The 72,089-nt window shown below is 41.2% G+C and overlaps 2 protein-coding genes and 2 pseudogenes across 4 annotated transcripts; all 4 read right to left on the bottom strand.

Moving 5' to 3' along the window:
• Positions 1-13,484: 13,484 nt before the first annotated feature.
• Positions 13,485-17,178, bottom strand: LOC308262414 (interferon-induced protein with tetratricopeptide repeats 5-like; annotated as a pseudogene). The gene is made up of 3 exons: positions 17,162-17,178; positions 14,861-14,891; positions 13,485-14,396 (listed from the first exon to the last, which is right to left on the bottom strand). The product of its transcript is annotated as an interferon-induced protein with tetratricopeptide repeats 5-like (transcript).
• Positions 17,179-20,227: 3,049 nt separating this feature from the next.
• On the bottom strand, positions 20,228-21,658 carry LOC308261853 (interferon-induced protein with tetratricopeptide repeats 1-like; the record flags this gene model as incomplete). The annotated part of the gene is made up of 1 exon (XM_080694023.1): positions 20,228-21,658. The coding sequence occupies exon 1, from the start codon at positions 21,572-21,574 to the stop codon at positions 20,228-20,230; it is 1,347 nt and encodes a 448-aa protein (XP_080550149.1). The 5' UTR covers positions 21,575-21,658.
• A 14,761-nt stretch (positions 21,659-36,419) lies between these two features.
• On the bottom strand, positions 36,420-53,322 carry LOC308262413 (interferon-induced protein with tetratricopeptide repeats 1B-like; the record flags this gene model as incomplete). The annotated part of the gene is made up of 3 exons (XM_080694831.1): positions 36,420-36,604; positions 46,318-47,741; positions 53,216-53,322. 3 exons carry the CDS (start codon positions 53,320-53,322, stop codon positions 36,420-36,422), a joined length of 1,716 nt encoding a protein of 571 aa, XP_080550957.1.
• A 3,766-nt stretch (positions 53,323-57,088) lies between these two features.
• On the bottom strand, positions 57,089-62,376 carry LOC308261852 (mitochondrial fission regulator 1-like; annotated as a pseudogene). Its single transcript has 2 exons — positions 61,856-62,376; positions 57,089-57,575 (listed from the first exon to the last, which is right to left on the bottom strand). The product of its transcript is annotated as a mitochondrial fission regulator 1-like (transcript).
• Between the last annotated feature and the right edge of the window lie 9,713 nt (positions 62,377-72,089).

Here is a 72,089-nt window from a genome sequence, read left to right as displayed (position 1 = left end):
GGTCATATACAGGATCGTAGGTGGCCCCCATTTTCTTTAGGTCGTCCTGGTCCTCCCGACTATAAAGTAAGGGATTCGGTTTTACTTCTCTTATGGAACCCCGTTCATCTCTCAGTTTCAGTTGTTACGGCAGCTCCTGCTCTCCGTTTTCCATTTTCCACAAAACTGCTGCCATAGCGGCAGCAGAGTTGCAGGGTTGAGCGTTACCACGGGTCCAAAGTGTACTCGGTCGGTGTCCAGAGGCATCGCCTGATAGTGAGTCATTCTAGCATTTGATAGCCACCTATCTGGGGGCTGTCTCACAAGGGCCTCTAGGGCATGGGAAGCCAATACAGTCACAGGCTGTCCCATAGTCAGTTTGCTTGCATCTTTAACAAGGATCGCCACAGCGGCGATCATCTTCAAGCGAGATGGCCATCCCGAGGCCACAGGGTCAGGTTTTTTTGACAAATATGCCACGGGCCGCCTCCATGGACCAAGTTTCTGAGTTAGAACTCCTTTGGCATATCCTAATCTTTCATCTACAAACAGTTCGATAGGTTTCGTGATTTCCGGCAGTCCTAAAGCAGGGGAGCTCAACAATGCTCGCTTAATGCTTTCAAAACCTTTTTGATGTTCATGTTCCCATTTGAACATAGCCCCCGGTTTTGTGAGGGGGTATAATGGGGCTGCCTTCTCAGCAAACCCTGGGATCCAGAGGCGGCAGAATCCCGCTGTCCCCAAGAATTCCCGCACCTGTCGGGGATTTTGTGGGGCAGGAATATTCAGTTGGGGGTTCCTGGCCCTGACTTCCCTGTTCGTCCCCTAGAGCCAAGAGGGACACTGGTTGTTTCGTTTTCCTGGGTCCCTTTGGCTTCCTGGGACAGTCCTTGATCCAGTGGCCTTTTTCCTTGCAATAGGCACACTGGTCTTTGTCCACTTTAGCCTTTGTACAGTCCCTCATTTTTGCTCCATCCCTATTAGATCCCTGTACTACGGTGGCCAGTACTCTACTTAGTTCCCTATTTCTTTTTCTGTCCCTATCCTCCTGATCCTTTTTCATTCTCTGCCATAGTCGTTCTCCTTTTTCCTCGGGGGTTTCCCTGCACTACCTGTTTCACCTGTGCCAAATTAGTGGGGCGCCTTGCCGCCCCCCGGAGACCCGCTATGAGCAACTGGCGGTAAAGACGTAGATGTCCCCTACCTTCCTCCGTCGCGAAGTTCCAGTTTGGACGGGTTAACGAAAAAGCACCGTCTATGACGTTTGGCAGCTGAGTGGGCTGCCCGTTTTCCCCAGGAACGTTTTTCCGGGCCTCTAGAAATACTCTTTGCTTTTCCTCGGTAGTCAGCAGAACCTGTAAAAGCTGCTGGCCGTCATCCCAAGTGGGCTTAACAAGCTATTTTTTAGGGTTACCTCTAAGACCAATTTTACATCTCAGCACAATGTGACTGATAGTTTTTCATAACTTTTTACAGTAAACAATCTTAAATCTAGGTTTTAAAGAATTATTATAGACTTTGGGGTCTCCCAATTTTATGGCAAAAAGTAATCCTTTAGCCGTTTTATCAACAGTAAATCCCTGCTGGTGAACTTTATTATTTCCTTTTAATAATCCATCTTCATCACATGCCCAAACATAGCACAAACACTGTTTTGCAACTTATTACACACCTTTTGCCATGTGCTTTAACCTTCTTGTTTTATCCTGTTTCTTACTTTTTCCATTTGGAACAATCTTGGGATAAAACTTACAACCAAACAAATTCCATCCATGCTTTATACCTTGCTTTAACCCTCTAACCTTTTATCTGGTCCTTTGTTTCCCTTAGGGACAACCTTAGGACAAGCCTCACAACATGCTTTCTTAGTTTCACAAAACCTTCTTTTTCTGTATTTACCAACATATAAAGAAATACATAGACTTTAAATCTGTCTTTTGTTGTTACATACAAGCAAACCCCCCCAAAAAGCATATCATTTAGTAATGTTGTTCATATATCAGCAGTTAAAGAAACCCATTTAAAAGACTTAAGTGTTACTTTAAGCCTCATGAAGTTAATAGCATTTTAAAGCATTGCATTTAGCATTTTTAACTTAATTGAACTATAGATTACATGGAAATTAAGGCATTAGATAAATATCACTAGCACCTTAAAACCTTAATTTTGCAAAGGGAGTAATATTAAAGACACTGTATATTTTATTTGATCACACACCTTAAAACTTATATTATAAATTACCACGGAAATCCATGACATAAAAACATCCCTAGTACCTTAAAACATTGATTTTGTCAAAGAAAATAACTTTATTTAATCACCTCTCACAGGAGTTTAATTGGACAACTTTCCTGAAGTAACCATTTTAGCTAAGACTAATTGAGATAAAAATATCTTTGAGTAATAACTTTAGTGCAACCAGCAAAAGAAAAAAACACTTTGTTATCAGAGGAGCTGAATTTCCTGGTGTGGCTAAGAACGTAGAATGGAAGGTCATTTTAAACACCTCTGCAGGCTGAGTAAACAGATGGCTCAGGGCTGGTCTGTAAAGACTCCACACCCTGGCTAAGCTTTTGGAACTTGGGCTGGGAAAGAAGGACACTGCCTCCGACTGGCCTCCGAGATTTCACTGCGTGATCGCCTAGGGCTCTTGCTTTTCCACCTCAGACAGACTTGAGCCCAGGCTCTTGCGAGCAGCCAGAATCCTTAAATGGCTTTTGTCCATCTATCTTTCCCTTTCTATAGAAGTTAGTTTGTTCAAGAAGTAATCTAACATCTCTCTAAGTAAGATCATACAACGAACTGAGTAACTTGAATGCCTTGATGTAATGGTCAGGGTCAGTAGTATAACTTTCCCAAGTTCTTTTAAATTTCTTTCAATTCTACTAGCGAGAAAGGCTGGTGGACTCGCTTCGACCCGTTCTTTCCCCCTTTTTCGTTGGACGAGTGAGGAGTGGGATGCTGACAACTTCTCTCTGGGGCTGGAAGAAATCTTCCAGCGGCCGCCCCCAGGGCAGTTTGCTCAGCCTCCCTCCAGCTCACCGTCCAAGGTCCAAGGTCTGATTAAAAAGCAAATTAAACATACAAAATAAATGCACAGTACTGAAAAATCTTTTCCTATGCAATCTAATGCAGAACAGGGGCCGGAAGCTTTCTCCGATCCACACCTCATTTTTTTTTTTAACAGTATATTATAACCACCATACAACTAATAACAAACTTCACATTTTATTATCATGGGGTAACTATTTCAACACTATCACTTTAAGGAAAACACTATAAGCACCATAGAAGACAAAACAGTATCATAAAACTTTTACCATACCAAAAAACATGCCATCTCAAACAGAACACAGAACATCATATTTACCTTCCCCAAGGACAGCTGGGGTTCCTTGCCTTATTGCCAAAATTAAACACAAAAAGAGAAAACGAGAAAACAAACCAAACAAATCCACACTCACACCAACTTTTTGACACTAAAGCTTTGTAGTCTATTAAATTAAAGCTGTTTATACAACAGATATCTAACAAACTATTAATTAGTCTTATTAATAATACTATTACTAGGCTGAAAAGAATTATTCACAACCCAGCTGGTACACACATTTTAATAAAAAACACAATGGCCATAACAGTTAAGATTAAACACACACAAAAAAATCACCTAAACAAACCAGACAAAGAGACACAATTGCCCCTTAACCAAACTCAGAATAAAGCCTCACCTCTCACCAAAACAACTCCCAAAACCAGTCAAAGAAACACAATTAGCACACAAAATGGAGGCCCTCCTCTCTCCGAGAGACTCCTAAGACCAGACACAATTGACCACCTCTGGCAAGTGGCCCTTCCAAACCCTAGATGGCACCCTTCATGTGCGCCAGTGGGCACCACTGGCACAGACGACTGCAAATACCAGAAATACCATAAGGCAGCTGCTCACCATTTTACCAGAAACCAAACCAAAAATTACAGAAATTAACACAGCCGGCAACAGGAGACATACAAGACAAACAGAGACAGACAGGTAAAAGTTTTACTTACACTGACACAAGACAAACGTTGCTGCCGCTACTAAACGAGAATATTCTCTTCAGAAGAGGATTGTTTGGGGTCCTAGGTTCCCCTTCCTCCAATACAGATACAGATGGCCCCGAAGGCCGGGATACTGATCTCCACGGGACGTCTCCCGGGATGTGGGGTGAGGGTTCTGAGTTCGTCAACTCCCCTCCGCACCCACCAGATACAGATTGACCTGATCAAGTCTCAGAAGGTACGGCACACAGAAACAACATTTAACGCTTACACACACATACGTGAGGCCCTTTTCGCTTACCTCCCGGTGGTGGGTCGGTGGTCCCTGGGTAGGGGGTCTCCATCCCGGACGAGCCCCCAAATGAAAGACCCCGAGTGGTCTTTCCCTCAGAAGTGGGGACCCCGAGACCCAGAGATCAGTCCGAGACCACTGGCTGCAAAAGCACGAGGATTTTATTGCGGGACACAGGTACCTGTGGGCGACAGAGTCTGCACAGAGACTTGCGCACCCTAGGTGAGTTTTAGGTAACTTTTATAGGGGGTAGGGGGCAGAAGCGGGGGTACAGAAGCGGAAAAGCATAGTTACAGGAGGTTTATTGGTTCAGGTTAATGAGGAGCTGAATTACCTTTGCTTGCCTCCGGCTTTTCTGGTATGGGCCTGGTGGAAAGTCCCGGAGTTATCTCGTAACTGCCTTCTCTTATCGGTTAAGCCGCAGGTATGCAGTTAACTACCGACCCCATCCTGTTTTACAGGCTTACTGAATTCTGTAACTTTCCCACAGTTACATTTTAACTTCCTGGTACTTGGGGGGGCCAGTAAAACATGGCGTCACTTCGGCTAAGCTGAGTTAGGTCTTTCAACATCATAGTGTCAATCATGTTGACAATGATGTACATGTACACAGCACTTGGAGGGTCCCCCATTTTTCAGTATTTTGATTGCCTATGTCAGCTCTCCGTGGAGCATCAAGGGTTAGCATTAATTATGAATATGGTTGCCAGGTGTGGTGGTGCGCCTTTGTAATCCCAGTACTTAAGAGGCTGAGATACTCCTACCTCAGGTTTGCAACCAGCCTCAGCTACTTAGTGGGGCCCGCTACAGCTTACTGAGACACTGCTTCAAAATAAAAACTAAGGGTCCAGCCCGCGCCCCAGAAAGCCCAGAACTGGGCAGGGGGGCGGGTGGTCTGGCCCGCTGCCCCGAAGGCCTGGAACTGGGCAGGGGTCAGGTGGCCCAGCTCGCGCCCCAGAAGGCCTGGAACCGGGCGGGGAGGGGTGGGTGGCCCGGCCCACTCCTTGGAAGGCCGGGAACTGGGCGGTCCGGCCCACCGGAAGGCCCAGTGCAGAGCGGGTGTTGGGTAGCCCGGCCTGCTCCCCGGAAGGCCCGAACCTGGGCGGGGAGTGGGCGGTCCTGCCAGTGTCCCAGAAAGCCTGGAACCGGGAGGGGGTGGGGTGGGTGGTCCGCTGCTCCCCGGAAGGAGGCCGAGTCATGCGTACCAAGGAACTCAATGCTCCTGTGCTGCACTGGGCCATGTTGCGCTTAGAACAGCAGACCCTGCTCTGCACGGTGAGGCTATGGGACTGCGCTCTTGGAAAGGAGAAAAAATTCGTTGCTACCGAGTACATGATACACAACCTCTCCAAACCACACATACTGTCTTCTCTTATTCAAAAAAAAAAAAAAAAAAAAAAGGAAAGAAAAGAAAAAAGAAAAAAAGAAAGAAAAAGAAAAAAGAAAAAAAGAAAAGAAAAAATATTGGAGAGGGGTGAAGCTGGCCGCAGCGGCAACCAAGATTCTGGAGATGCAGACAAAACATATCCAACTGACCTGGAACTTTTGGAACAATTCCTCATGAAGGGGACTGCCTCTTCCTTATATGCTTAAGAATCCGTGACATTATCTGTAAGGAGGGAGCTCAGCGGAGACCTAGGAGGAATGTGGTGTTGGCAGTGGTGGCTGCGGTGGCAGTGGAGGCTTGTATTTGGGAGAGGCAGAGATCTGATCCAACCCACCCTGATCTTCTGAAGAGATTGCCCCAAAGGTGGAATGCTACCATTGTGCAAGCTCAGGAGTACTGGACAACATGCGGTGTGGGAAAATAGTTTGGGAAAGAATTGAGATGGTGGAGGCAGTGGCAATGGCAGCGGCCAGTACTTAGGAGAGGCAGAGATCTGATGCAACACACCTGGATCTTTTGAAGAAATAACTCCAGAGGCAGAATGCTACCACTGTGCATGCTCGGGAATTTGGGACAACTTGCTGTGTGAAGAGGGTGCTCAGATCGGAGCCTGCCGAGGGGTGAGGCCAGTGCCGGGAACAGCAAGGCCAGGATCGGAGCCTGCCATGAGGCTAGGCCAGTGCTGGGGCCTCTGAGGCTGAGATCGGAGCCTGCCAAGGGGTGAGGCTGGTGCCAGGGCCAGTGAGGCCAGGATCGGGAACTGCCGTGAGGTAAGGCTGGTGCTGGGCTTCCGAGGCCAGAATCAGAGCCGGCTGAGGGGTGAGGCCAGTGCCAGGGCCAGTGAGGCTGGGATTGGGGCCCGCCATGAGGTAAGGCTGGTGCTGGGCCTCCGAGGCCAGGATCGGAGCCTGCCAAGAGGTTAGGCCAGTGCTGGGGCCTCCAAGGCTGGGACTGGAGCCTGCCGAGGGGTGAGGCCAGTGCCGGGGCCAGTGAGGCCAGGATCAGAGCCCGCCGTGAGGCAAGGCCGGTGCTAGGGCTTCCAAGGCTGGGATCGGAAACTGCTGAAGGGTTAGGCCAGTGCTGGGGCCAGTGAGGCCAGGATCGGAGCGGACAGTGAGGCAAGGCCGGTGCTGGGGCCTCCAAGGCTGGGATCGGAAACTGCTGAGGGGTTAGGCCGGTGTTGGGACCAGTGAGCCTGGGATTGGAGCCTGCTGTGAGTCAAGGCCAGTGCTGGGGCCTCTGAGGCCGGATCGGAGCCTGTCGTGAATCAAGGCCGGTGCTGGGGTCTCCAAGGCTGGGATCGGAGCCTGCCATGAGGCAAGGCTGGTTCTGAGGGCTCTGAGGCCGGGATCAGAAACTGCAGAGGGGTTAGGCCAGTGTTGGGGCCAGCGAGGCCGGGATCAGAGCCTGCCGAATGGTGAGGCCGGTGCCTGGGCTAGCGAGGCTGGGATTGGTGCCTGCCATGAGGCAAGGCGGGTGCTGGAGCCAGTGAGGCCAGGATCAGAGTCTGCCGGGTGGCCAGGCCAGAGCAGGTGCTGTCAAGAGTGGGATTGGAACTTGCAATGCGGCATACACAGAGAAATATCATAGAAAGAAAAAAAAAAAAACAGATGCTTTCCCTAATATGCAAAAACTAGGAAGAAATGGGTAATAGGAGGAGATCTAGTTGAAGAATGGGCCCTATAGAGGAGCAATTAAGGTGACCAATCAGAGGGGATAGGATGGGGGAGGATGGAATCTCTTTAAAACTCATGATGTATGTAAACAAATATATCAAAGTTAATCACCAATCAAACATGGGATTGAGGGAGGGGGAGGGAATAGGATGGGGGTTGGATAAGGGCTAATTGGATGATGTGTGCTTGTATATCCTCACAAGTCTTGTATTCCATTGTGATGTATGACTACAGTGTACTAATATATATATATATATATATATATATATATATATATATATATATAATAAAAATAGGGTTTGGGGTTTAGGTCAGAGGTAGAATGCCCTGTGTTCCATCCCCAGTACCACAAAGAAAAAAAATTATGATTCTGGCTTGAACTCAGATTGCCACTGAACTAGTCAAAGAGTATGTGTGTGTGTGTGTGTGTGTGTGTGTGTGTGTGTGTGTGTGTGTATTACTAGGGATTGAATCCAGGGGCATTTTACCTACAGCCCTATTTTATTTTAATTTTTTTTGAGGGTCTGGTGATGGAACCCAGGTGCATCCGACCTCCAAGCTACACCCCTGCCCTATTTTTTATTCTTTATTTTGAAACAGAGTCTCACTAAGTTGTGGAGGGCCTCACTAAGTAGCTGAAGCTATCTGCGAACCGCGATCCTCTGGTCTCTGCCTCCCAAATGCTGGTATTACAAGTGTGTGCCACCACACCTGGCTTTATTTTTATTTTGAAACAGGGTCTCACTAGGTTGATGACAGTTTCACTACTTGCTGAGGCTGTCCTGGACCCAATCCTGCAATTCTTTTGCCTCAGTATCCCAAATACTGGGATTATGAGTATGTGCCATCATGCCCAGCACCTGTTTTATTTTTATTTTTTTATTTTTTTTTGGGTCTGGGGATGGAACTCAGGGGCATTCAACCTCCAAGCTACACCTCCTTCCCCATTTCTTATTTGTTATTTTGAAACAGGGTCTCACTAAGTTGCGAAGGTCCTCACTAAGTAGCTGAGGCTGTCCTTGAACTGCGATTCTCTGGTCTCAGACTCCTCAATGCTGGGATTACATGTATGCGCCACCACACCCGGCTGTACCTGTTATGTTTTTTATACTTAAGTAGTAAACATTTTACATAAAAGAAATATCCTTGGATAAGTGGGTTATTCCCAGGGTACTCCTGGTTCTGAAGTCAGTGAGCCTAAAGTTGTTCTTTTTTAAATTTTTTATTGGTGCATTGTAGTCATACATTTTAGTGGAATTCAAGGTGGTATAGGCATACATGCACACATCACCCAATTAATCCTTATCCAATTCCTGCCCCATTTCCTATCCCTCTCTCCTTCTCATGTTTAGCTTAGTACAAGAATAGTGTAAAACCACAGATAGGAGTGAATAGAATGAGAGTAAGAGTTTGGTAGACATTAGAGATATAGTAGAGATTAGAGATAGTGAATATGTAGTAGTATTCTAGTAACCAATGTAGAGTATTTAGTATAGTAATAAGAAGTAGATTTAAAACAATACAGAGAAAAGAAGGGATGAAGAGAAGAGAGTAGGTATGTACAAGGGAAGAAGCTTGGGAGAGGAGAGGAGTTGGAGGGAGAGCAAACAAACAAGCATTTACACTCATACACACACGCAAAAAAGAAACAAAAAACAAAACAAAACAACAACAACAAAATAATGCTACCCTACAAATATATGAATATTCAGCAGATTGGGCCTCTGCAGTTTCTCTCTCTGTGTAGACACCAAAAGCCACTGGCACCTTTCCTGCTGCAAGCCTGGTTCTTTGAGTCTTTCTCAGTCTATGCAGATGGCCAGTATCAATGGGGCTGGGTCTAGTGTTAAGCGTAGGTCACCTTCCATGCTTTCCATGGATATGGAGCCTGAGTTTTTCCCTGCCTGCATAGGTGGCGGATGCCTTTGGGAGCAAAGAGTCTTTGCTCACAACTAGAGCTGGGCTGGGCTGACTTCTCCCCATTCACCATGATTGGGTAGTCTGTGGTGATTCCGGAGATTTTACTAGTTGAATCTGGTGTTTAAAATAGGTCTTCCTCCACATTTTCCACTGATGCAGAGCCTCAGTCTGTCCTAGTCTATGCTATGTCCAACAGAAGACTCTATCCCCACCTTCACCAGGTTGAACTGTAAAATCTCAGACCCAGGGAGTTTATCTTGGCTGCATGAGTCCCTGCAGGGGTTGCACTGGGCATTCTCCCATGGAAACTCTAGGTTCAATTATGGTGTTTTGAACACTGCTCTGGATCTCTGGAGGGTGTGATGAGCTTAGCTGCCATTGCTACAAGTTGTAGCTGGTGTTTGCACAGAAGGAGCTAATGGCTTACAATTCTGATTATCTGAAGCTGCTTACTTCATTTCAAGTCATTGGTTGTTTTCCTGTGAGTCTCTGGAGTCAGTGCAGTGGGGCAGGATGGCGCTGCAATGGCACCCACAGCTACAACCATTGAAGTCTGGCAAGTATTTTTCTGCTCTCTAATTGGTCTTCTAGTTTTTTGTTTTTTTTTCTGCCTGCTACAGCATCTCATGCAGATCTTGAGAAAGTTCGATCAGGGGACCCACAAAGGCGTAGATCCCCCATGAAGTATGTCTAGCATTCCCTTCTTCAAAAATTATTTTAGGATTATTTGGATCAATATATATATTTGGAATTTTATATATAAGCATTATAACTAAAACTGATGGGCAGTGGCTTGTGAGAGACTCAGGCAGCAAAGATTTTTTTCCCAAGGATAGAGTTTGGGCCAAAGATTAAGTTCAAACTGACCTTAGTTTGAGCCAATATATAAGATTAAGTTCAAGCTGGCCTTGTGATGAGACAAAGCATACTTTCTATGATTATTTAAATGTCTGGTACCCTGATCTGAAGTCTGTTAAAAGACTTTTTCTGTCCTTGAAGTTCCTGTTTACATGACTATAAAGATTGTAACAAATCTTGAAAGGAAAGGTAGTAAGAGAGAAGTAAGAGAGAGAAGCTGGAGAAGCTTCCATCAGAATAAAGTTCGAGAAGTTGCCATCTGGTCTCATGTGTCAGTGTTTTCTCTCACAGCCTTGACTCTTCTTTCACCAACACACGAACCTCAACTCTTGTTAGGGCTGGACCTCGGCACCTGCCACCTTTTTGTCATATTCTTTTTTAAATTATGGTGTTTTCTTGCTTTTGTAAGAATGCTATTTTTAAGACAATGGAGATTGGGTATCAGCTAGACCGATTTGTGTTGCTTTCCTCAATCACCTTCTTTCTGGAAGTTACCGGAAAGTTGTTCTTTACTGAAGTGATTTGCATCTAAGATCAGTCTAGAAAGAATAGTGGCTGCTTATATTCTCTTTGAAATTCTGACTGATCAACTGCTAAAACTAGTTCTGTACCCAGAGAGGACAAAATATATTCAAGAGCTCGCCAGTTTTCCTGCCAGGTGACCTATCATCTGTTGAAAAGACCTTGCTTCACTTTTGTGAGTTGAGAAGCACACCTTTAGCGTTGAAGGAGAGTTTCCAAGCGCACGTTCACAATTTGGAGAAAAGTCACTTTTTCTTCTTGAGGGTCAAATTACCTCAGAGGACAAATGCAGCTACTTCTCTGGGCAGCTTGGTCTAATGAGCAAGGAAATAGAGCAGAGGATTTTATCAGGCCTGACAGGATGGCTTGATCTATCCAATAGAATTAGAACTCATCTCAGAGGCTTTAAGTTAATCATCAAGAGTAGTAAGTATGCAATTAAAATCAGAAAATTTTGATTAGACCTACTACATACTGTGTGTATGGTGAAGGATTCAAATGCCAGACAGATACTCAAGGGTCTAAGTAGTATTTAAGACTATCAGCCTAATTAATCTTATTCTGTTTATATTGTTCACACTGTAGATTAGTCATTCTTAAACTTTGCTGCAAGATAGCATCACCTGGAAAATAATGATGCCTGGACCACACCCCATACCTATTAAGGCATTGTCTTAGGAGTGGAACCTAGATAGGAATGGCTTTTGATTTGTTTTCAGCTTCTCTGGTTCTTTCTTTCTCTCTCTCTCTTTCTTTCTTTCTTTCTTTCTTTCTTTCTTTCTTTCTTTCTTTCTCCTTCCTTCCTTCCTTCCTTCCTTTCTTTCTTTCTATCTTTTTTCTTTCTCTCTTTCTCTTTCTTCTTTCTTGTACTGAGAATTGAACTCAGCAACATTTTACCTCTGAGCTACACCCCCAGTCCAATTTTATTTTTTATTTGGAAACAGGGTTTTACTAAGCTATTGAGGCTGGTTTTGAACCTGCAATCCTCTTGTCACAGCCTCCCAAGTACTGTGATTACAAGCCTGTGCCACCACTCCTGGCTTTCTCTGGTGATTTCAAGCCAAATTTGAGGAGCAATGTCATAGATCCTTCCTAGACCAGCATCATCATCACTGAGTAGCTTGCTGAAAGTGCAGAATCTCATGCCCCTTGTGAGACCTACTGACTCAGAATCTGCCTTCTAACATGACTGAGAGATGAGCTGGGTGTGGTGGCACAGCCTGGAGTCCCAGTACTTGGGAAGCTGAGACAGGAGAATCACAGATTAGTCCCTGAATTCAATACTTATCACCAAAAAGAAATTAAGATGTGATTGGAATGAACATTAAAGTTTGGGAAGTGTTATGGCATAGATATGGCATATAGACCATGTTTTCCAAAGACTTTTTCCACATAGGAGCACAGCTCATCTGCTGATTTCTAAGAATATATTAATTGATGAAGTAAAAGAATCTCTATGATTCACAGTCTTACTGACCCCTAATATAAATTTCCTGAATTACGTGTCAAGCATTGGAGTTACTAGATACTACATAATTTCTTTTCTTTTTTTTTTTTTGGTGGTACTAGGGGTGCAACCTAGGGGCTTTTCTACCTCCAGGCTATACTCCCAGACTTATTTTATACTTTATTTGGAAAAAGAGTCTCACTAAGTTGCTAAGAGCCTCACTCAGTAGCTGAGGCTGGCTTCAAACCTGTGTCATCCTCCTGTCTCAGCTTCCCAAGCGATGGGATTACAAGCGTGCACCACCACGCCTGGCTCCTACATACTTTAATGCAAAGGAATAAAGCAGTTGTCTATAGTTCATGGTAAAGCCTAAGAGAAAGGCACCAGGGAAGGAGAGGGAGTTGAACCTGAAAATGCAATGTGGCAAAGTAAAGAGCTACAGTAATCTGTATGTGTGCAGACATGCATCAGAGAAATAGATTACTGGTCTTTTTTTTTTTTTCTGGTACTGGGGATGGAACCCAGGAACATTCTACCTCCAAGTTATACAAGTTATACCCCAAGCCCTACCTTTTATTTTTAAACTAGGTCTCACTGAGTTGCAAAGGGCCTCACTAAGTAGCTGAGGCTGTCCACAAACCTGGATCCTTCTGTCTCAGCTTCTCAAATGCTAAGATTACAACTGTGTGCCACCACGCCCGGCTACATTATTGTGGGTTTTTTTTTTTTTGGCTTTGTTTTATGTTTTTTCCCCCCAGTGGGCAATTCTAGTTACTTTTGAAAATATTCTTTAAAGAATTGACAAGGTAGAACTTTGGGGAGGAATTCAAAGTAATCCTGGATTAACTCAGTCTACTTTAGGCGATGGCAGCTTCAGAGATGTAATTCAGGCCTAACATTTCAAGGTAAGAACTCCCCCAAACCTCTGATTCTTTTTCATTTTTTTCTCTTATTTGGTTATTTTCCCAGACCTTTTTTCCCCCAGAAAGTTCCTACATAACAGGGTAGATTTTTTTTTTTGTCTAAACCTGGACTGTTAATAACTTTCATTGGACACAGATATAACTTTCTTTAGAATTTCTGCTTACAAATAGAATGTGTAGGACATTGAACAGGGTAGGCAAATCCACCAAAGATATAATAGGCTAATAGTAATCTTCCTTACCTGGCTGATCCTCAAAATCACTTTGGATGTTTACAAATATATAGATTTCTAGGATTGACTCTAGAAGTTTTAGTTTAGGTCTGTGTTAGAACCTGGAAACTTGATTGGCAGGAGGTTGGGGGATTGCTGGGAATTGAAGTTAGGTTCATTCATTGCTAAGCATTAGAGACTGGGGATGGGAAGGGGGCAGAGTTCCATTTTCAGGCTCTCCAGTGACCCTGCCAAACGGAGTCTTGTTTCACAGTTGCTTTGAAATGAAATACGATGAAAGTAATGAACTCATGGGCCTTTAGTTTATGCTTTCCTTTAGGTCTGTTGTGCCTGTTCTTGATTTGTATAATTTGTGCCCCGTAGCTCTGTCCCAAGAATTTTTTCCTCCTGTAGAAATTGGCCTTATAACAAAGGACATAGGGCTGGGATAATATTTGGTCTAGGATTTCTTTAATATACTTTCCCCCTTTAGCTTCTGCATGTACATCTTGAAACTTTAGTGTTATCTGGGTGCAAGGAAAGAGCCTTCCTCAGAGGTCCCCGAGAAAAGGATTTTAGAGACCTTTCTGTATCAAAAGCATCCGGCTGATATGCTGTGATGGCATAGCCCATGTTAAACTCTGGATCGTCAGTTCCTACTTCCAGAGGCTTCTCAAAAGCTGCTTTAGCCTTTTAATATTACTTTTCTCCAAATTTCAAGAGTGCCCACCCTTCCTTATAGCCAGTCTCAGGATGCTCCAACCCGTAGTTAGAAGGACTGGAGAGTTTCTTACAGATGCTCCTCCCTCCCTGAACTACATACTTCTGAACTTCCTCCTGCCGGTTCATGTGGTAAGACACCCAGGCGTAGTTTCCCTGGGTGACAGACTTCATACTTCTTCATCTGAGTGTTCTCCCTGGATTATTTCTTTTCTTGTTTCAAGCACTTTAGGGCATCTTTATTTTGGCCTTTTAGATGTTTCACATAGGTCAATGAATTATAAAGAGCAAGTCTGGGTTTTGTGGCCAGCAATTCAAGCTGCTGTGCAATTGTATCCTCTACGTCGAACAAGTCTGTCTCTTCAGTAAATTCTATGTGAAAGCGACATTCTAAACCCTAACAGAATGGTCTTCAAAGAGTCCTTGGAATTTCACTATAAAAGATAAAATTATTTTAATTTTCCGCCGGGCGTGGTGGCGCACGCTTGTAATCCCCGCACTTGGGAGGCAGAGACAGGAGGATCGCACAGGTTCGAAGCCAGCTGCGCGCACTGGCTTAAGAGACCCTGTTTCCAAATAAAAATGTAAAAATAGGTCTGGGAGTGTAGCCCAGAGGTAGCAGGGCTTCCAGGAACCCCAGTACCACCAAAAAAAAAAAAAATTTAATTTTTTTAAGAAACAAAGAAACCATTTTTGAATCTTAAATACTGTTTACAACATATCAACTAATTTTATCTTATTTGCTTTTAAAATTGTAGCACTAGGTTCTCATAACTTTATCCTTGAGTTTTGTCTATATGCAGTTATTTCCTAGGAATATTAAACTAGGAAGATGAAAAGAAATGCAGGGATAGGGAATATTTATTTATTATTAATAACCTTTTACTTGCAAGAACTGAATAACAATGGGAACACAACTGTGAATAAAACAAAGTCTTACTTATGGAGCTTACACTATTATTATTATTCATTTGTTTATTTTTTTGCGGGTCTGGGGATGGAACCCAGGGGCATTTAACCTCCAAATCATACCCCCTGCCCTATTTTTATTCTTTATTTTGAAACAGGGTCTCACTAAGTGGCAGAGGGCCTCACTAAGTAGCCAAGGCTGTCCGCGAACCACGATCCTCCAGTTTCAGCCACCATGCCCATCTCTATAGTTATTATTCAATACTGGAGTTTAAACCCAGAGGAATGCTATCTTTGAACTACAAACATAGCCTTTTATATTTTTAATTTATTTTATCTTGTATGGTACAATGGATTGAACCCAAGGGACATTCTACCTCTGAGCTATACTCCCAGTCCTTTTTTATTTTTCAGTTTGAAATAGGATTTTACTAAGTTGTGGAGGGCCTAAGTAGCTGAGGCTAGCCACAAACTTGCAATCCCCCTCTCTCAGTCTCCCCAGCACTGGGGACTACAAGCAGGTGTCACTATGCCTGGCTTATTTCTTATTATATTTTTTCACTAAAGTTTTGAGGGTCTCCCTAAACTGCTGAGGATGGCCTTGAACCTGTGGTATTTCTGTCTCAGATTCCCAGGTGCTGCGATTATAGGTGTATACCACCATGCCTGACATGGAGCTTTTATTATAAGGAAATAGCCAAATAAAAATTAGTGTTATAAACACAATCAGCGTTCCTATAGTCTCATGGAAGTAACTTAGAAACGGTACAAAGCCCAGTGTTATGATCATCTGTTGCTTATGCTTGTAAGGTGCAGATGGTAGAAACCCAGGATCCTGTCTTTTGGTTTTCTTTGTTGGAACTAAGACCCTACTCTCAATCCACCCAGTTTGAGAGGTGCTATTGAGCTCCCCATGCAGCTTGTGGGAAAGCACAGTTATCTCAGCTATTCCCTGGACCCAGCAATTCATTAATATAGTCCAATTAAAATCTAACTTCACCAATAGAGTACTTTGCTAGAAATATTGGGAACTTTTACTATGATAGGAGACACAGAGCCACAGCTGGTGGTTGTAGAGAGGTGACTGTATTTTTCTATTCTAAATCACAATTATCTTTCCTTTAAGATGAGGCGAAGTGAAATCAGCTAGTCTCAGACAGTCAAGGGTTATATGTTTTCTCTTATATGTGGAGGCTGGAGATAAAAAAGCAAATAAAAGGGACTTTAGATAAAAGAGATGAGAAGATTAGTAGAAGGAGATGGGTGGGAAAGAAGGAAATGGGGAAAAAGGAGTATTGAGAAAAAAACAGATCAAGTAATATTATGTTCATATATGAAGGTATCACTACTAATCTTACTAACATGTATGAGGAGGCACAAGGGGGTAGCAGGGATCTGAAGGGAAACACAGTAAGTGATGTATGCACCTATAAGTGTATCACTCTGAATCACCTCACTATGTTATATAATTTTAATACACCAATAAAATTATTTTTTAAAAGGTGAGGCATAAATATGATCTTGTTTCCACTCTTGGCCCCCTATAATTTATTCTCCAGTTCGCACCAATAAAACTCTAAAAAGGTAAGCCAAATTATGTAGTTCTTCTGCTTAAATAATCCCAGTACTTAATTTCCCAGTAGCTTCCTGTCACATCTAGGTACTACTAGAACTTTTACAAGTTGCTGAAGGAGTGGCCTTGTCTGTCTATTCAACTTATTCCACCACTCTTTATTGTGCTTCGAGCAGACTGACCTTCTTCCAGACTCAAGCACAGATCTTTTAGGGCTGTATCACCTGCTGTTCTTATGCTACCTGATATTTTGTTCCCAAATCTTAGCAAGATTAGGTTTCTTGTAACTCAGCTCAAATATTCCTTACTCAAAAGGCTGCCTTGTTTTACAGCTATCTTAAACAACTCCTGCCAGTCTAGATCACCATGTAGCCTATAATACTGTTTTATTTTCTTTTTAGCTCTTATCACTTTCTGAATTATATTGCTTATTTATCACTGTACTACTATTTATGTATTTCCTTCATTAAAATAAAAGTCCAAAGTCCCTTGAGCCTGAGGAGTTTATTCTGCTCCTGTTTTCACCTCTGTATTCCAGACACATCCTAGAAGCCCTATAAATAGATATTTGTTGTGTGAATGAATCCAGTTATATATTAGCTACTGACATGTCCAGCCCAGAAGTAGAAGCCTAGCATACAAAGCACTTCAATTTGAAATGAGGAAATTCTCTCCAGTTCCCTGATGGCTGCAAAATCTTCTTACATTCCAGCAGTCTCCATTGCACTTGTTTTATACCCTGGCTTGCTCTCTATCTGAATCTATGTTCAAATTTTGAATATAGGTCTTGGACTATTTCCCATGATCCAGGCAGGGAAACCTGTTAGCACTGCCCCAATTTGAAAAGTTTTAAAGTACACTGATCATAGGTATCCCCACTCTATGTTCTTAATTCTTTATCTCCCCTCTTCTCTTAGTTGTATTTGGACTAATACTCTTTGTTCATTAAGATTTAAATCAACAGTAACTAAGCATTCAAAGGTAAATATAAATGGAAAAAATCTTGGTTATCTAGATTTATTGCTTAGAAATTTGAATTCAGAAAAATACAAATTATTTGTTAAAAACATTTTTTTAAAGGACAGGGAACTAAGACCTGACTGTTGAGTAAGTGTTAAACCTGGTAGAATTACTAGATGGAATCTAGATATCAACCCTTTTTTTTTAACAGACTGTTGAATTGAGTAGATTATTAATGGACTTCATAGTTTACCATCTATTAAATTCATGTTTATCAACGTATAAAACACAACAGCTGGAGAAAAGGGAAACAGAAAATGAGTCACCACTTATCTAAACCTGCTTGGGAAACAAATGAAATAGGATTCCTCAAGTAGTGCCTCAGGATAAATACGCCCTATCAGTATCTTCCAGGAAATTGAGGGAATCAGTTCCTCGACTTTGGCTCTGTTGCCATTAGTTCTTTGTTGTGGGAACCTGTTTAGCACATACTAGGATATGTAACCAACAGCCTATGTGTACCCACCAGATGTCAGTAGTACCCCACAATTGCAACAATAACACAAATCCCCAAACAAAAAGCCTGCTCCCTGCTCTCTTATCACTGTAGCCCACCACTGAGGAAGGATTATCACTGCAAAAAAATTTTTATGTCTCTCATTTTTTTAAAAAGTACATACACTGTAAGAGATATGAGGCTAACTTCAAATAGGAGAGGAAAAAAGGAATATAGACCAGTTGAAGGTAGGTATATATTGAAATTCAGGAGGAAGATACCTGGGTGAGAGGGGAGGCTTCAAGGAGAATGATAGATAAGGCTAACCCCCTTCTGCATGGAACTTCAGAGTGGAAGAGGTCATCACGTTTGGTCTGGCTAAGAAAAGACACAGCTGTAGCCAGAGGCTGATGGTAAGTGGTGTGGTTTGGACATGGCTCTGATTACATCCCTCAAAGGTTCATGTGTTGGTGATGTGGTCCCAGTATGGTGAGAGTAGAAGGTGGTGGGACTTTTAAGAGGTGGGGCCTAGCAGGAAATTGTAAACAGGGCCCAGTCTGCCCTTTGGTTTCCTGTCTGCCATGTGATCACTTCCTCACACTGTGCTCCACCATGGTACCATCTGTCATGACATAATGCTGCCTGAAGGCCCTTGCAAGAGTCTGTGGCATGCTATTTGGACTTTAAGCCTCTGAAACTATGAGTTAAATGAAACTTCATAAATTACTCATCTCTAAACATTTTGTTATAGTAATAGAAAACAGACATAGGCAATAGGTAATTGAGTTGAAACAGGCTATAGGATAGATGCTGATTCTCCATGCAGTTCCAGCTCTAGCAGCATCCTGTGGATGGAGTCACTGGTGATCAGCATGGTCCACAGGGGCCTGGGGTCTACAGTGGAGTGTCGACAGCAATTAGCAAAGGCCTGGGTTGGGGCATCGATAGCAGGAATAAGTGGAAGAAGATATTCTTGGCCCGATTTAGGGGCACATCTGAATAAGGACATAAGTGCAGGTTCTGTCAATTACATGGAAGTAATAAGTTCTTGACAATTTAAAGAGACTTCTAGATAATTCCTAGAGATGCTAATGTATATGTTTTGCAATAATATTTTCAATCCAAAAAGCCATCTATAATTCAGGATTTGCTGTTGGTTGTTTTTCTTTGCCAACTTCCAGACTGTACCACACTGTCCAGGATGGGACAGTGTTATTAGGTTTACCACAGGACACTAAATAAGTGTGCTCCCTGGAGACAGTCAGGCCTACTAACCTCAAAGAGCTTGGTATGTAATCCAGATGTTTATTTTGCATTGAAAAACTCTGCTTTTAGATCATTTAGTATTCTTTTTATATTTTTAAATAGATCAATAGAGCATTAGCAAATGACTTAATAAAGTGCTGCAAGTAAAATGACATAAGACAAGAGAAACTTTTTGGAACAAGCCCGCCTTTGATTGTGTAGCTGTCTCTCTCTCTCTCTCTCTCTCTCTCTCTCTCTCTCTCTCTCTCTCTCTCTCTCTCTCTCTCTTTTTGCGGGTCTGGCGATGGAACTTAGGGGCATTCGACCTCTGAGCTACACCCTCTGCCTTATTTTTATTCTTTATTTTGAAACAGGGTCTCACTAAGTTGCGGAGGGCCTCACTAAGTAGCTGAGGTTGTCTGCGAACTGTGATCCTCCAGTCTCAGCCTTCTGAATGCTGGAATTACAAGCGTGCACCACCACGCCTGGCTTGTCTCTTTCATTCAACTGTAAATTACATGAAATTTAGGAAGGGTGTCTGCCTGTCTATGGTACTACTTTTTGAATCTACCACTGTATAAGTCCGAGTCTTTATGTCTACTCAGCAAACAGATTCTTTTCACTATACAGTGTTCAGACAAATGCTTGCTCACTCTCTTCACAAACATACGTGCACACACACACACACATGCACACACACATTCTGTTTTGCTGTTTTTTTTTTTTTTTGGTGGTACTGGGGTTCCTGGAAGCCCTTCTCCCTCCGGGCTACACTCCCAGACCTATTTTTATTTTTGGAAACAGGGTCTCTTAAGCCAGCGCGGCTGGCTTTGAGCGATCCTCCTGTCTCCGCCTCCCAAGCGCGGGGATTACAAGCGTGCGCCACCACGCCTGGCTTGTTTTGCTGTTTTTAAAATATAATTAATGTTTTATCAGGTTTGAACAATTGTTCGAAAACTACATCATTATAATGAATTGCATAAAAGGTTTCTGAAAGCACAAATAGAATGGATGGTTAGTATATGTGAACCTAGGCAACCAAAATGAGACTGTGGCTGTTATGTCAGTGCCTAGGGACCTTGTCCTACAGTGTCCTCAGAGTCAGCAGCCAGGCTCAGGGCCTGTTCATAGTACTCTAGGGCTTCTTTCATTTTCCCTTTCAGTTTGTAGATAAACCCAAGCAGGCTCAGGCTTTCCAGGTCCAGTGCATTTCTCCGAAGTTTCTTTAAAGCCAATTTCTCCAAAGAATGAGCAGTCTTATCCCTTATGAACGATGACTCTTCTATTTTCATTGCTTTTACATAATGCATAATTGCATCGACTTCAGATCTCTTTTGAAACTCCTGAAACTGGCCATACCAGAAATGTCCCTCTGCCAGTACTTTTTTCTCAGCTGATTTGCTCAAAAAAACGCCTTGGAAACTCTCCTCAGCTTTTCTGTAATTCTTTGCTTCAATATACATACGTGCCAGGTCTATGAGAGCAATATTAAATGTGGGCTTTCGTTCCAGAGCAAACTTAAAGTGAAATATGGCCAAATTTACCAATCTGTCCACAGTTTCTTTATCCTGCCCCCTGGGCTGCATGTTTGTAGTTCTCTTTATTTGGATGATTTTCGCCCTGCAGCAAATCCCCATCTGGTGATGCAGGAGGGCGGAGTTGGGTGTTGCCTGCAAGGCCCTTTTTAAGAACTGAAGAGCTTCATCCACACAGCCTTTCCTTCGGTAAAACTTGGCTGCATACCGATAGACATAGATCTGGGAGGACATTTTGGTCAGAGCTTCTTCAATGTGTTTTTCTCCTTCATCATTCTCTCCTACATCTTGTAGTTTCAGGGCCAGAAGAACCTTAACATATACATTCTCTGGATTTAGCCTGACCGCCTTCCTTAAGAGTTCTAGGGAAAGTGGTTGTCCACTGTTGGATAACACATCCCTTGGGTCATCCAGGCGGTAGGTGACGATGGCGTACCCAGCACTGAAGTCAGGGTTTTCAGGCTCCACTTCGAGAGCCTTTTTGAAGCAGGCCTGGGCCCGCTCATAATTCTTTCTCCCACACTTCAGCAAGGCCCATCCTTCCTCACAGTCCACCTCAGGACACTCTGCCCTATAGCGAAAAGGATTTGCAAACGTCTTACAGGTATTTTCCACCTTGTCCAGGTAGGTCTGGGCTTCTGCCTCTCTGCCCATGTGGAAATACACCCAGGCATAGTTGCCCCAGGTCACTAGGCTTCTCCTGTCTGACTGGTCAGCGTGCTCTGCCTGGATCAGGTCTTCAGCTTCTCTCAAGTTCTGTAGGGCATCCTTAGTCTGCCCTTTCAGGTGTTTCACATAGGCCAGGAGGTTGTGCATTCCTGCATTGTTTTTGATATCTAGGAACTCCATCTGTTCCCAGACTCTGTTTTCTAAATCAGGCATTTCAATGTCTTCAACCTCTAGCCCCCACGTGAAGTGACATCTCAGCTGCTTCAGCCTGTCCTGGATCCCATGGTCATCAGCACTCTCACTGTGAAACAAAAGCAGATTTTGTTAGGTGAGAAACAGCCAAAACATAAAAGTCCAATAAAAATGCCAATGAAAACCTTTCCAATTTCCATGTAAATTCTGAAGGTATCATACTTACGTGGATTTTATTTAGAGTCCTCAGAATTATAAGATATGCACGGATAATGAATGTAGTTTGGTTAGCTCTATAGGGTGGTTCCAGCACTTTCCAGGCAAGTAACCATTCTACAGTCACTTTTGTGAAATTATAATAACAATACCACTTGTAATACTTGGTTTGGGGAGGATTAATATGCCTCATTATAAAAAACACTTATGTGATGTGACATGCTATGAAAGAATTTCCTATTTCACTGAAATATGACAGAGACCTGTTGGAAATTCAGAACTTTAGTAAAGATTATTGACTTCATGACTACAGTGTTCATGGAATATAAAAAAATGAACTGAGGTATTGGACAAATATTTTTTTTTATTTTTCACTTTCTGCTTAGAAATAGAGATTCATAGAAAGTTTTGAATGTAGTACATTTACAATAGCATGGAAAAGAATGAAGTATTTAGCAATAAACTTAATCAGGAGGCAAAGGACTTGTATATTGAAAACTACAAATCAGATCAAGAGAAGTGGTGCACGCTCATAACCCCAGCTATACAGGAGATTGAGGAAGAGGATCACAAGTTTGAGGCCAGCCTGGGTTAGGCCCTGTCTCAAAAATAAAAACTTACAAAGGGCGTGGACATAGTTCATTGATAAAATGCCCTTGGATTCATTCCCCAGTAAGACATTACTGGAAGCATTCAGAGAAGACACAAATAAGTAAATAAGTGGAAAGACTTTTGTGTTCATCGGTGAGAAGACATAATAATGTTAAAGATGTTCATACAACCCAGTGTGAACTATATATTTGACAAAATACCTCTCAAAATGCCAATTTATTTTATAATTTTTCCCCAGAAAATTTTATACTAAAATTTACATGGTATCCCAAAAGATCTCAAATAGTCAAAGAAATCTTGAAAAAAAAAAAAAAAACCTGGACAGACTATGCTCCTTGATTTTAAAATGTACTATAAAACTACAGTTAACAAACCAGGGTATTGGCATAAACATCATTTGAAAGAGAATACAGATGTGTAAACCAATACAAGAGAATGGAGATAGAGGACAATGGAAGAGACTAGAGATCACAGAAACAAATCGTTAAATTGTGGTTGCATTGTGGCTTAAGCAATAGACATGCATTTTCTCATAGTTCTGGAAGCTAGACGTCCCAGATGAAGACATATACCATTATGGTTCCTGCAAGGGCTTTCTTCCTGATTATAGATGGTCACCTTCTTGGTACATGGCAACATGGCCACTCCTCCCTGGACTGAGGACACAGAGAACTCTGGTTCTCTTCCTTTTCTTGTAAGGACACCAACCCTATAGAAGTAAGGCACCATCCTTTTTTTTGTGGTACTGAAGATGGAACCCAGGAGTCTTCTACCTCCGGGCTACACTCCCAGATCTATCACACACACACACACACACACACACACACACACACACACACATCCATATATATATATATGGATGCTGAGGCAACAGAAAATTATAAGAATTCCTCTATATTGCATATTTCTATTTTTATGAAACATCCATAATAGAAAAATGCTAGGACAGAGAGAATAGATGAATGTTTCCCGGGGAAAGGGCTGAGTGGGGAGTGACAATGGGCATGGGATTTCTCCTGACAGTGATAAAATATTCTTGAACACATGGTGATGATGATTACACAACAGAGTGAATGTGCTAAGTACCACAAGTAGACTACTTAAAAAATTAAAATGATAAATTTTATCTTACATGTTAGTTTATTAGAATAAAAAAATCACATTGCATCCAAGTGTGGTGATGCATGCCTGTAATCTCAGTACTTGGGAGGCAGAGACAAGAGGAAAACAGGTTCCAGGCCAGCATCAGCAACTTAATGAGACCCTCTACAACTAAGTAAGATCCTGTTTCCAAAATAAAATAAAATAAAGCTGGGGATGTAGCTCAGAAGTACAATGCCCCTGGGTTCAAACCCCAGTACCACAAAATAAATAAATTAATTAACTAATTAAAAGAGACCTCGAAGCCAGGTGTGGTGGTACGTGTTTGTAATCACAGTACTTGGGAGGCTGAGACAGGAGGATCATGGGTCTGTGGATGGCCTTAGCTACTTAGTGAGGCCCTCTGCAACTTAGTGAGACCTTCCTTGTTTCAAAGTAAAGAATAAAAAATAGACCTGGCAGTGTAGCTTGGAGGTAGAATGCCCCTGGGTTTCATTCCCAGTACTTAAAGAGAGAGAGAGAGAGAGGGGGAGATGAGAGAGAGAGAGAGAGAGAGAGAGAGAGAGAGAGAGAGAGAGAGAGATGAGAGAGAGAGAGATTTGTAAAAAAGTCATTTTACTAATCTGAACAGAAATTTTATAAATCTAATATACATTTGAAATTAACAATAAACCATCAAAACATAGCAAATTAGTAAACCACCTGAAATGATAAAATGAAGCCTCAATGAAACCCTCTGGGAAAAACTGGTTCAACAGTTTAATGAACCATTTGTTTCTGTCTCAGCTCCACCGCTGACTGTGCAATCTTTTAAGGTCTTAAGGTCTAATATCCATTACTATAAAATCAGAATAAGTACCTGCCTCACTGGTTACTTTGAGAATTAAATATGGTGTTTATATAACATGTTCAGAAGCGAGGCTGGCACTTAATAAGCATTCAGAAAGAGCTACTTTTATAACATTTATTATCATTTTATTATTTAAGTCAGTATCCAGAAGAGGGTTGCTCACAGAGACCCGCAGTGTGTCCTTTCTGGAACTTTTGCCCTTCCCAAATTTTGCTTAGTGGAACACTGAGGCACAGTGGCAAATTGATATTAATGGTTAATACCTCCCGATCTCAAGAGTTATTTGACTGTGGATTCAGTAGGAAACATAGGGAAATTCCCACATGAGGCCTTGTAGGTAAAGAAAATGTTAAAATTCCTGAGCAGAGAATTCCAGCCAGAACCCAAGGAAAGAAGGCTATCAAGGAGCTGTGGGCAGCCTGGATGCCCAGGAGAAGGTCATCTGTTCATTTTTAGTATACTCATATACTCGGACAGTCACTGGAGCCCAGCACTTAGAAAGTGACAGCAGACACCTACAGAGAGAGCCATGCGCATCTCCCCAAACATTCCCACCACGCTGCCGGAGACAGCTGGCCCAGCCTGAATGCAGATCACACAGCTGCGTGCGTCCTGCTTCTCCTCCATGGCGAGGAATGAACAGAAAGCAATGACTCTGCCCAGACATCTTGTCCTTGCCAAACTTGATGGGAAATAGTGAGTTTAGTGAAAGGGAATCTCTAAGACTAGGGTCATTATCTGCCTTGCTGAAAACTCCTTTTCCTTTTTCCCTCTTCTTTTTTCAGCTATTACATGAGGGAAAATTCCTTAGGCTGATGCTAAAAGAAGTAAAAATCCTGCCAGAACAATGCAATTTAGGTTTGTTAATGAAGGTGCATGTACACACAAGCCCAAACACACACACACACACACACACACACACACACACACACACACACACACAAACACACACACACCACACTCAGTTTATTAGCAACAGTTTAAAATCTGACTGAAAACAGACCTGATGAAGCAAGATAGCATTGATTACCATGATTTCTACAACCTTACAAACAATAGCAGAAAAGCAGAGAGGTCCTTACCTCATGGTCGCTTGAAACCAAGGAACACAATTCTGCAGTGTTTTTAGCTAGCAGGATTTGCAGAGATCTGCCCTGTCCATTAGAAGCTGTACTTTTACAAAATAGATAAACTGAAACCCCAGAACAGGGCTAAATAAGCCAGTAGTGACAAAAGCTGTGGGTGTGTCTTGACTGCAATGGGAACTTGAAACCAGAAGATAGAAAGTGAAACTAAAGCTGGTGGAATCCTGCTCCAGGAAACTGAAACTTAAACAGAGATTGCCTTCTTTGTCCTTTTCAGGAGGATGGTTGAGAGGATGCTGTTGATACGTGAACTGCTCTCTCATAGCCTGCTGGGGGAAACCTAGCTTTAGGAAATGCTAGTTAGTGCGGGTCCATTAAGCCTGTGGCCAGGGTCAGCTGTGGAAATGTAAGCGTGACCTTGGGAAGGTCACAACTCCACATTGGCACCTGTTTATCCGACTGGAACCAGGGATGGTTCCAAATGGATGAGATTATGCATATCTGCTAATGAGAATCTTAATCCACATTTGCTGCTGTTGTTTGAGACCACCTGTGTTACTAAGCATTCTTTACTTTTGTTTGCCTTCTGGAGAATGGTCAGTGGCATTAAGCATCTTGTAACCTGTTGCTTATTCATAGGCACAGAGGAAACCCATATGCCTGTATCTGGAGCCATCCTGTTAGTGCCAAGCGGCAACCCATTTCTCACTTCTGTGCTCACTATTGTAGCCATTTAACATGAGCCCATTCCTCAGGAGTGCTTCTCATGGCTACACATAGTCTTCATAGCTCTGCAGAGTCAACTTGGTGCCATAACCACTTGCCTTGCCCCACCTCAAACTACCTATGTAATGGTTTTATTTATTTATTTTTTTGGTGGTACTGGGGATGGAACTCAGGGGCCTTTTACCTCTCGGCTATACTCTCAGACCTATTTTATATTTTATTTGGAAACGGGGTCTCTTAAGCCAGCTGAGGCTGGCTTCAAACCGACGCAATTCTCCTGTATCTGCCTCTCAAGTGTGGGGATTACAAGCATGTACCACCATGCCCGGCTTCTATGTAATCTTCTGAGTCTGCTTAGGGACAGTTCTTGACCCAGTGCACAGACTTTTGCAATAATGGCAGGTGCCAGGTCTGGAATTCCTTTCCTCTTTCTGAAAGGAGCCTTTGTGTATCTCTGAGGGGGCAAGGACTTATTACCCAATGCCAGGACAATTAAATTCTTAATTTTATCTACCTTGCCTCTGTTGTTGAAAACCCCAAAGGCCAAATTTAAAAGCTGACTAATGGAAGTCTGAGGACCCCAGACACACAGCAGGATATTTATTCCTTTCTCATCTTATTATATTAGCTGACTTATTTATACATTTTCTCATTCCTGTTAGATAAAACTTAATAGCCAGTGTTTTTTCTTTTTTTGTGGTACTGGGGTTGGAATCCAGGGGCTTTTCTACCTCCGGGCTATACTTCCAGACCTGTTTTATATTTTATTTGGAAACAGGGTCTCACTAAGTTGCTGAGAGCCTCACTAAGTAGCTAAGGCTGGCTTTGAACCTGTGTGATCCTCTTGTCTCAGCCTCCCAAGGGCTGGGATTACAGGCGTGCACCACCATGTCCAGCTCTTATAGCCAGCTTTTGAAACCCATTTATTTATCAGGGTCCTCTGAAAACTGACCCATCTTTCTCTACACTGGACTAACACAGTAAGATAACTATGATTACAAGTCTATGTAGTTTAACAGTATTGACAAAAAACAAATAGTTATAGATTTTTATTATCTTAGTGATAATAAGCATTGATAATTAGAAATAAACTTATTACCTGATAGACAATTATATCTCTCTTAAACAATAATAAGACATTTATTTAGTGAAGGCAAACAGATGTAAACCAGTCTTAATAATGAATCTTAGAATGGTACTAAACACAAAGGACAAAAGTTTTAGTAACTTACTGTACAAATACAATGCACATTGCATAAAGAGATCACTTATTTATTAGCTTGCATGCATATAAAACCCATATATTTTTAATTCTATAAGATTTTACAAAACATGTAAATGAACCTGAATATACAGCATATTTAGCTTTTAGATATATACACATATATATGACTATATATATTCAAATATAGTAACCCAAAGTTATATACCCTGGTTTTGCTAAAATGCAACTTGTTAGGTTATTAAAGACATAAGCATAAGAGATTATCTTGCTAAAACACAACCTTTAAACTGGTTCTTAGTAAACATTAAAGGTACAAAAACACCAGGAGCTATTTATATCTTTGGTATGGGAGCATCTATATAAAGTAGATTTCTTTCCTTTTTTTCTGTTATAGTACCTCTTCATAACTATGAATATCTCTTGTTATTTATTGATTTTTCCATTTGTCTTAGCAAATTTTGACATACTTAAGACAATTTTTATAAAATAAATCCTAAAGAACAATAAACATTGCAACTTAAATATCAAATAGAAACAGGTAATATAAAACTAATTGGCTTAACCTGAGAAAAAACTCTGTTAATCTTTTAATGGCATCTCTTGCTTTTATTTTACCAACAAACTTAAACTTATTTATTAAAAATTTAAGTCACATGAACTAAAAAGTCCTCTTATTTTTGCTTTTTACTTATTTAATGTATGTTTAAGAGTAGAGTTCTTAGGGATAGAAGCAGAATTACCCATGTTCTTATTTACATGCTTTAAGGGCTTTTTGTTTTGTTTTGTTTTGGTGGTACTGGGGATGGAACCCTTCTACCTCCAGGCTACACTCCCAGACCTATTTTATTTTATTTTATTTTATTTTATTTTATTTTATTTTATCTTATTTGAAAACAGGGTCTCTTAAGCCAGCAAGGCTGGCTTGGAACCTGCTAGATCCTCCTATCTCCGCCTCCCAAGGACGAGGATTGTGCATCACCACACCCAGCAGGACTTTTTTTTTTAATTATTATTTTGAAAAGATAAAGAGGAAAGCGAAAAACACAAAACTAGGGATTTGAAACAAATAAGGAGACAAAACAAAAGACAACTGGGATCCAATCAGAGTCTGTCCTCTCCATGCTGTCAATATACTCCGTAGCCAGCGTTCTAGCCATGGAAATATTTAGCTCAATTTGGATGGGCAGTATTGGCCCACTCAGTTTTTCTTCAACTATTGGAAAACAAGCATCCTCGAGTCCAATGTGCAGTTTTTACCAGATCAGGGTGCCTTCTTTGGCACTGTTCAGAATTCAAGGTACCTATTTTGGCCCCTACAGAAAATGGCAAAAAACAAAATAAGCCAAAGCAAAAAGGTTTTTTTTTTTTCTTGTTTGTTTTTAAGAACAGAATATTTCTATCTCATCCTCAGTAAGTTGAATGCTCTTAAAAACTATAACCTCACACATGCAAGCAACTAATGTAAAAATCAGAATGAACAATTTTTGTATAATTTGCAAGTCTTTTCTGAGGACTTGAGTATATTTCCTAGATGAAACAGAATTATATGTTAACAGGAGATTAAGACAAAGCCTATTTTAAGTAAACAGTTTCTGTCTCCAGTAGGTGCTGTTTTTTTTTTTAAATAAAACATTTTAAGCAAGGTAAGATTTTCTTTGTTTAGAGAGAAAAAAAAAAAAAGCATTTTAACACACTTCAGTTAAGGCAAAATCCTGAAAGTGTCTCCTTCAGTAACCACATGGTGGACTGGCTTAGCTAGAGCATTGAGAAAGAGTTACATAAAAGCAACGGAGAGCTCACACTTATAACAAACGGCTTAAAGAATCAACAGATTGGCCTCTAAAATGTGCCAGGGCCCAAATATATGTACTGTTTATCCTAAAAAGAATGGGAACCCAGTCTTAGTTCTTTTAAGCACTCATTTTAAGAAAGAATGGGTTTGGCTACAATAGAAGGGAGGGAGGGAGGGAGGGGGGAGGGAGGGAGGGAGGAAGAGAGAGAGAGAGGAAGAGAGAGAGAGAAAGAGAGATATGGTCACGGGCGGGGGAGAGGGAGGAATCTCTTCCTATAAGTCTCATAGCTAGCAAATGGCTTTAGCAACTAGGGCACTGGCTCTATCCAGCAGTGGGCAGGCCCTCAGCGGGAGGAGGTGGCAACTGTCTGAACCACAGTGGCTTGCTAGCAGCCCATTAGTGGCCAGAGGAAATGGCACACATAACTATGGACTGGGCAGCAGACTACTCTGCTATGTCCTGTGGGCTGTTGCTGGGCATACAACCCTTGGGTGCAACCCAGTGTGGGTCTCATGGGCTTCCGCTTGAGGTGAAGGGGTGTCTCTGGCCCCCTTTCTCCTGGGAATAAGGTGGCTGGGTTGCCTCCACAGGCTCAACCCCACTCCTCACCTCTCTAATCCAAACACCTCTGAGCTCCCCTGGCACTCTCCAGATCGGCACACACAAATAGAACATTTAAAAACAGATTAAAAAAAAAAAAACACAAAAACTCAAGCCGGGCAGAGTGGCGCACACTTGAATTCCCAGCATTGGGGAGGCTGAGATAGGAGGATAGCGGTTTGCAGACAGCCTCAGCTACTTAGGCCCTTTGCAACTCAGTGAGACCCTGTTTCAAAATAAAGAATAAAAAATAGGACTGGGGATGGGTAGAATGCCCCTGGGTTCCATTTCCAGTACCGCAAAAAAAAAAAAAAAAAAAAAAAAAAAAAACCAAAACAAAACAAAACAAAACAAAAAAAAAAAACTCAAACATTTTCAGTGGACTTATGATATATTTCTATATCCCATTATAAAATTTATTTTTGTGTGTTAGCCCCTGAGTTGTTCCTTTGTTCCAAAAGCCCACAAAACCAAAGGCCTGCGACTCCTGCCCTGCCTTGCCCAGTGTCCAAAAAACGAAGCATTCCCTGTAATTGGCTAAGACTAAGATAACCCTGCGAATTCTTATCATGGTTTCAGGAGGACTTTTTATAGGGGGTCTGTGAACTGAAGGGGCGGCTGTTGTTTTCCATCTAACTGAGGAGAGTAGCCTCCATGCATGGCTAAATAAAACCACTTGCCTATACATGGTGGCGGTCTTGACTTTTTGTTTCATGCTTGTAGTATAACATTTGGAGGACCCAGCGAGATTGGACCCCACTCATACCTTGGACAGTGACAGAGTAGGAGAGTTGGGCTGGTTCCCCTCCAAGGGTGGCTGCAAGGAGATGTTCTTTCTTCCTGTACCCCACCCCCCCTTTCCCGGCTGAAAGCTGCTGGCTTCCTTCCTTTGCTCAGAGGTCCAATGTTGGCTGACAGAGGCCCTCCAGAGGGAATCATCTAGTGAGTTTGATTGCTGCCTGCATCTGCATTAGGTGAAAGGGGAGAAGAGAAGGCAGACTCATGGTAGAGGGCTGAGGCAGGCAGAACTGGGGTAGAGTGATTGCAAGAGGATCCTGCTCCTGCGTGGGAGAGGCTGAAAGAGGGCTGGTTTGAAGGAGGAGGAGGAGGAGGAGGAGGAGGAGGAGGAGGAGGAGGAGGAGCAGCAGCAGCAGCAGCAGCAGTAGCAGCAGCTAGGGAGCAGGGGCAGGAGGATGAGGAGGGGAAAGGCTAGAAGGGGAGTCCAGCAGGTCAGAACACTCTTCTTGAAGAACTGTCGGCTTCTTATTAGTTTCCTTCGTCTTCTCTTTTGCCGATAGAGGGTGGGTTAACAAGATAGAGGGGTGGTCTAATTTTTTAACCCAAGAAGGGGGATCAATAAATAGGTCTATTTAGGCTGTGATATAAGGCATTTGATCTGGGTGGCCAGGCTTAGAAAAGATCGCCTGTTGTACTGGGTAAAGATCAGATAAGAAAAAAGAGCCAATTGCCGGCCATCCTGTGCCAAAGGAGGGCCATTCAAGCTCACACAGAGTCTGTAATTGTTCCTTTGACACCTTGGATTCATTCTGGCCAGCCAGAGTTTGAAATTCAGAGAAATGGGATAACAGGGCTTCTAAAGGGGTTAAGGAGGATGCCGTCTGGCCCATCTTCAATGCAGTATAGTTTTGATTTGCATCTCCCTGATGGCTAATGATGTTGAACATCTTTTCATGTATCTATTGGCCATTTGTATCTCTTTTTTGTGAAGTGTCTATTCAGTTCAGTTGCCCATTTCTTGATTGGGTTGTTTGTTTTGCTAGTGTAGAGTCTTTTGAGCTCTTTGTATATTCTGGATATTAGTCCTCTATCAGAGTGGTGGCTGGTCTTCTCCCATTTTGTAGGCTATCTCTTTAGGTTCTTGATGATTTACATTGATGAGAAGAAACTTTTTAGTTTGATGAGATCCCACTTCTTAATTCTTGCTTTAATTTCCTGTGCTTTGGAGGTCTTGTTGAGAAAGTTACTGCCTGTGCCTATATGTTGTAGTGATGAGCCTATGCCCTCCTCTAATAACTTCATAGTCTCTGGTCTAATTTTTTAAGTCTTTGATCCATCTCGAGTTGATTCCTGTGCATGGTGAGAGGTAAGGATTTAGTTCCATCTTTCTACAATTGGATAGTCAGTTCTCCCAGCAACATTTGTTGAAAAGGCTATCTTTTCTCCAGAGTATGAGTTTGGCCCCTTTGTCAAAGATCAATAGACTATAGGCATGTGGGTTTATTTTTGTATCTTCCATTCTGTTCTACTGGTCAGTCTGCCTATTGTTGTGTCAATACCATGCTGTTTTTACTACTATTGCTCTAGAGTATAATTTGAAGTCCGGGATTATGATGATTCCTGCCTGGTTCTTATTGCTGAGGATTGCTTTGGCTATTCTGGGTCTTTTCTTTCTCCATATAAAATTAATGACTGATTTTTCTAGGTCTATGAAGAATGTCATTGGTATTTTAATAGGAATTGTATTGCATTGAATCTATAGATCACTTTTGCCAGAATGGCAAAAAGCTGAAAATAATTGGGTGGCAAAGGGAGTGCTTATTCAAATGCTTGACCCATGAAAGCGCCCTGCAGCATACCTCTCCAAGAGGCTATATCCGGTAGTGTCTGGATTGCTGGCCTGTCTGCAGGCCACTGCAGACACCTCCTCTCTGGTCAAAGAGGCAGAGAAGTTCACTATTGTGACGGGCCCCGCCCATCAGCCAGTAAGTCCGAGAGCTAAGATGGCGCTGAGCGGAAGTTCCCCAGAGCGCTTAGGTGGTAAACAACTTTCAGGAAGTGACAACAAGAGCATGAGATACACGGGAACACCGCATGCCATAGGGCAACAGCCAATGGACTGGCTGTGCCCATGAGTTGTACACGTGAACGGTCTGCTGATTGGCTGTTGGGCTCTATATAAGGGAAGGATTTCTGGGGAGAGGAAGAAGAAGATCTACGGGAACTGTACAAGAAGCTGGGGTAATAAAACTGCTTGAGGAAGATCGTGTAAGAGTCGTCACTGCGACCGACAAGTGGTGGCCCGTACGGGGACCTTCGCTTTGATCAGAACCTCGGCAGTCCAGGGCAGCTGGCTGGTAAGTACTCCTTTGACTCCGAAAAGGGAGGAGGAGGCTCCGTTTATGGAGGGTTATTTTCCTCGATCAACAGGGGGCTCCATTAAGGAGGATATTTTTCAGTGTAAGCAAGTTAGAGAATCGGGCTGGTCCTGATTCGACAAGATGGGAAATAGTCCATCTCACCCATTGCATAAAGCATTGAAAGCTTTGTTGAAAAGTAGAGGCCTAAAGCTTAGGGACAAGACAATACAAGATTTTCTCGAACAAATAGATAGGGTAGTGCCATGGTTTACAGTATCAGGGAATCTTTCTTTAGCAAGCTGGGATAAATTGGGAAGAGACGTAGAACGCGCTGAAGAACAAGGTATTGTCACAGGAGGGACTCGGCCGCTTTGTCGGCTGATTCGTGCCTGTTTGGAAGAAAGGCGCTTTAGAAAATTTGTGCAGGAGGGCCAGGCAGCTTTAGACGGTGTAAAAGAGGAACGTTCAACTTCCTCTAAAGTGGCCAGTGAGGAGTATTCAGAGTCAGAGGGGGAGGATGACTCTGAGGAGGAACTAGAGGCCATTTGCAAACAAATGAAAACTTTTGAACTGAGTAAAGAGGAAATTTTGCCTCCTCCGTATAACCCTTCTGCGCCCGGAGCAGGAGAAGGTGTCTCTTTTAGTAGTCAGATGTGGAGAGATGCGGGAATTTTTCTAGCAAATCAAGCTTTCCCAGTTTTCCAGCCGCAGGAGGGGGGAAATCGTTATCATGAGCCTTTGGACTTTAAAACAGTTAAGCATCTCTCAGAGTCAGTTCGCACATATGGGTCATCAGCTGCTTTCACTATAGCAATAATAGAGAGTTTACATCGCTATGCCATGACCCCAGGAGACTGGCAAAATTTAGTTAGGGCCACCTTAAATCCTGGCCAATACTTGGATTGGAAAGCTTATTATATAGAATATGCCACTGAACAAGCTGCACGTAATCAAGCAGCAGGAAATCCAGCCTGGGATATAGACATGCTGATGGGCCAAGGACGATTTGCTAATCAACAGCTTGGGTATCCACAACAGGTATATGAACAAATCAACAGACTCGCTACCCAGGCCTGGAAGGCCCTCCCTAACAAAGGAGAGGTATCTGGTAACCTTACAAAGATTACTCAAGGATTGACTGAACCCTTTTCAGACTTCGTTGCCCGTCTAGTAGAGGCTGCGGGAAGAATTTTTGGGGATCCTGACGCGGCCATGCCGCTCATTAAACAATTGGTCTATGAGCAATGCACTAAAGAATGCAGACAGGCCATTACCCCTTACAAACATAAAGGCCTAGAGGTGTGGATGAAGGTGTGCAGGGAACTCGGAGGACCCTTAACCAATTCAGGACTTGCTGCAGCCATTATACAGGCCTCTGGACAACAAAGTAAAAATAGTACCAAAAATGGCAATTGTTTTTCCTGTGGAGCGACAGGACACTTAAAACGAGATTGTCCTAAGCGTAGGGCGTCCCAATCTCATCCTTCTCCTCCTGAGTATTGTCGTCGATGTAGAAAAGGAAGGCATCCTACCTCTGAGTGCCGTTCGGTTAAAGATATCGATGGCAACCCCTTGCCCTATAATGAAAAGCAATCATCAAATACTCAGACAAAAAACGGGAGGGCGGGCCCCCGTTCCCAGGGCCCACAAAAATATGGGAACCCTCAGGTGTACGGGGCCATGGAGACACAGCCACCTCAGTGGCCCAATCTACAGCCTCCGGGACAGTCCGGCGAGCCACTCCAGGTTCGGCAGGATTGGACCTCTGTGCCACCTCCAGGCTGGTATTAACGCCACAAATGGGAGTTCAAATTATTGAAACAGATTTTCAAGGTTCTTTGCCACCTAACTCTGTTGGCTTACTTTTTGGAAGGTCTTCCTCTACCATGAAAGGACTTGTAGTCCATCCGGGGGTTATAGATGAGGACAAAACAATCTCTCCACCCTGAACTGGATGCCAATCTAGGCTTACACAGTGGACTACTAATCCTTTTACCTTTTCCCCTAAAATTGGCACAGGAGCAAATTCTACTTTTGCAGGTTATAATTTTACTTATCAGAGCCCGACCATGGCCTTTCATTCTAACCCATTTGATCTGTGGCTTCTTTGTGGGATAAATGGCAGTTGCACGGATTTAGCTCCCCTTGTCATGATTAATGGTGGTTCCCTGGGCCATACTAAAATAATATGGAACACTTCTGAGACGTTTGAGGATCACGCTTCCTTTAATCGCTCAGGCCTAAATATTACATTTGGTCCCACTCTAGTGTGTCTTGTTTCACCTTTCCTGTTTCTTATGTCTAATGGTACATTGCAAAATGATACCTTGTCTTGTTCCAATACTACTTGTTTATAATGATATTAAATCAAAGAGTTGATTTAATACAAGAACAAATTGATGTGCTATGGCGGTTGGCACAGCTTGGCTGTGAGTGGCATTCCACGGCTCTGTGTCTAACCGGAATTCCCTATGATAACGCATCTATTGCCGCTAATCTTTCTCGCGAGCTTTCTGCATATCTTACAGGTAACTGGTCATCGAAATTTGACAATTTGACAAAACAGTTGCGGTTGGAGATCATCAAAACCAATACTACTCGAGTTGACCCGGTGATGGCCCGCACCTTGATGTCCTGGATCCAACAAGCAGCTTGTCATTTAAAAGAGTGGGCTGGACTGGGTGCTCTTGGTCTCTGTCTGGTCTTACTGTGTATCTTATGTCTCTATTGTCTTAGAAAACTAATCCGTCAGCGCGCTACAGATCAAGTGCTCATAGCTCAGGCATTTGCAGCCATGGAGTTGGGACAATCCCCTCAAATATGGCTTGCGGCGATGGGAAAGTCTTAATGACAGGATGCCAGCCAGGACTGCACTCGGGACCCCGGGAGGGTGCATCCCGAGGAGGGCATGCTCAACTGCATACGGGTTGCCACTGATTCTTGTCCCGTCCCTGGCAAAAGGTGGTGGGCCTAGAAGCCCCTTCCAAACATACAGGGGTTGAGTCCTCTGTCCTCTCCTGTCTGAAAAAACAAAAAAGGGGGGAACTGTGACGGGCCCCGCCCATCAGCCAGTAAGTCCGAGAGCTAAGATGGCGCTGAGCGGAAGTTCCCCAGAGCGCTTAGGTGGTAAACAACTTTCAGGAAGTGACGACAAGAGCATGAGATACACGGGAACACCGCATGCCATAGGGCAACAGCCAATGGACTGGCTGTGCCCATGAGTTGTACACGTGAACGGTCTGCTGATTGGCTGTTGGGCTCTATATAAGGGAAGGATTTCTGGGGAGAGGAAGAAGAAGATCTACGGGAACTGTACAAGAAGCTGGGGTAATAAAACTGCTTGAGGAAGATCGTGTAAGAGTCGTCACTGCGACCGACACACTATGAGGCAAGAACTTGTTAAACATTCTCCCCACTCTATGGAGACTCTATTACGAACACCTCCTGAAAAATGGCTGTCTAACACCTGAGTAACTCAGCTACAAGCATGATTGTTAGATCAAGGATAAAGTTTATACAGGTTAGCCGCACTATTATCAGAGAGTGATGAGACAATAAACTTAAGCCATGACTACCAGGATATTCTGGAAGCCTTCCAGGGAACTAGACCCGCTCTCATAGATGTCCCTATCCCAGATGTAGAGGAGATTCTCTTCACAGATGGGAGAAGCTTTGTGATGGAATTTGGTATGTGGGAGCAGCAGTGGTAAGTCCTTCCAGAGAGCTGTGGACAAAAGCCTTGGTCCTGGGAATTTATGCCCAGGAAGTGGAGCTCACTGCCCTAATATAGACTTTAAGGTTGGCAAAAGGAAAAACTACTAATGTATACATGGATAGTAGGTATGCCTTTGCCACTGCACATGTGCACTGTGCAATTTACAGAGAGGGGGGCTGTTAGCATCTACAGGAAAACAAATTAAAAATGTCCCTGAGATCCTAATGCTTCTCAAGGTCATATGGATGCCAAAAAGAGTTGCGATTATTCACTGCCCAAGTCATCAGAAAAATAACCCCTTCGAAGCACGAGGAAATCAAGCTGCAGACCAAGCAGCAAAAAGGGCAGCAGAAGGGAGGATGATGCCCCTAATGAAAAACCCCACAGTTACGGGAACAATAACTCCCCTCCCAGAGCTACCGCCCTCACTATAGTGATAAAGAAATAGCTCAACTAGGGGAACACACCACTCTGCCCTCTGGGTGGAAAATGCTCCGAGATGGTTGAGTCTTGGGAAGAGAACTCGTCCACAGAACCCATCTAAACACTCAACTGGGAGAAACCAAGCGGTACCTGATTAACAAAGTGTACTACATCTCATCCTTGGCTCAGTGAGCTGTAAGCAGCTGTCCCACTTGCCAGTAGGTAAACTCAGGGAGACAACAAACATTGGAAAGAAGAGACTGTTCAAAGTATCTCCTCTGGAGATTTTTGGGTGATAAACTTCACTGAGGTAAAGCCTGGAAAGCATGGATTCCACTCCCTTCTAGTTATGGTGGACACTTTCTGAGGTCGGGTTGAAGCCTTCCCAACAAAGGGAGAGACAACTAAGATAGTAGCCAAAAAGCTGCTGGAAGACATTATCCCCAGATTCAGCTTACAACAGCAAAGGGGTCCGATAATGGCCCCGGCTTCATGGCTAACATTATGGAGGATTTGTCTAGGTGTTTAGGAATATCTTGGAAACTACACTGTACTCATAGGCCCCAGAGATCAGAACAAATAGAGGGAATGAATAGAACATTAAAGGAAATTCTTACAAAATATGTGACAGAGCTTGGTGGTAACTGGGTGACTTTCCTGCCTACGGGCCTACTGTTAGGTGTATCCCATATATGCAGGGATTTTCTTCATTCGAAATCATCTATGGACAGCCCCCTCCTCTGTTACATTGGCTAGCTGGTTGTGAACTTGTTAAACTCTCAAATCATAACCTTTGACATTCCCTCCAAGCCTTGCAGACCACCCTAACAGTATCCCATCGAGCAGTGGCCACAGCACAGCACATCCAGAAAGGACAGCTGGATCCATTGGTCCCAGGTCAAGCCCTATCCTGAAAACCATCACCAGGCTGACGAAACATGAAGGGTCCTAAGAAATCCAAAAACACCCCTGAGACTCAGATTCTCAAGATCCTAGGACTAAGGGTCTTGTTATCTTTCCTCCTGGGGGAAATTCTCAGAATTTATGTTCAGGTTGTATAAGATGAGGGGGAGTTTCTTATTTCTCCCCAGAAGCTGTTATTATACAAAAGAGGCCTCTACCTTACCTTAGGCTCCATGACTTACTGGGCAGCAGTTATGATAAAGGTATATAGATGGCTGCCTAGGGGGAGCTGTAACTACACAATGTTGGTCGAGACCCTTACCTCCCCCAGAGCAAAAAGGGCCTCCACTATGCCCATGTCTAAAAACAAATTCCAATGGGGGTACTGAGTTTCTTGTCCATTCATTTGTGCGAAATGAATGGCATATGAATCCAAAGGAATGTAATTAATAATCAGAGATTTTGGACTGGAATATCAGTGGGCATATATATCCCAATCTTTTAACCATCAGAGTGGCATGGTTTGAAATGCCAGGTGTTTGGGCACACTTAATTATGTTAGCTTAAAGAAGATGGTCATAATACAATTAGGAGCACACAAATATAAACCTGAAAAAGGCTGTCAGTATTACCCATATTTTGTTATTGTTGTTTGGATGACACTAGCTTAGTAAAGTATTCTCTTAGGCTCTACATTTCAGAAAGCTATTATATTTTGGGAACATAAACACACCTAACATGCAAAGAAGCCAGTATAACAATATCACAGTTACAAATAAGTTAATACGTTTATCAATTTAGCTTTTACTTTTGGAGTGAAATTTAGAATCTATGACTCAGTAAAATAAATAAAAATACAAGTCTCTGTATATGGTTAATCAGTTTTGCCTACACCATTTGTTGAAGAGAATATCTTTTTTTTCCAGTGTATGTTTTTGGCCTCTTTGTCAAAAATCAATTGGCTGAAAGTGTGTGGACTTGTTTCTGGGTCTTCTATTCTGCTCCATTGGTCTATGTATCTGTTTTTGTGCCAGTACCATGCTGTTTTTATTACTATGGCTTTGTAGTATACTTTAAAGTCAGGGATTGTGATGCCTCCTACATGGTTTTTGTTGCTGAGAACTGCTTTGGCTATTCTGGGTTTTTTTTGTTGTTCCAAATAAATTTAAGGACTGATTTTTCTATGTTTGTGAGGAAATGACCTTGGCAATTTAATGGGCATTGCATTGAATCTGTAGATCATTTTTGGAACTATGGCCATTTTGATGATATTTATTTTGCCTTTTCACAAACATGAAAGATCTTTTCATCTTCCAAAGTCTTCTTTGATTTCTTTTTTCAATGTTTTATAATTTTTTTGTAGAGGTCTTTTACCTCCTTGGTTAAATTTATTCCTAAGTATTTTATTTTTTGTGTGTGGGATATCCTGAGTGAAAATGGTTTTTGGATTTTTTTTTCAGTGGATTTATGGTTGGTATACAGAAAAACTTCTGATTTTTTAAGATTAATTTTGTATGTACACAGTTTGTTGAGTTTGTTTATCAGTTCTATAAGCCTTTTGTTTGAACTTGTTGGGCCTTCTAAATATAGTATCATGTCATCTGCAAATAGTGCAAGTGAGTTCTTCTTTTCCTATTTGTACTCCTTTGATTTCCTTTTCTTGCTTTATTGCTCTGGCTAGAGTCTCAAGTATTATATTGAAAAGAAGTGTTGATAATGAACATCCTTGTCTTGTTCCTGTTTTTAGGAGGAATTCTGGCAGTTTTTCTCCATTCACTATGGTGTTAGTTGTGGGCCTATTGTAGGCTACCTTTATGATGTTGAGGTATGTTTCTTCTATTCTGATTCTCTGCAAGGCTTTTAGCAAAAATGGATGTTGGATTTTGTCAAATGTTTTTTCAGCCTCTAGTGAAATGAGCATTTGTCTTTGGTTCTGTTTATGTTATGAATTACATGAATTAGTACTTTGCACTAAGTCAAACAGAGGTTCAGGATGGGCTCAGTGGTCACTGGAAAACCCTGGAGGAGGCATGAAAACCATTAGACCCTTGACAAGAAAAGATTTCTGCTATCTGAGTACTTTCTCCAGGGATGAGATTGGAAGTGGTTTAGGAAAAACTTCAAAGTCACTAGCATATTTTCATAGAGTGGTAAAAGCAACGGGCATTTCATTTTTTTAAAAAAAATATATTAGGTTGTAAATAAGAATATCTTTCTGGTTGAATGAGTTTGGAGAGAATGAGATGTGTAAGTAACAGAGATATTCCAAATATTAAATGCCAAATTTTAAACCCTGGGGAGAAATATCTATACACCTGACTTAAAGATGAAATAAAAACTCTAAGGAGACTCCAAGATGCCAGAAAGTATATATAGACTGGGTGGCTTTGGCTCATCAATCCGTTTATGATCCTAGCATAAAGCATCCTGTGCCTCTTCTGAGGTCACTCTACTGCTATTATTGAACCATGATTACCCGTGCACAAGACCAGCCTCTCCTGAAGCACATGCTGTTGGGAAGGATGCGCTGTATCTCAGGAAAGCCTTCTTTGGAAAGTGCTCCGCCTATGAGTTGAGTTTCCTTGTGACACTAAAGCAACTTTTCAAGCTGGGCATGATGGTGTACTCATGTAATGCCAGTACTTGGGAGATGAGACAGGAAGATGGCAGGCTCCAGGCCAGTCTTAACAACTTAGGGCAACCCTCAGCAGCTAAATGAGACCCTGTTTCAAAATTAAAAACAACAACAGCAAAAAAGAGCTGGCTGTGTAACTTGGAGGTTGAATGGCACTGGGCTTAATCCAACTATCCTTCCCAGACCCAATAAAGAGTTAGAGTAGAATTACATTGTATTAAAACTCCCAGGGAATTCCTCCTCTCTGTGCTTTTCTGCTCCCTCCCACATATATGCTGCTCCATGTGTCTTCAGTCTGCTTTTCTTTTTGGATATCCATATTTCCCCTTTTATTCATTCTATTGTGCATGTTGTCAAACAGAAAAGCTGAATCAACTTTACAATGCACACTTATATATATCTAGATTTTATGTTTTATTATTATTACTGTGTCACCTCCCTATTCATCTACTCATTTCTCTATCCATTTATCATTTTGTCATATCCTTTTTTGTTGGGTACAAGAGAAGTTGGTATGCTTAATTGCTATGAAACAGTTCAATTTAATTGCATGTATATGTGGATGGCTTTTTAAAAATGTGAACCTGGTAAGGTACTGGCATGGTTATAAAACCAGGTACAGAAGAGTCTGGCTTTTAGTGCGGTCCTTCTTTCTCCTCTTTTTCCCACTGGTAAGCATGGCAACATGTCTCTTGTTCCTTCAGACTTTTCTTTTCTTTTTTTTTTTTTATTGGTGCACTGTATTCATACATCATAGTAGGATACATACTTTTGTAGACATACTTGCACACTTTTCCCAGTCAGCCCCCACCCAATCCCCACCCCATTCTCTCCCTATCCCTCCCTCCCATGCTTGGCTTAGTAGTTGACATCTAGTATTATGGCAATTTATCTAAAATTAAAAATGGTAATCTCACATAACAGTTTCATTTGTCTGATACCAAGCTTTTGATGACTTAAAGATGACATTTCAATATTTCTTTTTGCTTTCTTTCTTACCAGAGAATATTTTTTTTCTTTTTTATTAGGTGAAACTATCATATATTTATATATTTATTTTTCAGAAAAAAATCTATCCTAATATGGAATATGGACTCTAGGTACCCAAAACGATCTTGAAAAAGAACAAAGCTAGAAGATATATATTTTCTGATTTCAAACCATATAAAGCTACAATAATTGAAGCAGTGTAGTACTATTCTAAAGGCAGATATATAAACCATTGGAGTTAAATAAAAGCCTAGAGCTAAATTCTTCCCTATATTGTCAAGTTATTTTTGACAAGGTTTCCACGAACATTTGGTGGTGGAAATGATAATCTTTTAACTAAATATTGTTAAAAAATAATAATTACATGGAAAAGAATAAAATTGGACCCTTACCTAATCCCATATACAAATATTAACTCAAAATAGATAATAGACCTAAATATAAATCTTAAGACTATAAACTTTTAGGAGAAAATCTGGGTCATTAAACCTCACAACATTGAAATTGGCAGTGATTTCTTGGTTATGGTTTCAATGGCACGGGCAACAGAAGCGTATACAAACTCCCTAAAAAATAAAAAAAATATTGTATATCCAAAGACAATGTAAACAGAGTTAACAGTTACTAATAGAATGGGATAAAATATTTCCAATTGCTATATCTGAAGGTATATTAATATTCCAACTAGAAATCCTAAAAATTAACAACAATAAAGGCAAACAATACCCTTTAGAGATAGGTAAAAGACTAACATAAATAATGAATCTCCACAGATAACCAATCTTAGTTGTCTGTTGGATGGAAAATCTTGTTTCTCTAGTTCTAGTGTGTGTTACCTATTTCTTCTTTGTAGTTAATCTCTTTGAGTATTTTCTCTAGTGCTGGTTTTGAAGACATAAATTCCTTCAGTTTCTGTTTGTCATGGAAGCTTCTTATTTCTCCATCTAATTTGATAGAAAGTTTTGCTGGATAGGAAATTTTTGGCTGGAAGTGGTTTTCTTTCAGAGTTTGGAATATGTTACTCCAAGCCCTTCTGGCTCTCATAACTTGGTTTGGGAAGTCTGGAGTGATTCTAATTGGTTTGCCTCTGAATGTCACTTGGCCCTTTGCTTTTGTTGCCTTTAAGATTCTCTGCTTGGCTTCCACATTGGTCATTTTGACAATTATGTGGCGTGGGGATCCTCTTCTCCGATCCTGTCTAAAGGGAGTTCTATAAGTTTCCTGGACCTGTGTATCGGCCTCTTGCTCGATGTCTGGAAAATTTTCTGCTATTAGTTCCTTGAAGAGATTGTTGATCCCTTTGGTTTCACTTTCTTTTCCCTCCTCTATTCCAATTATTCTTAGGTTAGCTCTCTTAAAATGGGCCCATATTTCTTCAATATCAGATTCCTGCTGTCGGATATTTTTTTCTAGATTAGAAACTATGTGTTCATTTTTGGATTGCTCATCTTCTAAGAGTGAGATTCTGTTCTCCATGTGTTCTAATCGGTTGTTTGTGCTTTGAATTGAGGCCTTTACTTCATTAATTGCATCCTTTATCTCTTTTTGGCTCTCTCTGAGTTCTTTTCGAAGCATCTCTATTATTTCTACAGTTATTTTCCTGATTTGATCTTCTAGAATTCTCTGATTTTCAGTTTTATCGGGTTCTGATGTTGTGGGGTTGTGTGCATTCATTGCTCCAGTATTACTCCTCTTTCCCATGATTTCGGATGTTTGTGCCTTCTCTGGGTTCTTCCCTTGGGTCACTATGACTTCACTTAAGGTGTTCTGGATCTCGAGTCAGTAGTATCTCAGACCCCACTACTCCTTTACTGGGTTTTATCACAGAGTCTCCGACCCAGAGAGTCGATAGAGGCTGCTTTAGACTGTAGGGGGTGCCAGGTTGCACGTTCTCCTATGGTGTGATATCTCTGCCACTGCCCCTCCCCCACTGGGTCAAGTCCCAGGGAGTACAGTACTGGGATTTCTCCTCTGTGGCCCGCAATTTGACTCACTGTTCTTGAGTGCGCAGATGTAGCTGTATTGGCCTCGCCAGACTTTTCATTTTAATATAAGCAGAGAGTTACACATCTGTCTATATCCCTGCTTTCCTCTGTTCTTCCCTGATTTATATTGCACATGTGAGCTGCTCATAAGAGCAGCACTTACAAGATGTTCAGCCAACCAGCTCATGAGCCTTATTGGGTCCCTCTAATTGGTTCGAGAGTTGATTTTACAGATTAGTTCGGCTGCTATGGAGATCAGTATGGAGATTCCTCAGAAAATTGGAAATGGATCTACCATATGATCCAGCTATATCATTTCTGAGTATCTTTCCATAAAACCTGAAGTCAGAGAATTACAGTAATATATGCATATCCATGTTCATAGAAGCACAATTCACAATAGCCAAACTATGGAACCAGCTTAGGTGTCCATCAACAGATAAGTAGATGACAAAATTAATGGGATATGCATATAATGGAATTCTCAGCAATTAAGAAACAAAATAATGTCATTTGCAGGAAAATGGATGGATCTGGAGACCTTTATGTTGAGTGAGAATAGTCAGCCACAGAAAGTAAAGGTTCATATATTTTCTTTAATATACAGAAGCTAGGGAGTAATCAGGACACTGGGGGGGTCTTTGGATGATGGAGGAGAAATCCCATAAAGCCAGGGAGGTGGTCTAGGGGAAAGAGGAGGAGGGAGAGGTAAAATCAACAAAGGAATAACTTTCATTGACATTACTACATATATGTAAATACCAATGTCTATCTCAATACCTTGTATGGGAAAAAGTGGGGAGCGTGGAGGGAGCTGGGGTAAAGCTCACCAAGTACTGTGTGCATGCACATCACTATCAATATGATTTAACATTTTTTTCGGTACTGGGGATGGAACCCAGGGGCAGTCTACCTCCCAGAGGCACCCCCGCCCTATTTCTTTATTTACTTTTGAAAGAGGGTCTCACTGAGTTGCAAAGGGCCTTACTAAGTAGCTGAGGCTGCCCGCCAACCATGGCAATCCTCTGGTCTCAGCCTCCAGCCCCACTGATTTACATTTTGATGTGAGACTATAATGCAGCAATAAAAGTATAGGAAAATAAAAACTTATTTTAGGACTTTGTTTATATACACACTCACATGTTTATGTGCACACACTCACACACACACACACACACACACACACACACACACGGAGAAACTAATAATACTCTCTAAAGTCTCCTTAGTTGCTAGAGAAACAGACTCTGGCACCTGGAATCGTGATAATGTTTTGATATTACTTAATTAGTAAATTTGTGCCATGAAATCTCACTTTGTGACAACTTAACTATCTGAGTTACTTTATCACATTGGTGATAAGTTAAACCAAGATTATTACAAATCTCCTATTATTTCTTTTTATCAGACCAGCCAGCGGAGAAGGGATGGTAGCCATCAGCTTGGCAACAGCTATAGAACCCAGGCAAACCAAAAGTGGACTGTGAAACAACTAGAAGCCCACTGTGTGCTTGCCAGTGCATGCAGATGTGCCCCAGATTTAATATAATTAGATGTAATGCAGGAGCAGAGGCAAATCTCCCCCCTCCAAATGGCTCTGCAGTGCTCAGAGGGAAGAGATTCCAGGAGAGGCCAGCTGAGCCCAGAGTCACACCTTCCTTTTTTCTTCTTTGAAATAGGGAAAGACAATATTCCTGCCCTAGTAGTTTCCTCAGTTTGCATTTCAATGAATTTGTTCTTGGTTAAATACAAAGTTGAAAGGGGTGTTACTTTTGTGTTCCCTATAGATCACATGAATTATCCAGCCAAGCCCATTCCTACCTTGGGTTTCTCCATCAGTGAATCCATCCCTCAGGATGGAGGTGAGGCACCCAGCCTTCCAGTCCCATGGCCTGTAACAGTTAAGAGCTCCTGTGTATTCCCTTCCCTTCCCTTTTATTTATTTCTCTTCTCTTCCCTTCCTTCCTTCCTTCCTTCCTTCCTTCCTTCCTTCCTTCCTTCTTCCTCCCTCCCTCTCTTTCTTTTATTTTGTGGTACTGTGAATTAAAATCAGGATTATTCTACCTCTGAGCTACACCTCTGGTCCAGTTAAATTTTATTTTGTAATACGGTCTTGCCATGTTGCTGAGGATCCGATAAGTTGCAGAGGTTGGCACTGAATCTGTGATTCTCCTGCCCCAGCGTCCCAAGTACTGAAAGCACAGGCATGCCTGTCCACAGCCAGCTTCCCTCATGTCTTCTAAGGACTTGGCAGTGTTTATATTTGAATGGAGTCTTTGGTTTTTGTCCTCCTGGTGCTGCAAGAGTTGCTTCTAGAATTTTCTGCTTCTACACAAACAGAACATACAATTTTTTAAGTATCATCCACAAAATACACACAAAGAATTTGTTCTGTTAGCAAATTTTACTGAATATTTTTGATTCAAGTGGAAAAGATTATATCACTCTACAAAAAAAGCACCCCAAAACCATATGAAACTTTTATGTCGTTTTCAGCTTGCAGATCCCAAACAAGGGGTTTAGCCATGCAGTGAGCCTTTAGGCCTCTCAGAGCCCAGATGCCTCATCTCTCCTTTTTTTTTCTTTCTCTCTTTTTCTTTTTTCTTTTCTTTTTTGTGGTACTGGGAATGGAACCCAGTGGCATTGCACCTCCAAGCTACACCCCCAGTCCTATCTTTTAGTCTTTTTATGTTTGAAACAGGGTCTCACTGAGTTGCGAAGGGTCTCACTACGTAGCTGAGGCTGTCCCTGAACCTCGATCCTCTGGTCTCCGCCTTCCAAATGCTGGGATTACAAGAGTGCGCCACCAGGCCCGGCCTCTTCCTTTTTCAATTCTTGAACAAACTTGAGGAGGTGGATGCTTTCCTTATCCTGGGGATTCCTGTGAACTCGGCAATTAGCTAGTTTCTCCAAAGCACGTAGAAGTTTTCTCCTGGCAAAGGACTTTTGTTGTATTTCTAGACCTTTTTTATACTGAATAATTGCTCTGTCTTCAGATTTTTTGTGAAACTGTTGGAAACGGCCATAGTGGAAATGAATGTCTTGTCGTGTGTGATCATCAAGGTTCTTCATGGAGAGTGCTTTCTGAAAATTTTTCATTGCCTTTCCATTTTGGCCTTTTTCTGCATACATTCCAGCCAGGTAAACACAAGCCATGTGAAATGCGGGATTTAGTTTCAACGTCTCCTCAAATTCACGTATAGCCATTTCAACCAATTCGTTAATGTCTTCTGTCTCCTGCCCTCTAGGCTGCAATTTTGTAGCTTTCTTTATTTGGATCATTTTTTTTCTGTAACAGCTCCCTAGCTGAAAATGCACAAAGGAAGAGTTGGGTGTGTCCCGCAAGGCCTTCTTTAACCACTTAAGAGCTTCCTCCACACAACCTTTCTTTAGGTAAAACTTGGCTGCATAGCGATAGACATAGGTCTGGGAGGACATGTGCAGAGCTTTTTTAACATAGTTTTCTCCTTCGTCTTCCTCTTCGGTCTGGGAAGGCATGTTGTTTAGAGGCTCATCAACATACTCATCTTCTTCATCTTCCTCTGGTACAGTCTGAAGCTTCAGGGCCAGAAGAACCATAATATATGCATTCTCTGGATTTAGCCCGACAGCCTTCCTTAAGAGTTCTAGGGAAAGTGATTGTCTATCCTTGGCTGATTCGTTAGAGTAATCCAGGCGGTAGGTGGCGATGGCGTACCCAGCGCTGAATTCTGGATTTTCAGGTTCCACTTCCACAGCCTTTTTGAAGCAGGCCTGGGCCCGCTCATAATTCTTTTTCCCACATTTCAGTAAGGCCCATCCTTCCTCACAGTCCATCTCAGGACACTCTGCCCTGTAGCGGGAGTGATTAGCAAACTTCTTACAGGTATCTTCCACCTTGTCCAGGTAGGTCTGGGCTTCTGCCACTCTGCCCAGGTGGAAACACACCCAGGCACAGTTGCCCCAGGTCACCAGGCTTCCCCTGTCAGACTGGCCCGGGTGCTCTGCCTGGATCAGGGCTTCAGTTTCTCTCAGGCTCTGCAAAGCATCCTCATCCTGCCCTGTCAGGTGTTTCACATAGGCCAGGAGGTTGTGCATTCCCACATTGTATTTGGTTTCTCCAAATTTGATCTCGTCATAGATTCTGTTTTCTAAATCAGGTATTTCAACATCTTCAACCTCCAGCCCCCACGTGAAGTGGCATCTCAGCTGCCTCAGCCTGTCCTGGATCCCATGGTCATCAGCACTCTCACTGTGGAAGGAAAAACAGACTTTGTTAGGTGAGAAACAGCCAAAAGATAAAAGCCCTTCCCCAAGATAAAGCGAATAAAAACCTTGCAAACATAGTGAATGTGCTAAATACCACTAAGTTGCAAACTCAAAACAATTGAAATGGTAAATTTCATCTTACTTGTTATTTTATTGCAATAAAGTTATTGCTAATCTAAACAGAACATTTATAAATTATATATACATTAATGCATTTTCTAGTACACACTACAATTAACATTATAACATCTAAACAGAGAAGATTAGATTACCTGAAATAATGTCTAGAACCCCCCAAGAAATCCTCTGGGAAAATTGATTTTACGGTTTAATAAACTCTCTTATTCCTGTCTCAGCTTCACCACTGATTGTGAAATAATCTAATATCTCTTATTACAAAATAAGCGTAAGTACTTGCCTCACCAGTTTTTCTTGAGGATTAAATATAGTATTTACATAACATGTTTAGAAGTGAGATTGACACTTAACAACTATCCAGAAAGGGTAGCAATGATTATAACATTTTTTTTATTATTTTATTATTTAAGTTGGTATTCAGAGGAGGGTTGAGCACAGACCTAGATTTGTATTTATCTGGAACTTTTTCTCTTCTCAAATTTTACCTAGTGGGGGGGACACTACAGGACACTGGCAGGGCGATTGTAGATAATGACTTTTCATCTCCTGATCTCAGGAGTTATTTGACTGAGGATTCAGTTAGGAACATAGAGAAATTCTACATGAGGCCTTTAAAGTAAAGAAGATATGGAAATTCCAAGCAGAGAATTCTAGCCAAAGCCCATGGAAAGGAGGCTATTGAGGGGCTGCGGGCAGCCTGGATCCCCAAGAGATGGTGCCCTGTCCATCTTGAGTCCATTCAGACCTTCACTGGAGCCCGACACTCAGAAAGTTACAACAGACACCTACAGAGGAAGCTCAGGAGCCTCTCCCAAAACATTCCCACCACATCTGCACAAGACAAGACAGCTGGCTGAGCCCTAATGCAGTTCACACAGCTGTGTGGGTCCTGCTTCTCCTCCATGGTGAGGAATGAGCAGAAAGCAATGTCTCTACTCAGACGCCTTGTCCTTTCCACACATGATGGGAAATAGTAGGTTTGGTGGGAAAAAAATCTCTAAAACTGGGGGTCATTTTATGCCTTCCTGCAACATTCATTTTCCCTCCCCCTTTTTAGGCTATTACATGAGTTAATTTTCTTAGGCTGATGCTAAAGAAGTAAAAATCCAGCTGGAACAATGCCATTTAGGTTTTTTTCATTCATTCTCCTTCCTTCGTTCCTTCGTTCCTTCCTTCCTCCCTCCCTCCCTCTCTCTCTCTCTCTTCCTTCCTTCCTTTCTTTCTTTCTTTCTTTCTTTCTTTCTTTCTTTCTTCTTTTCTTTTCTTTTCTTTTCTTTTCTTTTCTTTCTTTGCTCTTTGTAGTTGTACTGAATATGGAACTCAGGGGTCTTTTATTGATGTGCTAAAAACACAGCCCTATTTTTTTTTAATTATGAAACTGCCTCACTACGTTGTTGAGGCTGACCACAAATCTGCAATCCTCTTGTCTCAGTCTCCCACATTCTGGTGTTACAAGTGTGTACCATCATGCCTGGCCCAGTTGAGATTTCTTAGTACTCTATAGGCACGTATGTATCTGTACATACACCCATGCGAGCAGGCACACATACAGGCTCATTTCATTAGAAGGGTTTAAAACCTGTCTTTACTGAGAATACACTGATGAGGCAGATAGTATTAATTATCATCATTTATAACAATTCAGAAACAATGGCAGAGAAGCAGAGAAGTCCTTACCTCATGGTTGCTGTGAACAAGGCAGCTGTTCTGGTCCTGGGATTCTCAGAGATCTGTGCTGTCTGTCTCTGTAGATGATATAAACTGGAACCCTAAAACAGGGCTATATAAGTGAGTAATGATGAGGCTGTGGGTGTGTCTTTCCAATCAGAACGTGATACCGGAAATGAGAAAGCAGAAGCAAAGCTGTCACATCAGACTCCAGGAAACTTAGGCAGAAATTGCCTTCTTTGTCCTCTTCAGAGAACTGGTTGAGAGGAGGCTGGTGAGGTGTGAATTCTCTCTCAGCCTGCTGGAGAAACCTGCGCCTCGGAGATCCTCTTTAGTTCAGAGTTCACTGAATCTGTGTCCAGGGACAGCTGTGAAAATGTGTGTGTGACCTTGGGAAAGTCACAGCTCCACTTCTGCGCCTGTGTGTACGACTGGAATAGGGGATGATTTCAAAGATGGATGAAATAGTGGACATCTTTGAATGTCTGAATGGGAGTCTCTACTCACACTTGCTGCCATTATCTGAGACTGGGTTGGATTATTAAGCATTCTATACATTTGTTTACCTTCTGGAGAATGGTCAGTGGCATAAGGCATCTTGTAATCTGTTGCGTGTTCATAGATATAGAGGGGACCCATGTGTCAGCAACTGGAGCCTTTAAGCAAAGCATTTTAGGGCTGAATGATAATGCACGTCTCATTCCAGTGCTCTCTGGTCTAGCCATTGGATGTGATTCCATTCCTCAGAAAAATGCTTCTGTGGGAGTCTGACCATGAGCACAGGTTTGGCTCTTGTTATTGGTGTCTGCTCAGCTTTCCTTTTCTCAAACTTTCACTGGAAAATGTGCACTGTCTAGATACATGTGGTAACATAGTGGTTTTTCAGCATCGTCAAAGAAACATGTTCAGCACAACTATAGTCACTTTAAGGTGGTGGAGGAAAGCGTCAATCTCGTAGGAAATGATCACACCTGCTTTCCTGGACAGCTGAATCAGGGTGAGCTGGGCCTGTCTCCTACATATTCAGGGGTCACTGTCAACTATGAATTTTCGTGTGTTCTTGAGGACATTTAGGACCACCACAGGAACAAAAGACTAAAATACTCCCGGGCCTTAAGCCCCTGCCTGACCTTCCATCCACTAAAAGAACAATATTTGGGAAAGACAGGAAAAACTGCCAAGGTCTTCACTCCCTAACCTGTCATTCCTTCAAGTTGAAGTTTTCCTTCCTCCTTCCTTCCGATATTTAAAAAAAACCTCATCACAAAAACTAGGAGGACCATAAGATCTGAGGCACCATATTAGCCAGAATATTGGCATCATAATGTCTGGATCCCTCTGTGACACGTCAGTGTTGTATCTCTTGGACGGAAGCCTCAATTAATGCCTGGCCTGTGCATGCTCTTAAGACTTAGTCTCATTTCCAGCACTTTTCTTTCCAACAATATCATCTTCCATAACAGCCACAAAATAATAGGAACAGAGGACACTTGTTCATAGTGAAGAAAGTCAAGCAGTTGAATTGAGACAAAGAGAATCAGAGAAAAGAGATGGACATTTCTGAAAGTGTCTTTTGTCCTCCAGCTGCGTGGCCATGAGGCACAGTTCATAGTCAGTGTCTTATGGAGTTTCTGGGGGATTGGTGACCGGTATGAAGCCAGATTAACAGTGACTTAAGATTTCAGATGGGAAATATGGAGAGGGGGCATACGAGATTTATTTAGCAAGGTGAGTAGAAGCCCACGTGAAGGGAGAAGTCATAATCCAAAAGAGTATCTGAGCATCCCTTTTCCTAGGGGAAAACAGAAATGGCGTCTTCCACTTTGGGGATACACTGGGTCTTGAATCATTCTTCTCACTTGTTATGTATCTGGACATGGTTCCTGGCAGTTGCCACCATAGCTGAGTGTGTCCAGATTGGTTCCACAACCTTGAAAAATTTTCCCATGAACACAAGTGAAACTCACAGTTTTAGTGCTGTGTCTGTGCACTAATATTGGAAAGCCTAATCTTAGGCAGGCACACCCGGTGCCTTTTAGATGCAAAAAAGTAGTGTCTGGCCATGAAGGAGATGCTTTATCTTGGAGTTTTTCTTTGCCAGAAGTGCAGTAAGCCCTAATCCTTTCCCTTCCCTCTCGCTTTGCCTAGCTACCTAACATTTCCAGAACTGCAGAGGTTCACTGAATCTCTAGCACCTGAATCTCTAGCACATCTGCCTTGGGCCTTATAAAGGAACACCAGCATGTTGTGTCCTCCCCTGGAGGCAGCTGCCTGGAATGTGGATGATGCACAGGAAAGGGAGACCTAGGGCAGCTGTTCTGTTTTTACTCGGGCTCCTCTATGTAGAAAGAATCTGGTGTCACATACAAAAATGTCCTCCTAATAAAGTTAGGAGCACTGTGGTTGTTGTATGTGTTGTCAGTTTAATAGAAATAATCAGTCTACCTCACTTGGGAATGAAGACATTTGGGCTTAGAAAATGATAGCCCAACTGGAGGTGATGGCATACATCTGCAATCCCAGGTCTTGCTAAATTGTTGAGGTTGGCCTGGAAGCTGAGATCTTCTTGTTTCAGCCTCCCAAGTACTAAGATTTCAGGTGTGAGCCACCACACCCTGGCACTCTACCACTTTAGTAGAGTACATAATATCTTATGTACCAAAGGGACAGGGAATACATTCCACAACCATTCAGGGTGTTTGATTGTTTTTCTGAGACTGTCATTGTGCTTTGAAATAGATCCCATGAATAATGAAACTTATATCAGTAAAAAAAAAAAAAAAAAAAAAAGAAATGCTCCACTTGGGTTAAAGATACATTTGTGAAGAAGTAGTTTAAGAGGAAAGATTTTATGTTTTATCAAGATAATCTCTTGTGTATACTTTCATTGTTAGGGCTTTGGTGACCTAGTAAACTATATTGTAGCAGAGTCAGAGTTTAAATGTCTGTGTTGCCTAGCCTGTTAATGACTACCTTTAAAGGTAAAGTAACAAATGTTACTTTGGGTTAGTATAGTATATTTGATACCCTGTATATCTATAACTATAGATGTGTATACCTCTGGGGGCTAAATATGCTGTGTATCTGAGGTATAGTTAAATATTTCTTAATAAATAGAAGTTCATAAAGTTTTTGTTTTTTTTTTTAATAAACTTGTCTGCATACTGATAAATACAGGTCTGGAAGGACATGTTGTTCAAAGATTCTTCAATATGTTCTTTTCCTTCATATTTCTGTCCTACATACTGAAGTTTCAGGGCCAGAAGAACCTCAACATATGCATCCTCTGGATTTAGCCTCACAGTCTTCCTTTAAGTTCCAGGGAAGGGCCTTTTCCATTGTTGGCTGATGACTTAGAGTAATCCAGTCAGCAGGTGACGGTGTCTTACTCCGTGCTGAATTCCGAGGTTTCAGGCTTCACCTCCAGAGGCTTTTTGAAGCAAGCCTGGGCCCGCTCATAATTCTTTCTCCCTCACTTTAACAAGGCCCATCATTCCTAACAGTTCATCTCAGGAAACTCCACCCTATAGCGGAAATGATTTGCAGACATCCTGCATCTATTTTCACCTTGTCCAGACAGGTCTGGGCTTCTGCCACTCTTCCTACACCCAGGCAGAGTTGCCCCAGGGCACCAGGCTTCCCCTGTCTGACTGGCCGGTGTCCTGTGTCTGGATCACGTCTTCAGTTTCTCTCCAGCTCTGCAGGGCATCCTCATCCTGCCCTGTCAGGAGTTTCACACAGGCCAGGAGGTTGTGCATTCCCACATGGCATTTGGTGTTGGGGAAATCCATCTGATCCTAGACTCTGTTTCCTAAATCAGGTATTTCAATGTTTTTCATTTTCAGCCCTCACCTGAAGTGGCATCTCAACACACTTTCAGAAACTAATAAACCATGGAAGAATTTATTTCTAGGCTTTTTATTTTACTCCACTGGTTTATATGTCTGCCTTTATAGCAGTACTACACTGTTTTAACTATTGTAGCTTTATAAGGTTTGAAATCAGAAAATGTACATCTTCTTTTCTAGCTTTGTTTTTTTTTTTAGATTATTTTGGGTGTTTAGAGTTCATATTTTATGTTAGGATAGATTTTTTCTGATAAATAAATAAATAAATGTATGATAGTTTCACCTTAAAAGAAAAAAGAAAAAATATCCTCTGGTAAGAAAGAAAGCAAAACGAAATATTGAAATGTTACCTGTAAGTGATCAAAAGCTTGATATCAGAAAAATGAATCTGTTATGTGAAATTAGCATTGTTAATTTTGGATAAATTAGATGTCAACCACTAAGCCAAGCACGGGAAGGAGGGATGGGGAGGGAATGGGGTGGGGATCAGGTAGGGGCTAACTGGGTGATGTGTGCATATATGTCTACACAAGGTTTTTTTTTTATTATCCCATTACGATGTATGAATACAGTACACCAATAAAAAATAAAAAAGAAAGAAACTAATAAACTTTTAAGTACCTATAGTTACTCAAAAAACAGATCCTGGTACTTGGAGTCATGATACTGTTTTGGTAGTAATTGATTAGTGAGTTTGTGATAGGACACCTCACTTCCTGAAAACTTAAACAGTATCTGAGTTACTTTCTCATATTGGTGATGCATTTATCCAGGAAGATTACAAATTCTTCATTATTCCTTTTTTCTAAGAACAGCCAGTGGCTTAGTAATGATAGTTATCAGCTTGGGAACAACAATAAAACTTAAGCAAACCAAAAACTGCCTGTGAGATAATTAGATACACGCTGTGTGTTTTCCTGTGAGTAAAGGTAAGCTCCAGATTTCTCATTTAGATTTATTCCAGGAGCAGAGACAAATCTCCCCCTCCAAGTGGCTCTGCAGTGCTGATAGAGAAGGGATTCCAGGAGAGGCAAGATGAGCCCAGAGTCATACCTTCCTTTATTCTTTTTCTTTTTTTAAATAGGAAAAGACAATATTTCTGTTTTTTTGTTTTGTTTTGTTTTGTTTTGTTTTGCGGGTCTAAAGATGGAACCCAGGGGCATTTGACCTCCGAACCACATCCCCTGCCGTATTTTTATTCTATATTTTGAAATAGGGTCTCACTAAGTTGTGGAGGGCCTCACTAAGTAGCTGAAGCTGTCCGCGAACCGCGATCCTCTGGTTTCAGCCTCCCGAATGCTGGGATTACAAGTGTGAGCCATCACGCTCGGTGGAAAAGACAATATTTCTTACCTGGTAGTTTCCTCTGTTTATATTTTAATGAATTTGTTCTTGATTAATTACAACTAAAATTCAAAAGGATGTTACTTGTGTGTCCCTCCCCAAATATTATGTGAAATACCAGCCAAGCCCATTGCTGTGCTCACTTCCTCCATCAGTCAATTTACCCCTCAGGATTGAGGGGAAAATCCCAGCCTTCAATTCCATGGTCTGTAAAAGTTAATAGCTCCCTGTATCCCCTTACCTCTTATTTTCTTAACTTTTTGCCAAAGAAAACAAGATAGTGTGTTTTATTTCAACAGTAACTTCCTTAATTGGAACACTAGGCAAAATTCATTCTGCAAATATGTTTTTTTTAGGAGGTCAAAATATGTGTGTAGCAAGTTTTCCAAATTTCTTAGACAAGAATTTTCAAACTATACAAAACAATTAGGAACAATGTATCAGCAACATTCCAGTTTGAATTTAAGCTAAATAAACAAACTATATAAATTACCTCAAATAATTTTTGTTAATATTTAAGAAAACAATATATTTTCAATAAGTTAAAATGTCTATCTACTCATTCCCCCCCCCCTCCTTTTGGTACTGGGGATTGAACCCAAGAGGCATTTTACCTATGATTTACACCCCCAGCCTTTTTCTTTCTTTTTTTTTTTAATTTTAAAACAGTCTCAATTTGCTACAAGTCTCACTAAATTGATGACTGATCTTAAACTTGTGATCCTCCTGTGTCAGTCTCTCAAGTACTGAGATTACAGACATGTACTACCATGTCTGGCTTACTCTTCCCATCTGCTAGTAGTCCTCCCTGGAAGTATAAGTTTTCTTCACTAGATTTATTTATTTATTTTTTCTAGCAGTGAAATGTTTATTATGTTATCATTTATAATGGGAATTTTTATTATTAACATCAAAAGTATAATTATATTACCCTCTTGTTTTTCTTCAGTGTTATTATTTTCAGAGAAAACTTATTTATTCTATTTTTCTTGTTATCTTGGAATATAATATTTTGAAGTTGTAAAAGCAAGTAATAACTAGTAAATAGACTTTCAAAAATATGATTGTGAAGTCTCTATCATTCCAAATACGTGTAGAACTACCTTATTCCCACACAAACAATCATAACCGGTCCTTCTCAAGGATTTATTCCATGAAATTTGTCAAAGTTACAGCAATATCTTCACTAGATTTAAATAAAAAATCCAAATACTTACTCATAGTAAGAGATCCTGGCATTAACTATAGCTGAGTTTATCAGAAACACAAAATCATAAAATATATCAAGCATTTACAAATGATTCCTTACAGGAAGTCTTTACAACCCCTAAGTGACAAAGGTGGTTTTCCACTTTCTAATAACACTGAGAGCTTATCCTGTGTGTCATTCATTGGAACGGCATTCTGACTGATGATGAATAATACCCAGGAAATTCATTCATCCACTTAGTAATGTTTCATTATAAAGTTAATACTTTGAGCAATATTAAACAATTTTAGACTCCATTAGGATGACATTTCTAGAAGTCTTAATAACTTGACAACAAGGCATCTTTATGAAGCCATTTATTAAAATGGAAAGAAAGATGGTACATTCTGGTTTTTGGTTGAGTAATTAAATTCGATAATTTCATTTGTTACTTCTTGAAAAGCACTAAATGGGAATCAGGTATAAACAGGCTCGCTGGTTCTCAAGCTCCTCCAATGGAAAGCATTCTGGAATTTGAGCAGTGAACAATCATCTGGTTCCTATGCAACACCCAGCTTCAAAGCTGTCAGGGGATACACGTTCCACTCCAGGAAAGAAAATCCCAATCTCAAACACTTCAACTCCAATAATTTACATTAGACCTTGCTCCATCACTGAAGAGGAAGTGCTCACTGAATATGGATGAAGAGGCAGAACCCTTACTGCCATTGTTCATTACTAATTTTTGCATAAATTTTTATATCAAAATATGTGCATATAAAACATTTGTAAGGGTAAATTAGTGCTAAGTATTTAAAAATACACAGTAACAACCACAAAAGTCCTTTTTTTGTGTTCTGAAACCTTACAAATGTTTTCAAGATTAGAAATCTGAACACCCTGGCAACATTTTAAAAAACTTGTGAAAATACATGTATGTTGCAGAGGGCTCCAGAGCTCACCATCTCATAAAAACAAAACCAAAGTTATGGTGCTTCTGTTACTGCCTGATCCTCTAGCTAGGCCAGGAAGGTGACCACTGAATACTAAACTCAGGTATTTACTAAACAGTGTTGATATTTACCAGCCAAACTCAGCCCTCACAATCCAGCTGAACCAGGATAGTCTTTCTCAATTCGTCCATTAAGAGTTTGAAACATTTTCTATTAAAGCCTTCATTTTTCCTGTAGACTTCAACATATGTGGTCCAAATGATGCTGTCTCTGAGGTAGCCCCTGGTCAAGACTTTGGAGCTCCCTTTTCAAACCTTACCTTGGCTATTGCTTTGATACCAGTAAGCAAGCTTCCTTTTCAGCGCTTCCTTGATGAGGGCAGCAGGGTCAGTGGCATCGACTGGCTTGGGCTGCACATCTTGCCCTGACCTCTTGACTGACTGAAGTTTTATACTGTTCATATCTTTAAGGATCTCTAGCATATTTGGCATGCCAGATTTCTTTGGGTTGTTCTTAGCCAAAGTCTTTTCAGCACTGCTTCTTTGCTCTCTTCACTCTTTAATTAGATCAATAGCAGATGTACTTTGGTGGAGCCCTGGTGAAGGTGGAGGGGTGCTGAGGGAGGGGTAGGGGAGGAGGTGGTGCTGTGATAACAGATGTGGGGGGATCCAAGTCACCTGCTGTGGGGAGCCAATAAGGTTTTCCCCTTTAAGAATACTTCTGACTGTCCTTTGCCCAGAGCCAATAAGGTTTGGGGTCATGGAAAGTTCAACGTCTGAGAGAAGCTCAGGTGGAATTGATTGCTTTGACCGTTAAGCGCACAGGTGGTGACGGCACAGGCTTGATTGGTTTGACCGTTACGTGCGTAGGTGGTGACGTCACGAGGGTTGGTATAAATAGGACGAGAGCGATAAAACCAGGATCGGTCAGTAGAGATATCGACCCGGGAGTGTACTGGCGATCCTTCCATGAGAGAATAAAGTATTCTATGAATAAAATTCATTGAATAAAATTCTTTTCATCCTCACTCCTCTCTTCAGAACCCGTACTTTTGCCGGCTGGCTCCGGCAGGTGGTGGCCCGTACGGAGAGATTCTGAAACTGAGGACGCAGTGAAGGACACCGCTGAAGAGAAAGAGAGCGTGCTCGAAGACTTGTGGTGGCGGTGAGTAACGTGGAAGTTGTAATATACAATGGGTCTAAAACTTAGTCTTTTGTTTTTTGTAGAGATGTTAAGAGATATGCTTGGTGTAAGTAAAACTAAGATAGAACACAAAGGTGTTTTGCCTTCACTTCCTAAGGAAGATGAGGAAACTGAAGAAGAGGAGCAGCTTGAGGAAACTGCTGCTCGGTTCCATAGAAATGAGTTAGGGGCTTATCCTGATATTCCAGAAACTCTGGAGCCCAGTTTTTTTTATAAAACAATTAGAAGTAGCTGTAGAGACTTTAACTAAACGTTTAGATCAGATAGCTCCTTCAAATAGTGAAAAAGAAGGACCTCAACAATATTCTCCTATTATCAGCAATACGAACCTTCAAAATTCTCCCACTGTAGCATTTGCTAAACAAAGCACTGAAAAACACCGACCTTTATCTGTAATATCACCGCTTCAAGCGGCTATAAATCGGGCTGCAGAAAACGGAGAAGATACTAGGGGATTTAGAGTTTTCCCCGTTACTGAAGACCCTGATGGTCGAGGAGGTGTGATTAGAGGACATAGACCCTTTCCTTTCAAACAATTAAAAGAATTAAAAACAGCTGTAGCCAGGCCTGGTGGCGCACGCTTGTAATCCCTGCACTTGGGAAGCAGAGACAGGAGGATCGCCAGGTTCGAAGCCAGCCGCGCACGCTGACTTAGGATACCCTGTTTCCAAATAAAAATGTAAAAATAGGTCTGGGAGTGTAGCCCGGAGGTAGAAGGGTTTCCAGGAACCCCAGAACCACCAAAAAAAAAAAAAAAATTCAGTTACATAAAGATAATTTAAAACCATTAAATGATTTTCAAAAACTTTTAGGTGATATTAATTGGCTAAGACCATCTTTAAATATTACTACTGGAGAATTAAAACCTTTATTTGATATCTTAAAAGGTGACTCAGACCCAACTTCCTCTTGGATTTTAACAGAGGAAGGATGTGCTGCTCTTAAAAAAGTTGAATTGGCTATTGAATGTCAAAGAAAACAGTACATTGACTATGCTAAAGAATGGGCTGCTTATATATTAACATCAGCACATACGCCCACTGCTGTTTTGTGGCAGGATGAACCATTAATGTGGATACATTTACCCACTACTCCAAGCAGAGTCTTAATGTCATACTGGGAATTAGTTGCCTGCTTGGTGTGTTCTGTCAGATCAGAATCTATAAAATATTTTGGAAAAGAACCTTCACTTAATAGTGTTCCTTTTACTAAACAACAAGTACAATGGCTTTTTCAAAATGCTGGTTCATGGGCTATTGCTTTTGCATCTTTTATTGGAAAAATTGACAATCATTTACCTCATGATAAATTATTACAGTTTGTTAATAAACATGCTCTTATATTTCCTAAGATAATTCATGCTACTCCCATATCTCAAGCAGTCTTGGTATTTACTGATGGCTCATCAAATGGTAAGGCATCTTATGTAATTAATAAACATAGTACTACAATTCAAACATCTTTTACATCTGCTCAAGTTGTAGAATTGCATGCAGTAGCAGATGTTTTTCAACATCTATCTGATACGCCTTTTAATTTATATACAGATAGTTTATATATAACTAATGCCCTTCAAACATTAGAAACTGTACCATATATTGATACACATAATAAATTGATAGGTAATTTATTTTTTCAAATTCAAACTCAAATCTTATCACGCCAACATCCTTGTTTTATTGGGCATATAAGAGCACATTCTGCCCTGCCTGGTCCTTTGGCAGAAGGTAATCAGATTGCTGACGATGCTACAAAGTTAGTCTGCCCCTCTCAATTGGAACAAGCTCAACGATCACATTCTTTACATCATCAAAATAGTGCTGGTCTGCGTAAACAGTTTCAAATTACTCGAGAAGCAGCACGACAAATTGTTAAACAATGCCCTATATGTCCAGAGTATTTACCTGTTCCTCATTTAGGTGTAAATCCACGGGGATTGGTTCCCAATAATTTATGGCAAATGGATGTTACGCACATTTCTGCCTTTGGTAAACAAAAGTATGTTCATGTGTCTATTGATACTTTTTCAGGATTTATTATGGCTACAGCCCAAACTGGGGAGGCCGCTAAGCATGTGATTTCCCATTGTTTAAAATGTTTTGCTTTCTCAGGTCTTCCTACCTACATTAAAACTGATAATGGTTCAGGATATACAAGTATGGCTTTTAAACGATTTTGCAATACATACAATATTCAGCATATTACAGGTATACCCTATAATCCTCAAGGACAGGGTATTGTAGAACGTGCCCACAATTCTTTAAAAACAACACTTTTGAAAATAAATAAAAAGGGGGAGTTATATCCCCATTCACCACAGAACTCTTTAAATCATGCTCTTTTCATTCTTAATTTCTTGAATGCTGACAAAACTGGTCGCACAGCAGCAGATAGATATTGGCATCCATCCTCCAAAAACAACTTTGCCCTAGTGAAATGGAAAGATCCTTGCACAGGAATTTGGAAAGGTCCTGACCCTGTACTAATATGGGGAAGAGGGCATGTTTGTGTTTTTTCACAGGATGAAGATAATGCACGGTGGATACCTGAGCAGCTGGTGCGACATATGGATCAAGCAAGAATGGAAGTTTCTCAGATCAATGCTGATGATGCTCCTAGCTTCAATGTTGAATGAAACATGGACTTACGTTCCACATCATCCCATATTCATCCAGCTGTTTGGGAACAACGGAAGATCACTGTCTTCAGTGACAACTCACGATTACTGGGACTTCTTGCTTTGAACTTTACACCCATTACAGAAACTTTTAATTATTTTGGACAAAGAATTGGAACTTTTGGCTATTTTGGACAAAGAACTGGTACACTCTTATGTTTTCCTAAAAATGTCAAAAAGATGGGATGTCTGCAGTTGATGCCCATGATATTGCAGACAAATACTAAGACTAAGATTAATTGTGCTATTAAAGATGTGGTCTTGTGGGACCCTGGTTACACAGGGAAAGAAGATAAAAATGTTAGCCCACAAATAACTTGTATACCCTGTTAAACTGATTTAACATATGGAAATTCTAATGTTAATTGGAAAAAATGTCTTACTGAAATACCTATTTTTCATGATATACCCAATACCTTGTTTATTAGAGGCTTGGGACAAAGTGTGACCTCGGATGAAGTGAGAACATTTTTATTCAGCAGAAGTACATGATCTACATCTAAAAAGTACCCCTATTTAAGAGGCTGGTAGTCAGTGACGGGTAAGATTTCCTTGGGACAAGGAAACCTAAGACAGGATATACAGCTTAGCTCTGTATTATCCAAAGACGGGTAATCCTTGATACCTGAAGGAAACAACCTAAGACAGGCACAGTCTTCTTTTGAATATAATAAGAAAGGGGGAACTGTGGGGAGCCAATAAGGTTTTCCCCTTTAAGAATACTTCTGACTGTCCTTTGCCCAGAGCCAATAAGGTTTGGGGTCATGGAAAGTTCAACGTCTGAGAGAAGCTCAGGTGGAATTGATTGCTTTGACCGTTAAGCGCACAGGTGGTGACGGCACAGGCTTGATTGGTTTGACCGTTACGTGCGTAGGTGGTGACGTCATGAGGGTTGGTATAAATAGGACGAGAGCGATAAAACCAGGATCGGTCAGTAGAGATATCGACCCGGGAGTGTACTGGCGATCCTTCCATGAGAGAATAAAGTATTCTATGAATAAAATTCATTGAATAAAATTCTTTTCATCCTCACTCCTCTCTTCAGAACCCGTACTTTTTCCGGCTGGCTCCGGCAACCTGCGATGAAATTCGTTGCTCTTGTAGTATTACAGTTTCGTCGAATTGAGCTCTGAGAGAAGCAAGTTCATTTTCCAGTGCACAGATCTTCCGCAGGGCCTCTTCAATGGCCAGTGTCTTGTTCTTTGGCAGAAGCTCCTCTTGAAACAAATTTGGTAAGAAAAACTGCCTGCTTGGGGGCTTCTCAAAGAAAGGAAGGTCGTCTTCAAGGAGTGCCTTTGACCTGACTTCTGTCCTTAGTCTGGTTGACCACTCTCCTCCTTTGACTACCTACCTAACATCAGCAAAAGATGCCACTACATCCTCTCCTGGGTGGTTGGGACTCCATTTGTTTGCATGGCTGTTAAGCTGAAATGCTGAAACTGAACTCTTGGACACTGAATCAGAGATAAGTCAGTACCAATTTTCCTTGTGTTACTTCAAGATGGACCATATGGCTTTCCAGACCATAGTACGGATTGCATGCTTACTCCAATTTGTTGAAAAACCATCCTAATCAGGCACTTAATCCAGCCAAGCATTTAGATGGCAAAGTCTTCGCAAATTTGCATTTCAAGTACTTTAGGCATACATAGCAGCACATGGTCCATAAAGCATGCTCGGCTGCGTGGCAGCTAACCTCCCTGTACCTTTTCTACTCCTTCTTTACCTTTTGTACTCCTTCCTTCCTTCCTTCCTTCCTTCCTTCCTTCCTTCCTTCCTTCCTCTCTCCTTCCATCACTCCTTCCCTTCCTTTCTCCTTTCTCTCTGTTGCTGTGTGTGTGTGTGTGTGTGTGTGTGTGTGTGTGTGTGTGTTACTCTGAATTGAACTCAGAAGTGTTCTACATCTGAGCTACACCCCTGGCCCTGTTAAACAAAATCTTATTTTAAAACAAGGTCTTTTTATGTTGCTGAGGGTCTTGATAAGTTGTAGCAGTTGGCCTTGAATCTGTGATTCTCCTGCCCCTACCCCACAAATACTGAAACGACAGGCATGGCTGTCCACAGCTTTCCTCATGTCTTCTAAGGATTTGTCAGTGTTTATATTTGAATGGTGTCCTTGGTTTTAGTCCTCCTAGTGCTTCTATAATTTCCTGCTTCTATACAAACACAGAACATACAATTTTTTAAGTATCACCCACAAAATACATGCAAATAATTTGTTTTGTTAGCAAATTGTGTTGAAGATTTTTGGTTCAGGGGAAAAGGAGGTAGTTACACCTCATACAGAAAGTTCCTAAGAAGTATATTAAGCTATTTATGTCCTTTTCAACTTGCATATCCCAAACCTGGGGCTAAGCCCAGCAATTAGCCTCCTCTCAGATCCCAGCAGCCTCATTTTCTTCATCTTTCAATCCATTGCCAAATTTGAGGGGGGGCATTTTCCTCATCCTGGGCATTCTGGCAAACACGACTTTCAGCCAGTTTCTTCAAAGATATAAAAGTTTTACCCTGGCAAAGGATTTTATTTCTAGCCATTTTTATTTATTTTTATTGGTGTATCATAATCAAACGTCTTAATAGGTATAAGATTGCAGAGGCATCATGCGTACATCAATCATTTAGCCCTTCCCCAGTTCCCACCTCCATTGCCTCCTTGCTTCTTCCTTCTCATGTTTGGCTTCTTGATTTACTTTAATATGTTTATAAATGTATTTTGTGTATATTAGAGAATTTCTATTTTTCTCCTTCCAATCCCCCTCAGTAAAGTCACCTTATTTGCTCATCTGTTCTTTCTCCTTCTTTGTCTAGAGATTCTCCTATGCCCGTTTTTCCCCCTATCTTCTACATATTAGATAGAGCATCTGATTTTTTTACTTTTTGTGACTGATTAATTTGACTTAGCATAATGTTCTCCAGTTCCATCTATTTCCCTGCAAATGATGTCATTTGTTCTCTATGGCTGAGTAAAATTTCATTGTGTGCATGTGCCATAGTTTTGTAATCCATTCATCTGTTGATGGACATATTGGTTGGTTCCATAGTTGGCAATGGTGAATTGTGTGGCTATGAACATAGATACATATGCATTAGTTTGGTAGTTTGTTTTCTATTCTTTTGGGTAGATGCCAGATGTGGTATTGCTCGATTATATGGTAGGATAGTTCTCATTCTTCTGAGGCTCCTGCTTTCCAAAATGGTTGCACTAATTTGCAGTCCCACCAACAATGTATTAGGGTTTTTACTTCTCCACATCCTTGCCAGCATTTGTTGCTGTTTGTGTTTTTAATAATTGCCATTCTAAGTGGAGTTAGGTGAAATCTCAGGGTTTTAGATTGCTAATGATGTTGAACATTTTTTTCATACATTTATTGGCCATTTGAATTTCTTCTTTTGTGAAATGTCTATTTAGTTCACTTGCCCATTTTTTAAAATAAATTTTTATTGGCACATTGTAGTCACACATCTGAATGGGATAAGATATACATGCACACATCACCCAATCAGCCCCTACCCAATCTCTAACCCCTTCCCTCCCCCTCTCTCCTACCCATGCTTGGCTTCCTGATTGACTTTGATATGTTTAAGTACATCATGTGCTTTAAAGAGTTTCCCTTATCCTCCCTCTTATCCCCTCAGATATGTCAACTTCATTGCTCCTCTATAGGGTCCCTTCTTCATTTAGAGTTCCTCCTGTTATCCATTTCTCCCTAATATTTTGCACATTAAGAAAAGCATCTGATTTCTTTTTTTTGTGACATTTCACTGTAAATGCCATAATTTTGTTTTTTATTATGGCTGGGCAAAATTCCATTGTGTACATATCCCATAGTTTTGAAATCCACTCATTTGTTGAAGAATATCTTGGCTGGTTCCACAGTTTGGCAATGATGAACTGGGCAGCTATGAACATGGTTGCTCATGCATTAGTTTGGTATTTTGGTTTTCATTCTTTTTGGTAGATACACAGAGGTGGCATTGCTGGACCGTATGGCAAGTTCATTTTCCTTCTTCTGAGGATCTTCTATACTGTTCTCCAAAGTGGTTGCACCAACTTGCAATTCCACCAACAATGTATTAGAGCTTCTATTTCTCCACACTTATTCCCACTTACTGAAAACATGAAAGCCAGAAGGTGAGTAACTGACAGGATGATCCACTCACAACCAATTTTTTTTTAAAATAGAGGTCACTTTGATCTGAAAATCTCCTGAGAGATTAGGTGAGGACGTGACAGCTTCTATTGCTTTAACTTTGACAGAATGATCCACTCAAAACCAATATTTTTTTAAAAATAGAGCTCACTTGGATCTGGAAATCTGCTGAGAGATTAGGTGAGAAAGTAACAGCTTCTATTGCTTCCTGGCCACACAGTTGAAGAAACCTGCTGGCCCTTTGCTGTGAAGCAGGCCCCAGTTCCAGGCCTGCCATGCAATAGGCTCTAGGCCAGGCCTCGCTGGCTCCAGACCCAGCCTCGCTGCCCGGCAGGCTCTGGTTTCTGTCACTGTGGGCATGACGTTTCCAGAGGTTCCCATTTTTCCCTCCATATATATATTTTATATATTTAAAATATATTTATAATATATATTTTTATATATATTTATAAAATATATTTATAATATATATATTTAAGTAGGAGAAAACAGCATGTGTCATTTGCAGAAGCTGAGAGCCCAGTTCCCTAGCAGCAATGGATTTTTATCTCTCCACTGAAAGTGGAGGCTCACAGCCTCACCATGGAGAGTGGGATCCGCTGCTCCAAGCACACCCTGACCCTCAGCATAGCACAGAGGAGCGCAGTGGCCATGAGCTGAGGTGTCCTGGGACACCCGGTGCAGCAAATCAGCCCAGAAATATGGGCGGGGCTCCCCCTGACTTGCCCCGGACATTTTTCTTACATAGTATGCTGTCCAGAATTCCTTCACATGTGCAGCAAGAGCAGTCTACTTTTGGGGAGATATTTTCAAAAATTTAAGGTGGATTGGATTGGATCTGTCTGCCTCTCCCAAATACTGGCTGCTGCCATTACCGCCATCTTGGTCCATCTCTGCAAAACTTTTTCTTTCATAGTATGTTGTTAAAAGTTCCTGTGCATGTGGGACAGGAACAGTCTACTTTTGGAGAGATTTCTTCAAAAATTTAAGGTGGATTTGGTTGGATCTGTCTGCCTCTCCTGAACACTGGCCCCTGCCGCCACCTTCTTGGTCTCTTCTACAGTATGTTGTTGTTAAGTATTCCTGTGCATGTGTGGCAGGAGCAGTCTGCTTTCTGATCTGTTCTGGGATACCCCTCCAAAAATCACTTTTCTTGCAGTGGCAGGCACCGCGCTGCTGTCTTGCCTCTAATTCTGCCATTTTCCACTCTCTCTCCTATATTTCAGATAGGAAGTCATGACTGGAACTGTTTCTGTGTGTTGTCCCAATCAGCTATTAAATCTTAATCTGTTGTCCAGGGTTTCTCAGGGGGATGTATATCCTATTCGACTGCTGCTGACCATCACCACTGCGGCTATGGTCACTGCTGCAGCTGCAACTGCATGCGCCGCCATCTTCCTTCCTCTCCAATATTTTTTTAATAAAAAAAAAAGTATATGTCTTTTGCAATGCCATCTTGGTCCATCTCGTCTCTCATATTTTAGGTAGGAAGTCATGGCTATAAATGTATATGTTGTCCCAATCAGATATTAAACCAAAATCTGACATCCAGGGTTTCTCAGAGGAATACACGGTCCTATTTGGCCACCGTCAACTATTGTTGCTGCAGGGCAACCGCAGCTGCCGCCATTTTGGCCCCTCCCTCAATATTTTTTTACTAAAAGAAAACAGTACGTGTCTTTTGCCAGAGTTGGGGGTCCAAGTACTTAATAACAATGTGTTTTATCTCTCCTTCAAGAGCGGAGGCCCACAGCTTTAACCTGGAGAGTGGGTTCTGCTGCTCCGAGCGCACCCAGCCCCAGTGCTGCGCAGAGGAGCACGGTGGCCAGGAGCGACCTTGGCTCCTGAGATGCACGGCACTGGCTGATCTGACTATGCAGGGCTCCATCTGATGCTCCCCAAACATTTTTCTTACATAGTATGATGTCCAGAGTTCCTGAGCATGTGGGGCAGGAGCAGTCATTTTTGGGAGATTTCTCCAACAGTTCAAGGTGGGTTAGATTGGTTTGATCTACCTCTCCTGAATACTGGCTGCCACCATCTTGGTCCATATCTTCTTTCTTATATTTTAGTTAGGAAGTAATTTTTAAACCCAAATCTGATGTCCTGGGTTTCTCAGAGGAATACCTGTCCTATTTGGCTGCTGCCAGCTATTGTTGCTGTAGCCCCAGTCACCACTGTGACTGCGGCCGCTGCCATCTTCCCTCGGTTGATCTCTTTTGATAAGCTTAGACTTCAAGTCTAATTTATCTGACATCATAGTCACTATACCTTCTTGTCTTCAAGTTCTGTTGGCATGGATTAACTTGCACTAGCTTTTTACCTTTAGTTTGTGACTATCTTTACTTGTAAGGTGTGTTTTTTGCAGACAGTATATAGATAGATTCTGGTTTTTAATCCATTTTGCCACCTTATGTCTTTTGAAGGGGGTGTTGAGGACATTTATGTTCAGTATGATTACTGAGAGATGATTGTTAATTCCTAACATTTAGAGTTTTAACTTCTGAGGTAGTGTTTGTTCTTCTTTGCTTAGATGTTTGATCCAAATTAGTTTCTCTGGTTTTGGCATTTATTACTTATTTCTTCTTTGCAGTTAATCTTTTTGAATATTTTCTCTAGTGCTGGTTTGGAAAACATGCATTATTTCAGCTTCTGTTTGTCATGGAAGATTTTTATTTCCCCATCACTTATGAGAGATAGTTTTGTGGGTAGGAACTTTTGACTGCAAGTTGTTTTCTTCAGAGTTTGGAATGTGTTGTTCCAGGCCTTCCTGGCTTTTGTGACTTGGTTTGGAAGGTCTGGAGTGATTCTAATTGGTTTGCCTTTGATTGTCACTTGGTCTTTTGCTTTTGTTGCCTTTAAGATTCTTGCCTTGGCTTCTACTTTAGTCAGTTTGACTTTTATGTGACATGGTGAACATTTTCTCTGATCTTGTGTAAAAGGGGTTCTATAAGTTTCCTCTACCTATGTATCAATCTCTTTTTCTTTATTTGGGAAAATTTCTCATGTTATTTCTTTTTCTTTTTTTCTTTCTTTGCAATACTGGGATGGAACCCAGGGGCATTCTATCTCAGAGCTATATCCCCAGCCCTAGTTTTTTTAGTCTTTTATGTTTTGAAACAGGGTCTCACTGAATTGTGAAGGGCCTCACTAAGTAGCTGAGGCTGTCCATGAACCGCAATTCTCCAGTCTCCTGAATGCTGGGGCTACAAGCGTGTGCCACCACGCCTGGCCTTCTGATGTTATTCTTTTGAGAGATTTTATTTTTCATGTGGTCAAATCTATTGTTTATAATTTGTATTGATGCCTTCACGTCAATGATTACATCCTTCACTTTTTTCAGAGCTTTTGTCTAATTCCTGTTCAGGGTGTCAGATTCTTTATTTTATCCTTTATTTCTTTCAGGCTTTCTCTAAAATCTTTCTGTAGATCCTGTATCATTTCTTTTGTTAAATTTCTGATTTGTCCTGGTGATCTCTGCAATTCTGTTGTTGGGTCCTGTTATTTTGAGTTGTGGGAGCTCATTGTTTTCTTACTCTTCCTCCTTCTCATGATTTCAGGTTTCTTAAGTTTGTCTCTTTTTCACTTTTGATAGATTTCTTACTTTGTAAGTGTTTGTTGGTATATAGAAGGGCAAGTTCTGTTGTATTCAATGGTGAAAGTTGAATGAGGAAGAAGGTGCTAAAATCGTTAATTGTAAGAATAGGGTAACATAACGGAAAGGATGGACTATAATGAGAGCTAGAGTTTGTTAAAGTAACATATATTAGAGATAGAGATAGTATGTAGTAGGATTCTAGTAAACAATGTAGGGTATTTAGTATAGTGATATAAAGTGGATATAATACAATACAAAAAAAGAATAAAAGAAAAAAAGATAATAAGAAGGTTGAACAGAAGAGAGTAGATATATATGAGGAAAGAAGCCTGTAGAAAGTGTGGAAAAGAAAGTAAACAAATAAGCACACACAAACAAAACATACACATATAACTAAACAAGACAAAACAACAACATAATAAACTCTATATACAAATACATATTTATTTATTTATTTATTTATTTATTTATTTAATACCCAATATTTTAGCCATCAGAGTGGCATGGTTTGAAATGGCAAGTGTTTAGGCACATTTAATTATGTTTGCTTAAAGAAAATGATCATAATACAATTAGGAACACACAAATATAAATCTGGAAAAGGCTGTCAGTATTACCCATTTTTTATTATTGTTATTTAGATGATACTTTTTTGGTTTTATTAATTTGTAATGAATTGACCTACAAAATGTATTACTACTCTACATCACATATAATAAACTTTAACTGAACTTATCCTATCCCATAGGATATTAACTGCTAATTTTATCTGCTTTTTGGCCACTAGATATTCTATTAACTTATTTTGACCCAACCACCAAACCCCCACTAAACTTATTTTATTTTCCTAACATATCATGCCTACACCTATTTCCAGTAATACTAACTCTGTGCTTTCCAATCATCATACACTCCTGTATAGGCAAGTGGATGATTGGTTGGAGGTGGAAGAGTATTCTAATTAGTGCTAGCTCCCTGAAGGTTTAACACAGTTGACCCTCTAACTTATAAGCAACATATGGAGGACCTTGCACAGTAGGTATAATTTGCCTGAAGTTAACTTTTCCTTTCATGGCTAAAACCTTAAGTGAGTTAGGTATTGCAAGCAACACCTTTTCTATATAGCTTCTTGAAAGTTCTCCCAAAGTCATATTCTTAGTGCTATTCCTAGCACAAATCTTAGGGCATTTTCCAGTCATATTCCCATCAATTTTCAGATTATTACAAAACATCAATCCTCATTCTAAGAAATTTTCAAATTTCATTAATATTATCATTAATATAACTAAAATCAAGAGGGATAATGGCTTCAGTTTTGCCAGAGTCTTCCAGCCCTGTGGAATTCCCTTTCCAGCTGAGACTCTTTCATACAGCAGGAATGGCACCGCCTCCACCAATTTATATAAAGCTTAGATGCACACTATATTTAGTTCTCAGATATATGTGCATATATCTGATCTCAATATAACATAAAAATGTCTTTCTCATGAAATAAGGAACAGTCTAATTGTTAATATTTGGTGTCATTTTGACAGAAATAAACAATCTTCCTGACTTGAGAACAAAGCTAGGGGGCTCAGAAAATGATAGTTCAGCTAGGAGTGGTGGTGCACATCTGTAATCCTAGGCCTTCCTAAATTACAGAGGCTGACCTTGAACCTGGGCTCTTCCTGTCTCAGCCTCCGAGTACTAGGATATATCTCCGAGTATTAGTAGGATATATCTTATGGACAAAAAAAAAAAAAAGAAAAGAAAAGAAAAGAAAAGAAAAATTCCTCCAGAGATGATTCTTCAGAGACTGTCAATTTGCTTTGAAATAAATCACATGAATAATGATGTTGATATCATTTAGACAAGGAATGCTCCACTCAGGAAGAAAGATACATAGTTGTAAGATGGGTTTGGTTAAATGGAAAGCCTGTGTTTCTGAAGTGGTGAGATGAGCTCATTCCATTTCATATTCACACACACACACACACACACACACACACACACACACACACCCCTTGATTTACATTGATTTCATTTTCCTGGACTTAATATTGTATTCCAGTTATACGAAATAACACATGTGAGGAAGTTGGATGAAACTTCCACTGAAACTTTCCTGCCATTTCCTGTTAATTATCATAGTTTTAAAAAGAATCTACAATTTTTTAAAAAATAACATAGATGTTATGTTAGTACTTTGCATTAAGCCAAGCCAAGCTGAGGTTCAGGATGGGCTTGAGTGGTCACTGGAAGACCCTCGGAAAGGAGTAAAAACAATTAGACCATTGACAAGAAAGATTTCTGCTATCTGAGTTCTTTCTTCAGAAGATGTGATTGGAAGTGGTTTAGGAGAAATTGCAAAGCCACTTTGCATGTTTTCATATAGTGGTCAAAGAAATGAACATTTCATTTTTTTTAAATAGCAGGTTGCAAATAAGAATATCTTTCTGGTTGAATGAATTTGGAGAGTATGAGATGTATAAGCAACAGAGATATTCCAAATATTCAATGCCAAATTTTAAATCCTGGGGAGAAATAGCTATACACCTGACTTAATGATGAAAACTCTAAGGAGAATCCAAGATGCCAGAAAGTGTATATGGACTGGGTGGCTTTGACCATCAGTTCTTGTTTATGATCCTAGCATAAAGGATCCTATGCCTCTTCTGAGATCACTATACTGCTTTTGTTGAATTGAAATTACCCCCACACAAAAACAGCTTTTCCTGCAGCACATGCTGTTGGGAAGAATGCATTGCATCGCAGGAAAGCCTTCTTTGGAACATACTCCACCTATGGGTCGAGTTTGCTTCTAACACTAGATCAACTTTTCAAGCTGGGCATGATGGTATACTCCATATATCAGTACTTGGGAGACTGAGGCAGGAAGATGGCAGGCTCCAGGCCAGTCTTAACTTGGTGAGAACATCAACAGCTAAGTGGGAACCTGATTAAAAATTAAAAACAATAACAGCAAAAAAGAGCTGGTTGTGTGGTAGAATTCCACTGGGTTTAATCCCTACTATCTTTCCCACACCCAATAAAGTATCAGGGTGAAATTACAGTGTATTAGGCTGGGCATGGTGGCACACCCTTGTAATCTCAGCATTTGGGAGGCAGAGACTGGAGGATTGTGGTACGAGGACAGCCTCAGCTACTTAGCAAGGCACTTCTCAGCTTAGTGAGACTCGGTTTCAAAAATAAAGGTCTTAAAAATAGGGATAGAGGTATAGCTTGGAGACAGAATGCCCCTGGGTTCCATCCCCTGTACTGCAAAAAAATTTTCTTTTTTCTTCAATGTATTAAAACTCCCAGGGAATTCCTCCTCTCTGTGCTTTTCTGCTTCTTCCCACATATATGCTGGTCCATGTGTCTTCAGTCTGCTTTACTTTTTGGATATCAATATTTGCCCTTTTATTCAAACATTCTATCATGTATGTTGTCAAACAGAAAAGCTAAATGAATTTTACAATCCACATTTATTTATCTAGGTTCTATATTTCATTATGATTACTATATCTTTATTTATCTACTCATTTCTCTATCATTTTGTCATATTCTTTTTTGTTGG

The sequence above is a fragment of the Muscardinus avellanarius genome, assembly GCF_963383645.1.
Source record: "Muscardinus avellanarius genome assembly, chromosome: 4".
Classification (NCBI taxonomy): Eukaryota; Metazoa; Chordata; class Mammalia; order Rodentia; family Gliridae; genus Muscardinus; species Muscardinus avellanarius.
Note: the sequence above shows the minus strand (reverse complement) of the source record. Positions and strands in the feature narration are given on the sequence as shown.